The sequence below is a fragment of the Oncorhynchus tshawytscha genome, linkage group LG01, assembly GCF_018296145.1.
Source record: "Oncorhynchus tshawytscha isolate Ot180627B linkage group LG01, Otsh_v2.0, whole genome shotgun sequence".
Lineage (NCBI taxonomy): Eukaryota > Metazoa > Chordata > Actinopteri > Salmoniformes > Salmonidae > Oncorhynchus > Oncorhynchus tshawytscha.
Window position 1 is genome coordinate 46,096,545 of NC_056429.1, and position 66,435 is coordinate 46,162,979.

Sequence of the window (66,435 nt, forward strand, 5' to 3'; positions counted from 1 at the left end):
TTATGGGGGTCATGAACTTAGGTGAAATTAGATTGCTATTGGTTATGAATAGGCTACTGGGTGGATGGGTGGTTGGTTGTTGAGTTATTTTCTAACCGTTGTTTGCCCTGCTAAAAATGGTCATATACACACACTTTAATCAATTAACATTACTAACCTGCTCTATGCAACTTTATATCTGGTTTAGAACGATATCAAGCAGCCTCCGTAGCTTCTCGTTCTCTTCCTTTGAACGATAGATTTCTTCCTGTTACTCTGCCACCGTTTTTTTTAACAGCCCCAAATATCTCATCAGCAGCTGCTGTTAATCGTTCATTGAGAAGCACTCGCAGCAATGATATTGTAGCTATTTTCGCACTATGAAAGTCGTTGTTCTGTCCTGTCCGATCAAAATTCCACATGTACTCTCTTGTTACGGAACAGCACAAAACAATGAAGCGCACATGCTCGGTTGCTCGTTTATCCACTGAGCGGTGTGACAAAAGTTTCATTACCGCCACCTGCAGTAGAGTCTGTGCAATGGGTTATCTGATTCAATCCTGGTGTCCATAAAGCGACTAGTTGCAAATATTTGGAATGAGTTGATCTATGAGTAATAATAATAATTGCCTTTAGGTGTTATTCAACGTTGGATACTTAAGCAATAAGGCCCGAGATTGCCAATATAGAAGGCTATTGGCTGTTCTTATGCACGACTCAACACAGAGTGCCTGGATACAGCCCTAACCGTGGTATATTGGCAATCTACCACAAATCCCTGAGGTGCGTTATTGCTATTATAAACTGGTTACCAATGTAATTAGGTATACGGCCTGATAGACCATGGCTTTCAGCCAATCAGCATTCAGGGCTCGAACCACCCAGTTTATAATAATAAATTATTGATTTGTCAAAGTTCATGCAACAAATATTATTCCACAAGTAGTTCTGGACAGGTCTCCGTGCTTCTGTAACCGAAAGACCCCGCACAGGAAGCTGTGCACTTATTGGTCTGTATAGTAGAGCCCTGCTTTGCATGAATTTTAAGCCGGACCCTACCCATGCCCACAACATTCAAGCCTTACCCTATCCAGGCCCGATTGCTTCTGCCAAATTTAAGGCCCGGCTTAGAGATCCTTATTTATTCTCTATGTTTGGTTAGGTCAGGGTATGACTCGGGTGGGAAAATCTATGTTTTCTATTTCTTTGTTGTTTTGCCGAGTGTGGTTCCCAATTAGAGGCAGCTAGCTGTCTATCGTTGTCTCTGATTGGGGATCATATATAAATTGTGATTTTCCGTTTGGATTTAGTGGGGTGTTATTTTCTGTTTAGTGTCTGTGCCTGACGGAACGGTTCGCTTTCGGATTTGTTATTTTTTGTTTGAGTGTTTCTTGTAAATAAATATCATGAACACTTTCCACGCTGCGCTTTGGTCCACTCTTCCTTCCACCGACGACGAGCGTTACACCGGCCCTGCCCGAAACCCAAAATCAGAAATAACTTCCTCCATTAGTAAATCCATTCGCTGCTCCTCTCTGTCTCACTCACTCTCTGCACACTGTTTACTGTGCATACGCACTGCTTATGGCGGCTCTGGGTCTGTGAGTATCCATGGCAGAGTCGGCTCTGCTTGGGCTGCTCTGCTCAATAACAAGATGAGAGAGTAGTTAGCTGAGCTATTTTTTGTCACTCTAAACTTCGACAAAACTCAAGGAACATTACTATTTTCGGTGAAATAATTTCTCCTGTTTTTTATTTGAAGAGATTGAAGCACTTATGACACCATGTTATGATCTTAGTCATATGACTGTACTGCGCTGTACGGGGTCGGGTAGCAGAGCTCTACAGTGTAGTCAGAGTTGATAAATGTCGAGAAATCAAAAAGGATCTAAATTGGCGAAGTTTGTTCAGTTTCAAACATTGACTCAATGAGAACACTAAAGCGAGAAGGCAAGTAAAGAGAAAAGCGACCTTAGGCTACTGCCCTATACCTTTCAACGAGACCTCTATGTTCACAAACTAAGTAAACTTTCATTATTTTCATAAATGGCTGTCACAATTAGGCTATAGGCTTTATAGAAATATAATATTATGCAATGTTGATTGTGTAGACAAAGCCTTAGCTAAAACATTATAGTTTGTTAGAATATTTGGTTTGAGCTATCTGGAATCCCCCCACGAGGAATCCCTCTGCTTGAGGTGAACTTTGACATTGACACCAACGGCATTCTGAACATATCAGTGGTGGACACGCAAGGGCAAAGGGAACAAAATCACCATCACCAACGACAAGGGGCGGCTCAGCAAAAAGGACGTTGAGAGGATGTTGCAGGATGCCAACAAATACAAAGCTGAGGACAATGCACAGAGGGAGAAAATTGCAGCCAAGAACTCCCTGGAGTCGTACACCTTCAATATGAAGAGCAGCTTTGAGAGGAGCACGAGCTTCATTCATCATTACCAAGCTGTACCAGCAAGGAGGGATGACCACCGACACAGTCTAGCTCTGGTGCCAGCTCCCAAGGCTCAACCATTGAAGAGGTTGACTAAAGCGAAGGACTTGTATAATGGACTTTTCAAAATGCATTAGTACAGTATCACTGAATACATTTTGTTATTCAGGAAATACTCATTTCTACTGCTTGACATTATAATGCCCTTTTATGGCTCAGCGCTAATCGGGAAGTGTTTACGTATTGGTTGAACTGTAAAGAGACAGATGTTGATGTTAATATGTCATTTCATACCATATTGCATTGCTGGACATTGAAAATAAAATGTATTGAAATAAGTGTAAGTGTTGGCTGTTTCCTTATCATAGCAGATTCAGTATTCACATAATGTTTTATTTTTTACACAATACCATGAAATATTGTAAACAAAACTTTGATGGCTAAACCACCAATGTTACTGTTTTCTTGCGGTGAAGGAGAGGAGGACCAAAATGCAGCGTGGTTATTGCAATTCATGTTTAATAAAAAAGAAACACAAACAATAACCATGAAAACCTAAACAGCCTTATCTGGTGCAAACAAACCCTGAGACAGGAACAATCACCCACGAAACACTCAAAGAATATGGCTGCCTAAATATGGTTCCCAATCAAAGACAACGATAAACACCTGCCTCTGATTGAGAACCACTCTAGGCAACCATAGACTTACCTAGACAACTCTACTATACCACAATCCCAAAACCTACAAAAGCCCCAAGACAAAACACACCACATAATTAACCCATGTGTGCCCTGGCCTGACCAAAATAATAAAGAAAATACTAAGATCAGGGCGTGACAACCAGAGAGAAGAGCAGGTGACGACACCATAATAGCCACTGTTTATGAACTACATTCTGTGATAACATCTGATACAATCATTATGGTCCATCTTGGAAAAAGAGGCACATTTCTGGTTATCCCAAAAGTAAAATCGTCACATTTATGGAACATAATTATGCCTATAAAAAAAAACAAATATAGGTCACATTTTTCTTACTTTATTCTTAATGGTGTCAAGCTCAGAGAACCAAATATGATTTTGTAATATTTAATATTCCTTCGGTCACTGAAGGAAAGTACCAGATGAACTATTTTATTTTACAGTACCAGTCAATTATGGACACACCTACTCATTTCAGGGTTTTTCTGTATTTTATTACTATTTTCTACATTGTAGAAAAATAATGAAGACGTCAAGACTATGAAATAACACATGGAATCATGTGGCAACAAAAAGTGTTAAACAAATATTTGATTCTTCAAAGTAGCCACCCTTTCCCTTGATGACAGCTTTGCACACACCTGGAATGCATTTGAATTAACAGGTGTGCCTTAAGTTAATTTCTGGAATTTCTTTCCTTAATGCTTTTGAGCCAGTCAGTTGTGTTGTGACAAGGTATGGTTGTTATACAGAAGATATCCCTATTTGGTAAAAGACCAAGTCCATATTATGGCAAGAACAGCTCAAGTAAGCAAAGATAATTTTTTATTTAACCTTTATTTAACCAGGTAGGCCAGTTGAGAACAAGTTCTCATTTACAACTGCAACCTGGCCAAGGCCAAGCAGTGCGACAAAAAACAACACAGAGTAGTTACACATGGGATAAACAAAAGTACAGTCAATAACACAATTAAAATCTATGTACAGTGACAGTCCATTACTTCAAGACATGAAGGTCAGTCAATACGGGAATATTTCAAGAACTTTGAAAGTTTCTTCAAGTGCAGTCGCAAAAACCATCAAGCGCTATGATGAAACTGGCTCTCATGAGGACCGCCACAGGAAAGGAAGACCCAGAGTTACCTCTGCTGCAGAGGATACGTTCATTAAAGTTAGCAGCCTCAGAAATTGCAGCACAAATAAAAGTAACAGACACATCTCAACATCAACTGTTCAGAGGAGACTGTGTGAATCGCGCCTTCATGGTTGAATTGCTGCAAAGAAACCACTACTAAAGGACACCAATAAGAAGAACAGACTTGCTTTGGACAATAAACATGAGCAATGGACATTAGGCTGGTGGAAATCTGTCCTTTGGGCTGATGAGTCCAAATTTGAGATTTTTGTTTCCAACTGTTGTGTATTTGTGAGACGCAGAGTAGGTGAACGGTAATCTCTGCATGTGTGGTTCCCAGTGTGAAGCATGGTGGAGGAGGTGTTGGCGTACTTTGCTGGTGACACTGCCTGCGATTTATTTATAATTTAAGGCACACTTAACCAGCATGGTTACCACAGCATTCTGCAGCGATACACCATCCCATCTGGTTTGCGCTCAGTGGGACTATCATTTGTTTTTCAACATGCCAATGACCCAACACACCTCCAGGCTGTGTAAGGGCTATTTGACCAAGAAGGAGAGTGATGGAGTGCTGCATCAGATGACCTGGCCTCCACAATCACCTGAACTCAATCCAATTGAGATGGTTTGGGATGAGTTGGACCGCAGAATGAAGGAAAAGCAGCCAAAAGGTGCTCAGCATATGTGGGAAGCTGGTGAAGCTGGTTGAGAGAATGCCAAGAGTGTGCAAAGCTGCCATCAAGGCAAAGGGTGGCTTCTTTGAAGAATCTCAAATATAAAATATATTTGTTTAACATTGTTTTGATTACATGATTCCATATGTGTTATTTCATAGTTTTGATGTCTTTGCTATTATTCCACAATGTAGAAAATAGTAAAAAATAAAGAAAACCCTGGAATGAGTAGGTGTGTCCAAACTGTTGACTGGTACTATATATATTTTCTAAGGCTCTGGTCTGTCGTAGGAGTGAGGGTAAAATGTAGGAATTTTCTCTGGTATCCACTTTATGTTTTAATTATTATTTGGGGTATAGGGGAGGGTCACTTTTTTAAAGTGTTTTCAGGTAGGGTCAGGTCAAAATATATTTTACTGTAAGGAAGGCCGTAATTTTCATTTCAGAGATCCGATTTTCTCCAGGTATCCCTAATAAATAACGTACAGTCCATTCTAAAAAAAAAATTTTTGACACGGCTACGCAAAATTCGTGGCAGGAACAGACATACGGAAACTAGACAGCACTTATTAGCTGTATTCAAAATACAGATTCTCTCCCTTTTAAAATGGTTGGCATTTTAATAACCCACATATTAGGATTTGCTTATCCCATCACAATACGGTAGTTTAACTGGGGAGAATAACGGAAAATTCAATGCAGTCGTCGGCATTTAGGAAGGATGTTAAGTAATATCCGTGGGTTTAAACCGGGGAAAGTTATTTCCTGAGGTTGACCAGGAGTGAATAAGTCATGCTTTGAGCTCTCACACCAACCCAACCAGTAGATGTTTTTCACGACTAAGACAGTTGGTGCCATTATAGAACAGCTCGGAAACAATTGATAATGGAACCGTCGGTGAACTCTCAGAAGGACGACACTGGTAAGAAAGTCAACAAGTTAGCCATCAACAAGTGCTTTAGCTACGCTGGCTTGATTGATAGCTAACTAACGTTAACCCTTTGTAATAGCCAAATCTCACAAATGCGTGTGAATTTCGGAATGTAGCTACAGACCACTGAACATGTACGAAATGTTGCTATTGCTGGAGCTGTCACTTGCTGATTGAACTCTTTTGACCTTCCTGTTACTACCACAAAGTCAAAATGGCTATATCGTTAAAATGTACTTTTAGGTCTTTAATTTAAGGTTAGTTAGGCATAAGGTCAGGAGTGTGGTTAGGTTTAAAATCAGATTTTCAGAAGAGGAATTTTAGAAAGAGGCAGGGATTTAGCCATAATAAGTATGATTTTTGTGGAGACGTCAGTCAGCCTTATTAGAAGCTGTGGCAGGGGTGTGCCAAGGATTGCCATGTCTCCACTGGGAAACAGCCAAAACAATTATGTCAGTTCGATTGTCAACAGGTGTATTATTACATTCGTGAATTGCTTTGCATGGGGTGTTTTATAATGTTATTGACATTGGAAGGGATAGCCTGTGTAGTAGGCCTAAATGCAATTGCTTGCATGATCATGCTTAAGCAGCTCATAAGATATCTTGAAGTCTGTCTCTCTGGGACTGTTGAACCCCATTGTCCTGTGTTCACCATAAATTGAGAGATGACATCATCTGTTTTCCTCTTGTCAGGTGCAATGGAGAGCTTGCAGGCCCAGCTAGCAGATTGCCGAGCGCAGCTGGAGCACTGGCAGGGCGTGGCGACAATCTGCGAAGTGAGCAAACAGGAGGAGCTGGGAGAGCTGCAGAGACAGTGTGACCAGGAGATGCAGTCTCTTCAGGAGGCCCTCAGAGGTCAGAGAGAGAGCAACACACACACACACACACATATAACACACACCACACCACACCACACCACAACACACACACACACAGTGTGACCAGGAGATGCAGTCAGAGGTCGAAGACATTTTTTCTACATACTAGTGTTTCCCTACCATTGTATAGATGGGGCGGGTCCCCTCTCTTCTGAGGAAGGTTGCTCCGTTCTATTCATCATCCATTCCCAATGGGGGCTATTGTCAACATTTTTGCACTAGATAGAGAATAGCGTGCCATTTGGAATGCAGACAATGTGTAGGACCCACCTAGATGGCCTGTTATTGTCTGTCATCTCATTTCTCTCTTCTATTCTCAGAGACGGCTTCTCAGTATGAGGCTAGAATATCTACTCTGCAGTCTGAGCGTGCCCAGTGGAGGAGAGCCAGTGTGCAGTCTCAGGTGTGTGAGTGTGTTCACCTCAATGTTACTTAACCCATTTCCTTGTCTCTGACCGCTCTCGCTCTCACTCAGGGCAGTATAAAGAAGGACGGGGTGGAGGCGGGAGCTATGCAGTCCGAGGGCCAGTCGACAGACCCCAACAATAGCCTCAGAAAGCCAAGAACAGACGGATGGGATAGCCAACCAGCGGAGGCTGAGGGACCAGGGGAGGGTGAAGGGGCAGGGCTGGAGGGCTATTTCTCCCAGAACTGTGACTTCGCCTCTTTATCCTCCTTCTCCTTGGACACGCCCTCACTGCCCCGCCGCCAACACTCCCAGGAAGACACCGCCTCCCTGGTCTCCACGGGAACCCTGGTGCCCGAGGCCATCTACCTGCCCCCGCCTGGCCACCGTCTGGTCACACACACCGAATGGGACTCGCTTAACACACAGGTGAACACACACTTTTGACATCAATTCACTAAGCAAACAAGTGAGCACCAGCCACACAACACACACTCCAATTAGGACTTATACTGAAAAAATATATAAATGCAACATCTAAGGTGTTGGTCCCATGTTTCATGAGCTGAAATAAAAGATCCAAGAAATGTTCCATAAACACAAAAAGCTTATTTCTCTCAAATGTTGTGCAAAAATTTGTTTACATCCCTGTTAGTGAGCATTTCTCCTTTGCCAAGATAATCCATCCATCTGACAGGTGTGGCATATCAAGAAGCTGATTAAACAGCATGATCATTTACATAAGTTCTGTGGACAATAAAAGGCCACTCTCTAAAATGTACAGTTGTCACTCAACACAATGCCACAGATGTCTCAAGTTTTGAAGGAGCGTGCAAATTGGCATGCTGACTGCAAGAATATCGACCAGAGCTGTTGCCAGAGAATTTAATGTTAATTTCTCTACAATAAGCTGCCTCCAACGTCATTTTAGAGAATTTGGCAGTACGTCCAACCGGCCTCACAAACGCAGACCACGTGTAACCACACCAGGACCTCCACATCTGACTTCTTCATCTGTGGGATTGTCTGAGACAAGCCACTCGGAAAGCTGATGAAACCATGGGATTGCACAAACAAAGAATTTCTGCACAAACTGTCTGAAACCGTCTTCGGGAAGCTCATCTGCGTGCTCGTTGTCCTCACCAAGGTCTTGGCCTGAATGCAGTTCGGTGTCGTAACTGACTTCAGTGGGCAAATGCTCACCTTCAATGGCCACTGGCACGCTGGAGAAGTGCGCTTTTCATGGTAGAATCCCGGTTTCAACTGTACCGCGCAGATGGCAGACGGCGTGTATGGTGTCGTGTGAGCGAGCGGTTTGCTGATGTCAACGTTGTGAACAGTGCCCCATGGTGGGTTATGGTATGGGCAGGCATAAGCTATGGACAACAAACACAATTACATTTTATCGATGGCAATTTGAATGCACTGAGATACCGGGACGAGATCCTGAGGCCCATTGTCGTGCCATTTATCTGCCGACATATACGACGGCGTGTTCCAGTTCCCGCCAATATCCAGCAACTTTGCACAGCCATTGAAGAGGAGTGGGACAACATTCCACAGTCCACAATCAACCTGATCAACTCCCTCCCAAGGAGATGTCGTGCTGCATGAGGCAATTCATGGTCATACCAGATACTGACTGTTTTTCTGATCCATGCCTCTACCTTTTTTTGGGGTATCTCTGACCAACAGAACAAATCTATATTCCCAGTCATGTACAATCCATAGTTTAGGGCCTAATGAATTTATTTCAATTGATTTTCGTTTTATGAACGATAACTCTGTAAAATGTTTTTGAAATGATTGCAGTTATTTTTAAGTGTACTTAAAGCCTGTTAAAACAGCCAACATTGGTGTGTTTGACTATCAAACGGGTGAGCAGAACTGTACAGGTCTGTATTGGACTCGTGACGTCTTCTGTGGTGTGGTCTCGTGACGTCTGACGTGGTGTGGACTCATGGTGTCTAATGTGGTGTGGGTCTGATGTGCAGGTTGTGGAGCGGGAGGGAGAGCTGAGTCGACTGAGGGAAGAGAGGACCAAGCTGGAGAGTGAGCTGGACACACAGACTACTGAGACACACAAACACGTACGCACACCTTTACACACATGGCATATACTGTATATTGAGAAACGTCAGTTATCCACGGAATTGAATGTTACTGTGTGTCGTGTGTGTCAGGTCTCAGTTCTCCAGTCTCAGGTTCAGACCTCCGAGGCCCTCCTACAGGAGCTGCAGAAGTCTTTCAACCAATCACAGAATGCCATCCATAGCAGGCTGGTGAGTGACCGGCACTTGGTCCAACAAGGGAGGAGGGGGATGAGGTTCATGTAGTGTGTGTTTGAGATGTTTTGTGCTTGTGTGTTGTGTTCCCAGGCAGAGCTGTCTCTCTCTCAGAGGAGGGTGTGTAACGAGCTGTCCAGGCTAAAAGGGGAGGAGATCGAGGAGATGGTTGGGGCAGGGGACGCCAACACACCCCTTGGTCCTACACTACAGGTACAGTATGTGTGTATATGCGTGCACTTTTGTGTGTGTTCATACAGTCAAGAATCATTGCAATACAAAGGAAATATACTTACTGTATGCACTACTGTACTCTCACCTGTAGGGGGCACACAGTGAGGAGAGGCTGCGTATTGAGATCGTCAATCTGAAGGAACAACTGGAGACCCGCGTGGAGGAGAGCGGTCTGTTCATCTGCCTTTCCTTTGCTCTTTCTTTGTGTTGATAAGTGTAATAGAACTTGCCAGCTGGTTCAAAACCAACATACATTCTCTCTTTCTCCTATGGTTCTGCCTCAACAGAAGTTTTACAAGGTGAGTGGGCATTATTATATATATATATGTGTGTGTGAGAGAGATCATATGTAAGTGTGTGGTATAGAAGGCCATAGGAATTAATCAGTAATGCATCACACACGGGCAGTTGATAACAAGCGTTGACCGTAGTAAACTCATAGGTTACGTTAGATTAGGTAGGCTAACGAAGATGACTGTAGACGAAAGTCAGGGAGGTGCATCTACCACAGCCAAGACCTTTAATGAAGGTCTATTAAACTTTTCTTTAACCCCAGATCACACAAACTGAAAACATACTTTCTGCAGTGCCTTCAGAAAGTATTCACACCCCTTGACTTTTTCCACATTGTTCGACAAAATTTTTAAAATTATTAAATTGAGATTTGTCACTGTACACCGTAATGTCAAAGTGGAATTGTGTTTTTTGAAATATGTACAAATTAATTAAAAATGTAAAGCTGAAATGTGACCTACCACTTGGATTTGGTCCTATGGAGCAACATTTGAAACAGTGTTAATCATATTGGATAAAAGTACAGATTCAGATCTATAAAATGGTGTATATATACAGTGGGGAGAACAAGTATTTGATACGCTGCCGATTTTGCAGGTTTTCCTACTTACAAAGCATGTAGAGGTCTGTAATTTTTATCATAGGTACACTTCAACGGTACACTTTGAGAGATGGACAAATGTACAAAAATAATAAGTAATTAATTTGAAATTTATTGCATGACAAGTATTTGATCACTTACCTACCAGTAAGAATTCTGGCTCTCACAGACCTGTTAGTTTTTCTTTAAGAAGCCCTCCTGTTCTCCACTCATTACCTGTATTAACTGCACCTGTTTGAACTCGTTACCTGTATAAAAGACACCTGTCCACACACTCAATCAAACAGACTCCAACCTCTCCACAATGGCCAAGACCAGAGATATGTAAGGACATCGGGGATAAAATTGTAGACCTGCACAAGGCTGGGATGGGCTACAGGACAATAGGCAAACCTGTCTGTCTGCTTTCCATCAGACACTAAAACACAAGGCCAAATCTACACTGGAGTTGCTTACCAAGAAGACGGTGAATGTTCCTGAGTGGCCGAGTTACAGTTTTGACTTAAATCAGGGTGAATATGGCGAGACTTAAATGGATTTCTAACAATGAACAACGACCAATTTGATAGAGCTTAAAGAATAATGGGCAAATATTGTACAATCCAGGTGTGCAAAGTGCTTAGAGCAGGGGTGGCAAACTCATTCCATGGAGGGCCTAGTGTATGCTGGTTTTTGTTTTATAGATTCAATTAAGACTTAGACAACCAAGTGAGTGGAGTTCCTTACTAATTAGTGACCTTAATTCATCAATCAAGTACAAGTTATCGCTGCCAACGGAGATTCTAACGTGTGAATACTTATGTAATCAGATATTTCTGTATTTACTTTATTTGTTAACATTAAAAAAAAACATGTTTTCACTTTGTCATTATGGGGTATTGTGTAAATGGGTGAGCAGGAAAAGAATTGATTTAATCCATTTTGAATTGAGGCTGTAACACGACAATGTGGAATAAGTCAAGGGGTATGAATACTTTCTGAAGGTAGTGTGTAAAGCATTTGTTAAAGGTCTCAAATACCAAAAACATTGATTGGTTGACAAGTAGTGCCTCCCAGTATCCAGGCGATGGCTGCATGGTGCCGTCGGTGAAAAGCAACTGCAGCAATTGAAGGAGACTTCAAACCGCATAACCTTTGATCACATGGTTGTTTTTGTGAAGTTCATGCAGTTATCCACATAATGCAATACCCTTTAAAAGGCAGTGACTTGACAAAACGTATCTGCTCGAACACGCCCGTTGTCTTTCCCTTGTGAAACCGGTCTTCTAACCTCGATGGGACTTCCTTGTTCAATAAAAAGCTTTGCCCTCTGCAGTGCAGCTGTCCAGTCTGAAGACCGAGATGGAGCGGGTCCAGTGTCAAGAGGAGACGCTGCAGTTGGAGCTACAGAACGGTCACACCGAGCTACAAGGCCTCGGCGTGGCGCTCTCACACCTACAAGGAGACAGCAAGACTCTCAGCCATGACAAGGTACTGTACAGGGGGACCAGGGATAGATGTGTCCGTCCGTCCGTGTTGTACCTTTTGTGTACTTAGTGTTTCCAAAGTAGTAAAGATAACATGTTACTGTAGTTCTTTCCCTCTCTCACCATTCTCACTCCCTTCCTATCTCCCTCCTAGGCGTCCCTCCAGCAACAGTGTTTGGAGCTGCATAGCCAGATCATCAGTATGCGTTCTCAGGTGGACACCAGCCAGATGGTGCAGAGGGACTTTGTCCAGCTTTCACAGTCACTGCAGGTACATTACACAGATTCAGGACCAACCCACTGGGGGTGTATTCACATTGGGTTGGTTTATGTTATTTTACAGCACTGATCTAGGTCAAGTCCAGCTGGATTCCATATCATTTTTCTTCCATAGTCAATGACCATGAGGCTTCTTACTCCACCCTCTCTCTCTCCCTTTTGTCTGTCTCTCCGTCCTTTATCGCTTTCCTCTAGGTGAAGCTGGAGTTGATCCGTCAGGCTGAAACTCTGGACCAGGTCAGGGACATCTTGGAGGAGGGGCTTCCTGAAGAGGGTGCCCCGCCCACTTGTGCCACGTGAGTCTATCAGAGCAGCACAACAGAGCCAAAGCGACGGGAGAAACGGGAAGTATTCCAAAGGTGACCAATAAGAACGAGGCTGGACATGAAGTGCAACCGTAACCATGGAGAAAGACATGACTACTATCCCCGCTTTGAAGAGGAGTGGGCTTAGCAAGGCACTGTGAATAATCACTGATAGACAAATCACCTTTCATTCCAGACCACTAATAATCAGTCAGATCTTTGCTGGCCTTGTTCAGGCCAATCCTCTCCAACATTGGGAATCACCACCTCAGCTTGTAATGTGACTTGGAATATTTGTGCTTTGGAGCTGTTCAATGATGATATATTTTTGGTTGCACCTCGACTTGTTGCTTGAGCGCCCTCCACATCTTTCCATATTTGGGAGTTTAAAAAATGTATTTTCTCATGTTCAATGACCAAACACTCATTCGAAGACTGGCCTTAACCCCCTTTTTTAACTGGACTCATTGAGAACTTGAATATTTGTATTGAAGTTCCTGACTCGACATTCCCGCCAGTCGGATGTGATGAGAAACACTCCATTACTGCTTTAGTGGAAGTCACTAAAATGCAATATGTTGAAAATAGGCCAGTATCTACAGTAAGTTATACCGTATTATGATACTTCTGACACATGGAAATGCACACACTCACCCACCTCTCAGGACCAGTGGGCACTTTGCTTGACTTCCAATCATTGATCTAAAAGCACTGCCCTTTTTGATACCAGCGAGTAACACTAAAACTCTATAAACAACCACTCCAGTGACACAATTACCTTTATACCTTTTTTAGACTTCACCACTTTTTAAAATGAAGAATAAGAGAAGAAACCTGTGAATGACTTTTGCATTCTCTTGTTGATACTAATTGCCTTAATATATAAATATACATTGAAAAACTACTCATTGCAGGATCATGTTTTTCTTGTGTAATTGTTTGCGGAGAGAGAGGTGTGTGTGTGTGTGTCCACCCTGTTATACAGCGGTGAAGCATGGATCCCTTACTCGGCACATGAAAACCCTGGAGGCCTTTCAAATAAAGGGCCTCAAGAAGATCCTCTGTGTTACCTGGCAGGATGCAGTACACCACACGGAGGTACTGAAATGGGCTGGCAGTGGTAGCATGCAGTCCACCTTAAACAATCACCAACTAAGATGGCTTGGTCATGTCATCTGCATCCTAGAGGGCCGACATCCGCCGACAGTGCTCAACGGCCACATGAAGGCCAACGCTCTGCTGGTGGCCAGAAGAAGCAGATGCAGGAACGAATTAAAACCACTCTGAAGAGGTGCAAGATCAATCCATCCAGTATAGAAGACCTAGCCACCTGAGGCATGCTCACAGGGCTATTCCTGCCCCCTCCAACCAAGCCCTCACATGCGCTGTCTGCAGCTGTAAATCCATGGTTGATCTCCACAGACACCAAAGGACTCATAAGTGAAGGCGAAGATGCTTCTCATCAACCATAAGTATGTGAGATACTGGGAATCAAACCAATAACAATTAACCAGCCACTCTTGTATTCTTTTAATACAGTTTTTATTTTTTAAGAATAGTCAGAATAATTTGAATATATTGTTCATAACACTTTCTTATATATTAACTTAATTTCAATACATCCACAAAGAAATATATGTTTTTATTTTTTATTTTAAATTTTTAGTTTTTTTTTTTTTTAAATTTTCTGGTGGCTTTTGTTTCATTCTTTGATCTTGTTGGACTTTTTTCTCTCACTTCTAGTGATGGTCTGCGCTCTGGTTTTCTGGGAAGTGCTTCCACTGTTCTTCTCATTCTTTTCTCTCCTTTATACTCCTGGTGTTCTTTTAGTCCCACTTCTTGCTTACTAGATTGTCATCAGCAACTGCAAGGGAAAGAGAAGGGTATTGGCAACCGGATAAGGTAGGACTAGACTTAAGTCCCAAATTGAGCACTAGCCCCTAGGGATCAATTTGGAGGATAGGTATAAGCAATATGGGGAACATTTCAACCCAGCCTAAAATTCCCATATTATTAGAAATACAGTCCTTTTAGATCTACATGAAGTACTATTGATTGATGTGGAGTTGGGCATTCATCTATTATTCTGGCCATTTAGTTACATTTTAGTTCTGCTCAATTGATGTTATACAACACTTATCTACTCAACAGCAAATATTGGTGGTTCTGTGTAGCTCAGTTGGTACAGAATTTTATTTATTTATTTATTACCTTTTATTTAACCAGGCAAGTCAGTTAAGAACAAATTCTTATTTTCAATGACGGCCTAGGAACAGTGGGTTAACTGCATGGCGCTTCCAATGACAGGATTGTGGGTTCAATTCCCAGGGGCCACCCACTTAAAATGTATGCACGCATGACCAAGTTTTGGATAAAAGCGTCTGCTAAATGATACCAAAAGTATTACTATGTTCATAAAATAAACCTGACTTTTCCATACAATAATAGGCTACTATTGTGTGTTGACTGTAGTTAAATGTTAATGTTGGAAAATTGTAATATTACAAAGTTAAAACTGCAAAGGCTAACCTTGTCCTACCACTACCTACATGTACGAATTACCTCAAGTAACATGTACTCCCGCACACTGACTCGGTACCGATACCCCCTGTATATAGCCTCGTTATGTTATTGTTTTTATTCTTTTTAACTTTAGTTGGTCAATATTTTCTGAACTCTTCTTGAACTGCACTGTTGGTTAAGGGCTTGTAAGTAAGCATTTCACAGTAAGGTCTAAACTTGTTGTATTTTGGTGCATGTGACAGTTTGATTTCATTTGTCCCCAAGCTAGATCTTGCTGGTGGAAGAGTCTACAAAGGCAATTACTACCTAAATGTGACACAGCCATAAAATTAGACAAACTTTTATTAAGCAATATGGGGATACATAGAAACCTGTAGGAAGACACTCACACAGACTTTAGTGAATACATATGAGTGGATAATATATATTATCAGTGTAAATTTAGTGTTGACACCATCTGGATACAAAACCATTGAATCATAAACAAAGTGAAAACGGGATGGGGGGGGAGTAGCGAAGGCAGTGGCAGGTATAGGAAAAGTGGGGGAGAGGGCAATGAAGGCACCCGATGGGAAGAGAAATCATATTAACTTATTAAAGGTTTTGCAATTTAAATAGGTAATATTTAGAATGGATGATAGTCTTAGTAAGCCATTGAAGCAGGTATGAAAGTCTGGATCAATGTTCACTCTAAGCTGTTTGTGTGCACAGACACGCACCACCTCCAGGACTCCCATGCAGATGGTATGTCAGCCCGCGCAGGGATGCAAGAGATTGAATTTAACTGAGTTCACTCTGTGTAGATCAATGTTTCTCTGATTTAATCAACATTATATCAGCCACTTTTCAGTGCAACAAAACAAATCTAAGATTGAGTCTTTGATTTTGTTGTAGTTCGAGCCACAGCTAGCCTAGGCAGCCGATAGTGGGCTCTAGATCTTTTCTTCAACTACAGCACAGTGGTGGAAAAAGTACTCAATTTGTCCTACTTTAGTAAAAGTAAAGATACCTTCATAGAAAAGGACTCAAGTGAAAGTGACCCAGTAAAATCCTACTTGAGTAAATGTTTAAAAAAAAATATATATATTTTATTTTTTTATATATACTTAAGAATAAAGTATACATTTCAAATTCCTTAAGCAAACCAGATGGCACCATTTTTTTTCTTCTTCAAATTGCCAGGGGCACGCTCCAACCCTCAGACAATTTACAAACGAAGCATGTATTTAGTGAGTCTGCCAGATCAGAGGCAGTAGGGATGACAATGCGTTATATTAATAGGTGTGTGAATTAGACCATTTTTCTGTCCAGCTTAGCATTCAAAATGTAACGAGCACAATTTGGGTGTCCGGGAAAATGTATGGAGTAAAAAGTACATTTTCTTTAGGAATGTAGTGAAGTAAAACTATGAAGTTGTCAAAAATATGAAGTGAAGTACAGATACCAAAAAAAACCTACTTAAGTTCTTACATCACTGCTACAGTACACACTTTTCTAAAGAAATTCAGACATCCCGCCATTAAAGCTGGTTAAGAAGGGAAATGATGCTTTTGTAGCATGAATGGAGGATGCTTCATGTACGAGCCGGCCCACAGGTGACATGAATGTTTTACCTGCTGGGCACATCAATCCTAAAAAAAAATGTACAGCTCAAACGCCCACTATCGGCTGTCTAGGCTAAGCCAAAGCGCATCGGAGTATAATTCTATTGACGGGTAGTGCACAAGTGGTCTTTCAATCACCAGCCAGTGGAGCCGCTTTTCAGAGCTGTGCGTGTGCACGGTTGTTGATATTCTTTGCTAGTTAGCGAGTTATTAGCCCAGTTATATGTAAGTATTGGTGTCACAAAGGCTCATGACAGCAACCAGGTTTTCCTTCTCCTCTGGCCATGCACCTCCCTGGCTAATTACCACACCTGTTCCCAGTGAACGAATTGACATTCCTGCACTATTTAAGCTGCAGTTTTCCTCCTAGCTTTCAGTTGTGCTGGTGATTCAATCCGGTGGCCATCTTGCATTTTGTTCTTTCTTTGTTGTGCGTGACTGACAAGAAAAAACACAATTCCATAACCTCCAAACAACCTAGTGTGCTCTGTGTATGCAATAAAAATCAAGTATTGGATTCCTGGCCATCTCCTCATTCCTCTAACATACTACCGCTATTGCACATCGGTCAGGAACAGTCCTAAACCTAATTTACAGTCCACCCCAGCCCTAACGCCTTTTCTTCAATTGGTCAGCGATGGGGTGTTACTGCTTCCTACAAGAGCATAATGTAAAAATGTTTTTAAAAGACTGCTTTGAACACCCCATATAGGCTACTGTAGGCTATATCATAGAAATCAGAATTGTGAAAATGTTATGGGATTTTGCATTATTGGTTTTGTTGATAGGCCACTCTGATAGGTCTACATTATGCTCAAATAGCCACAATATCCTATTGGCTACTGTCTAAAACTGTAAAGTTACACATTTCTCCCAACATTCCAGTTTCCACTAGCAAGACCTGAAATTTGCTCAGTGCCAAAAATAATTAGAGGGAATATTTCTGTGGATATTACAGGATATTATTACAAGGAATGTTATAGATTTAATTGATAACAGATTGTGTGTCCTTACCCTCCAGGTAATTGCGGGCCACAAACTTGAGGACCTCGTCAATGAGGATGACTGGGATCGAGAGCTTGAGCACCACCATCCATTTTTCCACGTTCAAGTGGGTCAATTTAAAGATCATCTGCAGCGGAGAGGACAGGCACATTTCAGACACATCACGTACTACTACTTAGTTATCACATACTCTTACGGCTAGATTCAATCCAATCGGGCTATGCACCTTTTTAAAATAAATGTTTCCGCGCTTGCGTAGACCACTCGCTGTAAACCGTGCATATGTCGGCTCAATCTGAAATTACCTTTAAATGTAAATCTCACTATAACGGTCCAGATTGAATCTAGGCCTTACTCAATTGTCAAATACTCTAACTCAAGTATCCCTCTTACTTAGGGCTCTATTCAATCTGTATCGCTGAAGCGTTACAGACGTGAATGCAGTCTCGGCTAATGCGGGAACATTGCTTTTTAAATTTCAATCGCGCTCTAATGCTACATTTCCACAATACGAATTGAATAGCCCTTCATGTCAGGGAACACTGTATAAAAATGTATGGCTGGGGGAGAGAGAGAGAGAGAGAGAGAGAGAGAGAGAGAGAGAGAGAGAGAGAGAGAGAGAGAGAGAGAGAGAGAGAGAGAGAGAGAGAGAGAGAGAGAGAGAGAGAGAGAGAGAGAGAGAGAGAGAGAGAGAGAGAGAGAGAGAGAGAGATTCAGAGAGAAGAGATTCAGACAGAAGGAGATTCAGACAGAAGGAGATTCAGACAGAAGGAGATTCAGACAGAAGGAGATTCAGACAGAAGGAGAGAGAGGAGAAGACAGAAGGAGATTGAGAGAGAATAAGACAAAAAGGAGGCAGAGAGATGGATCTGGGATCAAAACGAGTGGTCCTTGGAGCCGGACAGGACAAGCACGTGAGGTGAGGGTTGTGGTGCGAGGTAAGGCAGACTCACGGGCATGGGGTCGACGTAAATGATCACAAAGTGGAGTGACATGGAGAGGGACATGGCTCCAACCAACCACAGGTTGCTCCAGGGGGGCATGCGCAGCAGGGACTGGTTCTCAGACAAACTGGGGGGTGGTACAGAGGGGTTACATAATGCACGCTGGCTAAACACTGTGTGCGGGCGCTGAGATGTTTGAATCCTTTTTTAAATGTACATTTGATTTGTGGATCCAAATAAAGTATTTAAATGTGTGTGTTGATGCAGGTGTGTGCCAAGAGGTGTGCAGAAGTGTGTGATCTGACATTACATGGTAAGGGATGGCGGATAATGTTTGTTCTGCAGGTTTATTCTAAAATTACTCTTCCAATTTCTTTGGGGTTACACTACACTTTCAATGTTATAGCTACTTCTGGGATTAGGCTTTCATATCATACTCTTGATACGCTGTGTTTTAGAAACACACTGTTATAGAAGTGCTATAATTTATAAACATAAATGAGTGTTTTATGTAACTTTACTGTTCTACCTCTAAATTGATATAATGTGTATCAAGAATTACAGTGCTAACAAACTACCAATGTCGCAAGTTTTGAGGACACAGATTAAACCTACTCCTGTCCTGCATTACAAAGCATGTCAAATGGATCATCTCCATTGAAAGTGCTTTTTTTGTTGTTGTCAAGGAGTAGGCTTAATCTGGGATACGGGCCCTTAATGTTATGCATAATTGAATCTTGCATTTCTAACATGAATCTTCAAACATTCCTTTATTAAACCAGGCAGGAACCAAAGTTGCAGTCTGACCTGTTGAGGGCATTGCACATCTCGATGGTGACTAACACAGACAGGGCCATGGTCATGGGGGGAGCGGCCTCAAACACCTCGCAGTGGACGTCGACAAAGTCCTCGTTTTCCTCGTGGCACTGCATGAAGTGGGACTGAAGAGAAAAATCAAGAGAATTAGGATGGAACCATTTACTGGATTATCACAGAATCATTCACTAAATTGTTTTGCTCAGTAAGACGTTTAAATTTAGATCCTAGGTAGCCCCTACCCATAACATTAAATATCCCCAAAATTGATGATAATGATCATGATGAAGGTCTTTGACTATTGGTGTATTTTAAATGAGGATCTCTTGATGATGATTATGGTTTTAGACCAATGACTCAACATATATGAATTTGGAACCGCAGTGGCACTGTAGCACTTTTGTACGGTGTATTTCATTATCTGGGATGGCGTTTCATGTCTGTTTTTGTCTGGTGAAGCTAAAGACAAATTTCTACATTGTATGGACAACGTTTTTCTAATTCTAAAAAGCAATAGTTTATTATGTGATACAGGTGTGTTGGTGCTGGGCTGGGACAAAAAGTAGAGACCAATCCCTGTTCTACAGAGTGGTTAAATCCCAAAAGTGACTATTTCCAATAGTCCACTACGTTTAACCAGGGCCCTATATAGGGAATAGGGTGGGACGCAACCTCTGTTCTACACACCAGACTGCACATTTTTGCTCAATAACGAATTGAAATGTAAGTCCTAGGTAGCCCCTACCCCCAGGATTGTATAGGGAAAAAATACATGAATTCAGAGCGACAGAGAGCCAGACTAGGGTTCCGATTTGGGATTGGGATTGTCTGCTTCATTTTTATTTTATTTAAACTTTATTGAACTAGGCAAGTCAGTTAAGAACACATTCTTAATTACAATGACAGCCTGGCAAAAGGCCTCCTGTGGGGATGGGTCCCTGGGATTTAAAAAAATACGATATAAATATTAGACAAAACACATCACAACAAGAGAGACAACACAACAATACATAAAGTGAGGCCTAAGACAACAATATTGGTGGCAAATCTGATGGCCGAATGGTAAAGAACATCTAGCCGCTCGAGAGCAACATGACCTGCCGATCTATAAATTATGTCTCCGTAATCTACCATGGGTAGGATGGTCATCTGAATCAGGGTTAGTTTGGCAGCTGGGGTGAAAGAGGAGTAATTACGATAGAGGAAACCAAGTCTAGATTTAACTTTGACCTGCAGCTCTGATATGTGCTGAGAGAAGGACAGTACACCGTCTAGCCATACTCCCAAGTACTTGTATGAGGTGACTACCTCAAGCTCTAAACCCTTAAGAGGTTGTAATAACAACTGTGGGAGGAGGGACATTCTTCTTATCAAACCACATAACCTTGTTCTGAACACCTCCAAAACAAAGGTCAAGGGTAGAGAAAGCTTTTTGCACACTAAGAAAGCTTTGTTGAAGAGCATTTAACACAACATCCAGGGAGGGGCCAGCTGAGTACAAGAATGTATCATCTGCATATAAATGGATGAGAGAGCTTTCTACTGCCTGAGCTATGTTGTTGATGTAAATTGAGAAGAGCGTGAGGCCTAGGATTGAGCCTCTGGGTACTCCCTTGGTGACAGGTAGTGGCTGAGACAGCAGATTTTCTGATTTTATACACTGGACTCTTTGAGAGAGGTAGTTAGCAAACCAGGCCAAAGAGCCCTCAGAGACACCAATACTCCTTAGCCGGGCCCACAAGAATGGAATGGTCTACAGTATCAAAAGCTTTGGCCAAGTCAATAGAAATAGCAGCACAGTATTGCTAAGACTCAAGGGAAATTGTGACATCATTGAGAGCCTTTAAGGTTGCAGTGACACATCCATAACCTGAGCGGAAACCAGATTGTATACCCGAGAGAATACTATCGACATCAAGAAAGCCAGTCAGTTGATTATTGACAAGTTTTTCCAACACGTTTGATAAACAGGGCAAATAGAAAGAGGCCTATAACAGTTAGGATCAGCTTGATCTCCCCCTTTAAATAAAGGACGAACCGTGGCTGCCTTCCAAGCAATGGGAACCTCCCCAGAAAGGAGAGACAGGCTTGGCGATGGTAGGGACAGCAGAAAGGGTCTAAAACATCTGACCCAGATGTTTTTTGGGGGTCAAGTTGAAGGAGCTCCTTTAGCACCTCACTCAGTGACCGCCTGCACGAAGAAACGTTGTAGCGGGGCAGGGGAAAAATAGGGAGAAGCATCTGGGATACGTGCATTAGAAGGAGTGGGAGATGAGGAAATGTTGGATGGGCAAAGAGGCATGGCTGAGTCAAATAGGAATCCTGACACAATGAAGTGGTGATTAATTAAAGAGCTCAGCCATGTGCCTCTTGTCAGTAACAACCACATCATCAACATTAAGGGACATGAGCAGCTGTGAGGAGGAGGGTTTATTCTCCAGGTCTTTAACTGTTTTCCAGAACTTCTTGGGGTTAGACCCACAGAGAGAGAACTGCTCCTTAAAGTAACTAACTTTGACCTTCCGGGTAGCCTGAGTGCCCTTATTTCTAATTTGCCTGAACGGTAGCCAGCCAGCCTGAGTATGCGTGTAACGAGCCTTTCGATCACGGTCGAATCAGGGGCTGAACCTGTTTTTAATTCTCATTTTCTTTATGCGGCCGTGTTTGTTAACAATACCACTGAAAAATAATAATAATAATGTCTAAATGTCTTCGACAGAGGGGGGATCAAGCTGATTCTATACCATTTTACAGAGGCCAGTTCATGAAGGAAGGCTTGCTCATGAAATTTTTTTTTGCAAGCGTCTATGACAAATCAGGATAGGTTGTTGCACTGAGAAGCAATTATGAACACAGGCTGTAAAACAATGATCATCACTAAGGTCATTACAGAAAACACAAGACCGATACTGTACCTATCAGGATTATTTGTGAGGATAACATCGAGGACAGTAGTCTTTTCTGAGTGTTTGGAGTCATACCTTGTGGGATTGGTAATAATCTGAGACAGATTTAGGGAGTCCCATTGCTTTAGGACTTGGTCAGATTTGGTCAGGACTTGCTTAAGGGGGTGCTCCTCCTATAGACACCAATGTGATAGCAGTCTGCTTAATTCATTGACTTCCATTGAAATAAAAATTAGGGAGTGGGAGGTCTTGCTTCCTCTTCCGTATCTAATGCTACTACTCACCAACTGGTAGAAAGACACACCAGGGCCGTCCTCACTGTAGAGGAACCACCAGGCGGCAGCAGCAACAGTTGCAACACCAACGTAGCCTGGAACACACACCACAGGAAGTCAGGTAACATTGATCTAAATTGTAATTTGTCCAATAGATTTGATTACCTTTTCCTGTTGAAGTATCGAGATGAGATGATTGCATACTTTGTTGTTGTTTGCTTGTGTAGAATTTCATTACTTTTAATTAAATGTTTATTTTTTATCTACCATGTTCCTTTATCTCTAGGATGTACAGAAATGGTGTAACATTAATTTGATTATTGCTTTGGCTGTAGTTTGTGTCCCACCACCATGCCAATAAAGCACTGCTCCATTTAAATGTGGTGTGGTAGATGGGGGCAGGGTATCTAGGCTGTACACCAGTGGAGGCTCCTCAGAGGAGGAAGGGGTATTTTTTGTTGTTGTGAAACAAAATAAATTATAATTTTTAGATGAAACTTTTCTAAATATATTCACGGCACCAAATAATTGATTAAAGGTCTACAGTAACCTCAACAGCACTCTGTAGGGTAGCACCATGGTGTAGCTGGAGGACAGCTAGTTTCCGTTCTCCTCTGACATGTTGTCCACCCAAATAAAGGACCAGAGAATGAATCAAGTACTGAAAGCATTGATTAAACACATTGCTTTGCAATGAAGGTCTACAATAGCCTCAACAGCACTCTTTAGGGTAGCACCATGGTATAGCCGGAGGACAGCTACTTTCTGTCCTCCTCTGGCTACATTGACATCAATTCAAAACCTAGGAGGCTCATTGTTCTCACCCCCTTCCATAGACTTACTTACACAGTAATTATAACAACTTCTGGAGAATGTCCTCCAGCCTATCAGAGCTCTTGCAGCATGAACTGACATGTTGTCCACCCAATCAAAGCATCAGAGAATGAATGTAGTACTGAAAGCATAAGATACAGCTAAGCTAGCTATATGTGACCCGATTCATGACACTAGGCATATGTCGCAAGTCACGACTTCACAGGAGAGCTGTTTGAACGTAAAAAAATATTTGTTTTATCAAAATGCCTTTTTTTTTGGCAGAAATACCTTCACGAACATGTGAACTTTCATGTGCCTTAATATCAAACTTGTATGCCATCTGTAAATATGAATAAAATTGTTAAATTACTAGCCTAGTTGGTTTAGCCACAGAAAAAGAGAGCAGCCTTCCCGCTAGCCATGATTGGCTGAGATAATGAGTGGGCTGGACATGCCGAGAGATGAGTTTCGATTGGTCTGCCATATGGCACGCTTCTGTCCACTGGAGCTGGTCAGTATGTCTAGGTACTCGTGTGAAACGCTGCTTTTTTAAATATATTGCGTCGTAAAACTGCATAAACCTAATGTCAAGTTAAAGTGTACTGTTAGCTAGCTAACTTTAGCTGTGACTGTTGGACTAATGATACACCCTAGATCAGCTAGATGTCGGCAAGAGTGTGCAAGGCCGTATTGAATGTGCGACTGTCTGTCACCTTGATTACTCAAATTTTTCTCTCAACCTGTGCACATACGTTGTAAACGTTCATTCATAGGTTAGGTTGTAGCAACCTAATGATGGGTAAAGAGAAAATGTAGTATCATGTAGTAGCCTTAACCTAGCAATGTTACATTGAACTGGGTGAATGGAATATGAATGACAGTCATCCAATGTGCTGTAATAAAAATAAGGCCATGCTCATTAAAAAAATAATCATCCTCCCTCATGTTAAACGGCACCGACCGCCATTGCTGTACGCCCATTGTTGGGCAAAGCAGCAGTCGGTGAGGGTTGAGGCTCTAAGTGTTTGACATTGGGTCAGGGTTGCAGTTAGATTTACGACTGAGCCAGGGATAGTTCAGGGTTGGAGTGTCGGACATAGCTTCATGAGGTACATGATAGTGAGCATATGTTGAACCTGGAACATGGCTCTGTTCCAATATCCACACTAGCATTCTACAGAACCCCTGTTTATACCTCCTGCTAACAGGTCCCATGTGGCTCAGTTGGCTTTGCATGGAGCTTGCAATGCCAAGGTTGTGGGTTTGATTCCCACAGGGCACAATTATGAAAAAGGTATGTGCTTTACTGTAAGTTGCTCTGGATAAGAGTGTCTGCTAAATGACAAAAAAAATGTAATATAAAAAATGTGTTCTTGGACCTGATCTTGTTTGTTTACACTTGGAAGATCTGATTTACAATTAGATCACAATGAGTCTTTTAATTGTCTACACCTGTCTTAAAATGTGGGCACAATTAGAATGTGAACAAAGGATGGGCTTTAGACACAATATCCACCTTAGCATACTACTGAGAAACAACATCCACACTAGCAAACTACTTAGAATGAGGCAGTGTATTGGTCATGCATTCACAATGATATTCTAGTGACCCCAATCAATGGTTGTTGAAAGAAAAGGAGAGTAGGAGGAAAGCAGAATAGCCAGTGCAATTGTATCGTTTTGTTTTGTATTTGGTGTTTTTGATGTGTTCCTGACTTCACAGAATACATTTCCATGAAAATGGACAATAAACGTGTTGGTATGGTATGGTATCGTACCTCCAATGGCGAGGTATCTGAAGAACAGCCATCCAGAGATGAGGGGCTCCTTGGGGGAACGGGGCAGCTTGCCCATGATGTCCAGGTCAGGGGGGTTGAAGCCCAGGGCAGTGGCAGGGAGACCATCAGTCACCAGGTTGACCCACAGCAGCTGGACAGGGATCAGAGCCTCCGGCAGACCCAGGGCAGCGGTCAGGAAGATACTGAGAGAGATGGAGGGATGGATGATGAGCGAGGGAAAGAAAGAAAGAAAAAAGAAGAGTAATTTGTGACTAGCACTGTGTGTGGCCGTCATATTGATGTTCTTGCTCACAGTGGTGTCTTGGTCACTCATGTATTGGCAGTCAAGTGGTTATGCTGCTACTACAGTGAATCTCTGTCTTCCAATAAATCCCTCTGGATTAGCGGTCAACCACGGTTATGTCTCAGTCGTGATGTGGACACTTCACCCCACCTCCACACCCACACCCCCCACCCCGGACACTCACCAGACGACCTCACCAACGTTGGAGGAGATGAGGTAACGGATGAACTGCTTCATGTTATTGTAAATGGCTCTGCCCTCCTCGACGGCTGCCACGATGGAAGAGAAGTTGTCGTCGGCCAGGACCATCTCAGAGGCAGACTTGGCAACGGCAGTGCCAGAGCCCATGGCGATGCCGATCTCGGCCTTCTTCAGGGCGGGGGCATCGTTCACCCCATCTCCAGTCTGGTGGAGGGGGAGGAAGAGAGAGAGAAGAAAGAAAAGAGAAGGTAGAGAAGGAAGATGACTGTCAGTGTTGTGTTCTGGATGATATGAATCGTATTACTGCAAATGTTCCGTTTTTTGTCATTTGGATGGTTGTACAATAAAGCTTTTGAGTTTTCAATAGATGTCTCCTCTGTTCCTGTTTCCTCCCCTCACCATGGCGGTGATCTCATCGAAGCCTTGCAGGAACTCAACGATCTTGGACTTGTGAGAGGGCTCAACGCGGGCATAGCAACAGGCCTTGCGGACTGCTTTTTTTTGCTCGTGGAGGGGCAGGTCGTCAAACTCACGGCCAGTGAAGGCTCGGCCAGTAGTGTCCTCATCCTCGGTGAAGATGCCAATACGACGGCAGATAGCCACGGCTGTTCCCTTGTTGTCACCTGGGAGGGAGGATAATGAGTTGTAAGATATTGTTTCTCAATTTATTTCAGAATGAACTATAATGGAGGAAAGACAACCAACAGAGAAGAGGTAGATGGATGGAAACAGTGGGAATGATAAAGGCAAGGAGACAGAGAGAAAAAGTGAGTTAGGGTTGCAAAAATTGGGTAACTTTCCCAAAATCCCAGGTTTTCCAGAATTCCTGGTTGGAGTATACCGGATATTCTGTATTTATTCCGGGAACTTCCAACCGGGTTTTCTAGGAAACCAGGGAACTTTAGGAAAAGCAGCAGATTTTTACTGTCCAGTATACTGACCAGTGATCATGATGACACGGATGCCAGCAGCCCTGCACAGCTCAATAGCTCCAATGACCTCCTTACGAGGGGGGTCCAGCATGCCCACGCAGCCCACGAAGGTAAGGTCAGTCTGAGGACCACAGACAGAGAAAGAGAGGAGATGATGAAATGAGTTGTTGTGCAAATAAAGCTTGAATGCAATTAATTTAGATAGAAATTCCAGTAGAATTGTTTGTATTTACCTAGTAATTATTCTTATAAATTTTTTGTTGTTTTGTTATTATACATTTTCCCCCTAATTGTTAGTTATGACCTTGTCTTATCGCTGCAACTCCTCAATGGGCTCGGGAGAGGTGAAGGTTGAGACATGCGTCCTTTGAAACTTCTTAACACTCTGCACACTTAACCTGGAAGTCAGCTGCACCAATGTGTCGGAGGAAACACCCGTTCAACGCCACAAGGAGTCGCTAGAGCGCGACGAGCCAAAGAAAGACCCCGGCCAATCTGGGCCAATTGTGCACTACCCTATGGGGTTCCGGTCACGCCTCAGCACTGCGATCCATTGCCTTAGACCGCTGAGCAACTCAGGAACCCCTTTATTTACCTAGTAATTAATACAGTAAGTACTTAAATTCCTCTTCCCCCCCTCTCTCTCTGAAGCGCTCCCGCCTTTCTCTCCTCTCCTTTCTCACCTCGTAGTCGCCGAACTTGGTGGCGTCTTCGAGGTTCATCTCTTCCATGCGGAGGGGTGTGTCGCGGGTGGCCAGTGCCAGACAACGCAGGGTGTCACGGCCGGTACCCCACTCCTTGATCACAGCCATGATCTTGTTCTTGACAGGCTCGGACAAGGGCACACGTGTGGTGCCAACGCGCACATATGCACACCTCTCAATAACACCCTCGGGAGCGCCCTAGGGAGAGAGAGATAGAGGGAGAGAGATAACAGTCAGGGCTCAAGGAGCATTTTGGAACTTTATCAACAATCACTGCAAGATTGCTAATAGAGATTACTGATATGACAACGTCACTGGGGCGTTTACTCTGAGCATTTCCATAGAGACGGTTGCCGGTATTCTCTCACCTTGACGAACATCTTGTTGCCGACAGCGGCCTTAGAGGACTTGGCTGGGGAGCAGAACACTGACATGGACTTCCTGTCTCTGGAGAACTCCAGGGTGAACTCCTTCTTCATCAGCTGCTTGATCACCTGGGAGAGAGACGGAGAGGACATGGGTCGGCTGGAGAGGGAGGAATGAGAGGGATGGAATGGGGGAGTAGGTTGGAGAGGGGAGCCAGAAGGAAAAGAGGGAGGTGAGAGAGGGTGGACTGGAGTGAGGGAGGAAATGAGGGATAGAGGAAAGGTGGAGGGAGGGAGGAAGACTTACAGAGCAACAGGCGTTGGCTCTGTCGGGCTTGGACAGGCCTCGCACTTCAGTGTTGAACACATTCATCTTCTCAACCAGGCAGCACAGAGCGGTCTCAGTGGCCTCGCCCACCTTCTCATAGATTCCCTTAGTCTGCAGGAGAGAGGGGAAAGACACTATCAGATCTGGGCTAGACTAATACACATATCAGATACATAAAATAACAGCTACACATATATATATATACAGATACTGAGTGCTGACACACGCATGTACACACACGCACGCAAACTCACAAACACTTACATCGTTGTAGTCCATAGAGGAGTCATTGCACAGAGCACAGATGGTGGACAGCTCCACCAAGCCATCATACTGGCCACACTTCACTAACGCACCGTTCTTAGTACTGAGAGAGAGATGGAGAAGACAGTAAGTCAGGTGTGTGTGTGTGAGTGCGTGCGTATGTGTGTGTTTCCAGGCTATACTCACACTTCTCCCTCGGGAGTGTACTTGGAACCGGAGATGTCAAATGAACCCAGAGAAACGCTGTCTCCGTCCACTTTGTCAATAATGAACATCTGGAACCACATCACAAAGACAACACACACACACACACTACTTAACTATGCATTTAAAAAAGCCAACTGAACCAATTTCTTAATCACCGTTATTTTGTGAGTTGGGTGGACTTTGGATGTGTGAGTGCATATGTATGTGTGAGTACATTTTTAAAAGGCAACAATGTATGTTGGGTCCGCTACTGTATATGCCCAAATGTTAAGCATACTCACAATCCTATTGCAGTTGGCTGCCTTACAATTGTACTTTGAATCAACAAACTCTGCTCGAGGTGAGCTGAATTTGAACAAGCTTGATGAGTAAAATTACAAAATGTATGTTTGCTCAAAACCACTGAAAAGCAGAGCCATCATTATCTAGTTTCCCAGCACGCTTTATTGCAGTTTGAGTTTTCAATACCTGTATTTTTGCATTCATACCCCTTGACTTATTCCACGTTTTGTTGTAACAGCCTGAATTCAAAATGGATTCATTTTCTAATCCATCTACACGGAATACCCCCATAATGACAAAGTGAAAACATGTTTTTAGACATTTTTGTTTTTGTCAATTTTGCACTAGCATTTTCCAGCCCTAACTCCAGGTTCTGCAATTTACCTGTCTAACATCAGCTCTCTAGCTTTGTAGGGGAGGGGTGGCAATATTTGAGATGTCCTTAAAAACACATGCAAAAGTGAGAATTTCATGCAGTGCTAATGGGAAGTTTTAAGACTCATAAAAAGCAGGTCTTAGCAGTAACGCAGTTGATACTTACATAGATTTTGAGAGAGAAAGTGCAGCCTATCCAGCCGTGATGCACAGTGAGTACCCATGGAAGAGAGATGTGATTTAATGCTGCTGAATCTAGTATTTAGAAACATAAACTATTGATTTTCCCCCCATTCAGTTTACTTTGATTAAGAACCAAGCATAGACTATCCTTCCCTTAATCAAGGCTGGTTTAGCACCATCACATAGGTGTATATTTTTTAGCCTGGCCCTCATGCTTTTTCATTTGGTATTCAAAATTCCCATACCTGCATACTTCATTTCGCTTGTTTGAGTAGGCTTTCCATCTCCATTTTCAAAGAGCGCCCCTCACCCAATTAACGTTACCAAAGACACCCGCGCTCCTCCAAACTATTCCAACCTCCTATAATGCCATATCAATGCTGTATTTTTTTCCAGAATCTCCCTAGGACATAGGCAACAATACAATTGACTGGAGTCTAGTTTGTATATAAACGTGAATGTTATGCATAAAGACATTTAGGCTTGCCCTGTGCACACATGCTAACGAATGAGATAAGTGATTTATGACATCAAGCTTCTGACCCAATCCTTATTAGAAATGTTGTTGTTGGTGTTGCAAGATTATGTTATAAATACTGTTATTGCATTAAATGGTTATTTTATGCAACAGAATAAGGGGTTCATAGAACACTCTCTGTGTGTGTTTTACTGAGAATGGGCCTCTGGGAGATTTAATGCTGACAGAATATTTACAATGTCTTTGGGTGATAAAACTAACAAGACTACATTCCATAGCATGAGTTGGTGTTTCTGTACTGAGGTGCCAGGATGGAGATGGCTCCAGTATGGAGTTGGGGGCCAGACCCTAGTTTCTACACAATGAGAGCAGTCTTTACAGCAGATACTGTTTGCTGTGAATTATTAGTATCTTTCATACGAATCTTAACCTTGTGACCCATTCCATACATCTTTGTCATGAACATCCAGGAGGATGGACTTTGCTATAAAATGCTGTGGTTCAAATCCGCTCATTGGGGTCTCAACGAATCACCTACGGGAAGGTCGTTGACAAGCTCCGTTACTGCAGTCATTAAATCATAAAGTTAACTTGTTTTAAAGAAATTAAAAGTCTCTCCTTTTGATTAGAATAATTCCACGACATTGGTTTAAAAAAACAGATTGTTTTTCAATAACTTTGATTGAAAACCAAACGTAGAAATATTCACATCCAATATTTCAAACGTAGAAATATTCACATCCATGGGTTTATGGTGATTAAGTAAGCTGCTACATGGTTCAAATGCAATGCAATTTTCATCTGCTATTTCTGTGGTGCAGATATGATCTGTAAGATGGTTCCATAATGTTTATAAAACATTACATTTGCCAGTAGTATAATGTTGTGGACAATTCCCCTTTCTCTTTATATTGGATCTTTATCCAGCACCTGTGAAAGGTTTAGATGTGCATAAAACCCTTCATGGTCTAAGATGCCTGTATTATATGTCCACAGGGAGCCATTATGGTTCCTGTATCTGTATTATATGTCCACAGGGAGCCATTATGGTTCCTGTATCTGTATTATATGTCCACAGGGAGCCATTATGGTTCCTGTATCTGTATTATATGTCCACAGGGAGCCATTATGGTTCCTGTATCTGTATTATATGTCCACAGGGAGCCATTATGGTTCCTGTATCTGTATTATATGTCCACAGGGAGCCATTATGGTTCCTGTATCTGTATTTAGACATAGCCTATTTAAATGTCATTTCGTTTTTATTAGAATTTGATTACAATTATACACAGTCTTTTTAGGCCTTATCAATAGCCTAGTGAATGTAATCTTGCTTATTGACTACGTTTGGCATGTCCAGACTGCACTTTACAGTAGGCCTAGGAGCCCCTATATCAGTGCAAATGCTATAGCCTATTTAACAATGTATTTCCATTCTGAAGCAATGTAATGCTTATATAAACAGGTCGACTGCAAACATTTTCAACTTATGTTGCAAATATGGGGCAGGCTATTTAACGAACTAGGCTATAAGGGAGTAACATTCAAATTGGAGTTGATAACAACGCAATACACAAAAGACTGTAAATACACAACTTGAAGCAACCACCTATTTAGCCATGGAGCATGTTCTGATTGGCCAGTCTCAACACACCCACAACTGGTTTATTTATCAAAACCCAGCCCTTTCGCACCACCACCAGCAACTGTGCCTATAATTGTTGTGGTGAAAATAGCAAAAATATTTCTGACATACCCCTGAACCTATAGTGCTACCGCCAGTGCTTAGATTTACCACTGCATTAGGTTTGTTGACATAGAGCCCAAAATCTCAATTTAAGGTATTTTAAATTCAGGCTGTAACAACAAAATGTGGGAAAAAACCAAGGGGTGTGAATACTTTCTTAAGGCACGGATTAGTTGATTACAAATAAATAACGTACACTGAGTGTGCAAAACATTAGAAACACCTTCCTAATATTCACCACTTTTTGCCCACAGAACAGCCTCAGTTAATCGGGGTTTGGACTTCATCGAAAGCGTTCAACAGGGATGCTGGCCCATATTGACTCCATTGCTTCCCACAGTTGTGTCAAGTTGGCTGTGCAGTATGTCCATTGGGTGGTGGATCAGGCTTGACACACAGGGAAACTGTTGAGTGTGAAAAAAACAGCAGCGTTGCAGTTCGAGACACACTCAAACCAGTGCGCCAGGCACCTACTACCATACCCCGTTCAAAGGCACTTAAATCTTTTGTCTTGCCCATTCACCCTCTGAATGGTGCACACACACAATCCATGTCTCAATTGTCTTAAAAATCCTTATTTAAACTGTCTCATCCCCTTCGTCGACACTGGTTAAAGTGGATTTAGCAGGTGACATCAAAAAGGGATCTTAGCTTTCATACTGGATTCACCTGGTCAGTGTTCCTAATGTTTTATACACTCAGTGTACATTTTCAGAAACTAATCTAATGTATTAGTAGTTGGACGTTTTGCACCCGTTACTGAGCTGTCTGTTCCAGTGTATATGATTTAGGTCGTCTCAATAATCAATCTTCCTTACCCCAGCAGTTATTCTCAATGCAGGTTGCGGGTGAATAAAAGTTACAATTGCTGGATATCCTCGCTCTGGATTCCAATAGGAATTAAACATCACTTTGCAAACCAGTATTGAGGTTTATAGCAACGTACAATTGTAAGGGAATCAGCTGCAATAGGATTGTGAGTGTTCTGCAATAGGATTGTGAGTGTTCTGCAATAGGATTGTGAGTGTTCTGCAATAGGATTGTGAGTGTTCTGCAATAGGATTGTGAGTGTTCTGCAATAGGATTGTGAGTGTTCTGCAATAGGATTGTGAGTGTTCTGCAATAGGATTGTGAGTGTTCTGCAATAGGATTGTGAGTGTTCTGCAATAGGATTGTAGTTAAATAAAGGTTAAATAAATAAATAATACAAATATATAATAATAATGGCATTCAGGTTGATTCAACGTACAATTATAAGGCACACAGCTGCAATAGGATTGTGATGGGACTCCTATTGCTGCTGGTTGCCTTACAATTGTATGTTGAATCCACACCTTTTTTACAGTGTGGTGGATCACTGGTGCGTTTGTGTGTGTGTGTGTGTGTGTGTGTTGTGTGTGTGTGTATGTTTGAACGCACAGCGCACGTGTGCATGTGTGTGTGTGTGTGTTTACCCACCTTGGTGACACACATCTGGTTGGTGGTGAGGGTGCCGGTCTTGTCGGAGCAGATGACGGAGGTGCAGCCCAGGGTCTCCACAGAGGGCAGGGAGCGGACGATGGCATTCTTCTTGGCCATACGGCGGGTACCCAGAGCCAGGCAAGTGGTGATCACAGCGGGCAGACCTGGGGGGGAGAGAGAGGGGGAGAAGGGGGACAGATGGTAGAGAGAGAGAGGGGGAAAGGGTCTTATTAGTTAGGCAGTGAACCATGTTCATGTTCTTGTGATGAGAAACCTTGCTTGAGACCTGAAGATTTGCATTAGATCTGCTACATAGGCTTTAGCTCAGCAGGTTAACATAGTCTCAAGGGTGATTGGTTGATTGACTTTTGTCCACTTTATTTTGACCCATCTAGACTTTTTAGATTAGATTAGTGCTAGTCCAGTATCAGGGGCGGCAGGGTAGCCTAATGGTTAGAGGGTTGGACTAATAACCGGAAGTTTGCAAGTTCAAAACCCCCGAGCTGACAAGGTACAAATCTGTCGTTCTGCCCCTGAACAGGCAGTTAACCCACTGTTCCTAGGCCGTCATTGAAAATAAGAATTTGTTCTTAACTGACTTGCCTGGTTAAATAAAGGTAAAATAAATACAATAAATAAAAATGTGCTTACCCTCAGGAATGGCAGCCACAGCCAGGGCCACAGCGATCTTGAAGTAGTAGACGGCCCCGCGGATCCAGGAGCCTCCATGAACGGGGTCGTTGAAGTGGCCAATGTTGATCATCCACACGGCAACACAGATCAGGGAGATGACCTGTTATGGAATAGACAACAAAAGGTTGTCAGATAAAGCCTGGTTTAAAATATATAATGCATATATAATGCAATTGTTATCAATACACTATTGGTTTCCTTACATTGTAAGTCTATGGACAAGGTATGACTTGGTTTTATTTCCCTGACACTGTTTCTAAATGCTTACATTTTACCATGTGTGGCTCAAATCCCACTGTCATTTTGTAATTTGGGTGAAATTTTGTTGTATCAAATCAAAACTGGCAAAATGTGGCTACTTGACCATTTTAAGGCAGCGGGGAAACTAATCTTGTTGCAACAACTAAGGTAGTGTAGTAGTAGTAGCAGTAGTAGTAGTGTAGTAGTAGCTGTTTGTCTCACCTTGGAGAGCTGCTCTCCGAACTCGTCCAGTTTGGCCTGCAGGGGGGTCTTCTCCTGCTCTGTCGCAGCCATCTGGTCGCGGATCTTCCCGATCTCTGTAGAGACACCAGTCGCCACGGCTATGCCGATAGCCTTGCCTGAAGCGATGTTGGTGCCCTTGAAGGACGGACAGACGGAGGGAGAGAGGGAGCGAGGGAAAGGGAGGGAGAGAGAGGGGGAGAAGGAGATAGAGGGGAGTGGTCAATTAAGGCTGTAACGGTGGAGGAGATGAAGAGTGGAAGAGGCTCATAAAGAGAAGGGCAGGAGTGTGGAAAACAACAGTTCGATTGACGGAGATTCTGAGATGGAGGAATAGAAAAATAGATAGATGGATAAATATATAGGAGAGTCCCTCACAGAGAAAAGCATGTTCTTCTTGTCCTGGTTGACAGCTCTCATGTCTGGGACGGCATCGGTGTGCTTGATCACACTGACAGACTCACCTGAGCGAGGAGAGAGACAGAGCAGATAGAGTGAGGCAGATAGAGTGATTTTTACAACAAAATAGTTTTACATGTATTTATATTAGGGCTGTCAAAAGATTAAAAACACTTAATAAAGTTAACTCGGGATTTTATTGCAAATTCCGAATGTAATTTAAGATTTTTCATACAAAAAAAAACATATCAAGAATATTGACGTCTTGATTTGGTCTAAAATAATGGTTAGTCAAATAGATTTATTTTATTTTGGCCAAATTGAGATAGCACACTTTATTTAACCTCAATGTCAACTTGTTTTTACATGGCATTGTAGATTTTAGCTGTATAGATTATGTATTTTGGATGTTTTCAGTGTTTTCAGATTCAACGCTTTCAGACAATGAGATTAATCGAGAGAGAGAGAGAGAGAGAGAGAGAAAAAAGTGCACTGAAATTACAAAAAGTTAACTTGAGTTAACTGATTAACTCTGACAGACCTAATTTATTTCCATTGTAGTCTTGTAAAGAGGGTTAAGACAGAGTTGATAATATCACTCACCGGTGAGGATGGACTGGTCAACACGCAGAGTAGTAGAGTTTATTTTGACGAGTCTGATGTCAGCTGGGACTTTATCACCAACTGGGGGAAGAAAAAAAAACATACACTGTGAGAATGGCGCTGGAGGGGATGGCTGCCATTTTACGGGCTCCTTACCAACTGTGTTATTTTGTTAGTTTTTTTGTGTTGTTTGTAATTTATTTTTAAACTTATTTTGTACATATTGTTGCTGCTACCATCTCTTATGACCGAAAATAACTTCTGGACATCAGAACAGCGATTACTCTTTAACAAGTCAGACGTGAAGGATATACTGCTTTCTCGGGAACGGGCCAAAATCCCCGTCATTTGCATGAAGAAAAGACGGCGAAAAAGAGGGCGGAGGTTGGGCTGCCTTCGGAGAATTCGTAGGCGAGTGAGTAATCCTCCACTACCATCCATTCTATTGGCCAATGTGCAATCATTGGAAAACAAAAAGGATGATATCCGATCAAGACTACCCTACCAACAGGGCATTAAAAACTGTAATATCTTATGTTTCACCGAGTCGTAGATGAACAACGACACGGATAATATAGAGCTGGCGGGATTTTTCATGCATCGGCAGGACAGAGAAACTACGTCTGGTGAGACGAGGGGTGAGAATGTGTGTCTATTTGTCAATAACAACTGATGCGCGATGTCTAATATTAAAGAAGTCTTGAGGTATTGCTCACCTGCTCTCCTGTACTCCCTGTTGACCCACGACTGCGTGGCCAAACACAACTCCAACACCATCATTCAGTTTGCTGACTGCACAACAGTGGTAGGCCTGATTACCGACAACAATGAGACAACCTATAAGGAGGAGGTCAGAGACCTGGCAGTGCGGTTCCAGGACAACAACTTTTCCTTCAATATGAACAAGACAAATGAGCTGATCGTGGACTACAGGAAATGGCGGGCCAAACACAGGCCCCCATTAACATCGACGGGGCTGTAGTGGAACGGGTCGAGAGTTTCAAGTTCCTTGGTGTCCACATCACCAACGAACTATCATGGTCCAAACACACCAAGACAGTCGTGAAGAGGGCACGACAACACCTTTTTCCCCTCAGGAGACTGAAAAGGTTTGGCATGGGTCCCCAGATCCTCAAAAAGTTATACAGCTGCACCATCGAGAGCATCCTGACCAATTGCATCACCGTATGGCAACTGCTCTGCATCTGACTGTAAGGTGCTACAGAGGGTAGTGCGTACAGCGCAGTACATCACTGGGGCCAAGTTTCCTGCCAACCAGGACCTATATACTAGGCGTTGTCGGAGGAAAACCCCAAAAATTGTCAAAGGCTCCAGTCACCCAAGTCATAGACTGTCCTCTCTGCCGCCACACAGCAAGCGGTACTGGTGCGCCAAGTCTAGGACCAAAGCCTCCTTAACAGCTACTACCCCAAGCCATAAGACTGCTAAACTATTGAGAGAGAGCGAGAGAGAGAGAGAGAGAGAGAGAGAGAGAGAGAGACACTAGTTTTAACACTGTGGATGAATAGTGACACTGAAAGCTGACCCCACAGACAGACAGAAAGAGAGGGAGAGAAAGACAGAGAGGGCAAGACCTTGGAGACACAGTGATATGGAGAGAACAGGTATATGGGAAAAAGTGAGAGAGCGAGAGAGAGAGCGAGAGAGAGAGCGAGAGAGAGAGACAGGTGTTAGTAATAAGCATACACATTAACTCTCTATCTCTCTCTCAAATTCAAAATCAAATTCAGATCGCTTTATTGGCATGAAATACAATTTGTAGATATTGCCAAAAAAGTATAGTGGTACAGCATTTCAGTACAATGCAATGAGGATAATGAAATACAGTTCATTTCAGTAGTAATAATAACAGCACATCTAATCATGTATACAGGTACAACACTACTGCTGTTGTATTGTGGAATCTTCGGTCGATCAGTTTTATGAAAGAAAAATAAGATGATAAAAAATAAATAAAGGATGGCTAATAAATAAACAACAAAATGGATGATGGTTCCACTATGTATTACTGTCAGTTATATACCATCTCTTTCTTGTTCTCTCTCTCATTCTCTCTATACCTCCCTCTCTCTTACCCTCTGATTGCCTTAAAATGACCCACTGTCTCAAGGACACAAGGATAGCCTCCCTCCCTCCCCTCCCTCCCTCCCTCCCTCCCTCCCTCCCTCCCTCCCTCCCTCCCTCCCTCCCTCCCTCCCTCCCTCCCTCCCTCCCTCCATCCTTCACACAATGACACTTAGTCATTGTCATACACTCTCTATCCCTCTCTCTCTTTCTTACCCTCTCATATACACACGGGCACACACACACACACTCATTCACATGTCCAAGCCACACATCTAGTACATTGGTGCAGGTCCTGTGTGGCTCTGTTGGTAGAGCATGGCACTTGCAACACCAGGGTTGTGGGTTCGAAAGAAAAAATGTATGCACTCACTACTGTAAGACACTTTGGATAAGAGCATCTGCTAAATGAGTAAAATGTCAAATGTAAATGTAATGCATTGATTATAGTGTTTGTTCTTAGTAGATCACCTGCTAAATTTGGAAATTGTGCCTGCAAATGAACAACATGCATTAAATTGTAAAATGGGCCCTTATTAGTCAAATCTGTCCCTTAATCTATACTAGGATCAGATTAGCCAACCCTAAACCTAACCTTAAACATGAGAGGGATAAACCAGTCTGACCCAGGACCAGGCGCTGGTATACATTCCAAATGGCACTCTATATCCTGCATCAGTGGTTCCCAATCTTTTTCAGTTACAGTACAGAATTGTACTCTGCCCTGAGTACCCCCAAAGTACCCCCTCATGTGCATTTTACCAGTAGCTCTATGGTGTCATGAGTCTTCTCAAGTACACTCTGTGGATAGGCCAAGTACCCTCAGGGGTTCTACGGCCTACAGTATATAGTGCACTACTTTTGACCAGAGCCCTATGGCTATAAAGTGAATAGAGTGCCCTTTGGGAAGTGCCTGTCAACCAGTAGACTGGCAATATTCACTATGGGTATTAAGGCCTTGATTTTGTGGAAGAGGTGGTATAATATATTAGCAAATCCTAAAGACGTGATGTCCATCTGAGAGGATTTGACAGATTCAAGCACTTTGTGACAAATTGTACACTTTGTGATAAAAAATTGTTGTAAAAAGGGCCATATGCTTTAATCTCTACACCTTAATCTCTGATAGGCAAGGTAGATTGTTTTTCCACTCACATCAGATCTACATTTATTTTAGTGGCTTGTGGGTATTGGGGCTAAGGGTCGACTTGGAACTGGGCCTACAGCTCTTGGGCTTATAGGGGTAGAAGTTGCCCTTGGTCACAGATCTAGGATCAGTTTAAGCCTAAATCTGAGCCCTTTAGTCATTAGGAGAGAAAAAAAACCGAACCCAGATCAGTGTTTATGGGGTTATACAGTTATTACGTAAATCTGAATCACTGAATCTGAATCTTACCGGACACCTCCACCACATCTCCAGGGACGATCTCCCTGGCCTTGATCATCTGGACGTTCTTCCTGTCTGACCGATAAACCTTCCCCATCTCAGGTTCATACTCCTTCAGAGCCTCGATGGCGCTCTCTGCATTGCGCTCCTTCAGGGCAACAATAACCCCACAGAACATCAGTTCCTCCTATTCCTCCTGACCTCCCTTCCAGAAGTGTAAAGCCTGACTTATGCCAATATGCCCACCCCCTACACCCATCACATCCACCCCCTCCCCGCTCCCTTGTCTCATAACCCCCCTATGTGTGAATCCTTGTGCATAGTTTCCAAATGACCACCACAAGGCCAATATGGACCCGCTGCTTGTGGCTTGCGGTAACCCGATCGTCCCTCTGTATTTTTTACTGTGGGTTTGGGGGCTGATGCATTTCCCCCTATAACACCCCTCCCCCACCCCGCGGGTAATACATTCTGACCCTGAACGGGTAAACTAACGCACGTGATGTATTGTGTGTGTGTGTGTGTGTGTGTGTGTGTGTGTGTGTGTGTGTGTGTGTGTGTGTGCGTGTGCGTGTGCGTGCGTGCGTGCGTGCGTGTGTATGTGTTTCAACTAACTGACCTGCCAGACTCCAACGATGGCATTAGCAATGAGAATGAGGAGGATGACTAAGGGTTCCACAAAGGCTGTGACTGTTTCCTCACCTTCCTCAAACAAGGCCAGCACCTGAAAGCAAGAGGGAGTGAGGAGATAATGGAATGGAATGCACTTTTATGACACTTGACAATATGCGCCCGTAACAGAAACACTTTTTTCCCACTATATGCCAGCCTTTTTTGTCTGTGTGTCCGTGCACGTGCATGTGTGATAGAGGGAGTTTTGTGTGTGTGTGTTTCTTCACGTGTGTATGCACGTCCGTGTACGTGACTGTGTAACGAGTTGTTGTCACTGGTCTGTTTAGGAAAGGGGCTGTGTTGACATGGACACAGATCAGTTATGGTCCACTGAAGCAGAGGAAGAAGCAATCTAACCCACAGAGAAAGAGAGATATCCCTCCATCCCTCCATTATTGTATACATCCATCCATTATCCTTTATTCCCTATTCCTTTCTCCAAACCGTTCTCTTTTACCTTCTTCCATCGCCTTTCCCTTCTCTACTCTGTTGTTCCTTAGTGCAAAGATTTCATTCTTCCATCTCTTTTCCCTTTCTTTCTTTCTTTCTTTCTTTCTTTCTTTCTTTCTCTCTTTCTTTCTTTCTTTTGTTTGTTAATTTTTTGTTGTTGTCTCTATCCATTTATTATGTTATTCCCTCTCTTTTAAGATCTCCATGTCATTCATCCTCTCTGTCTTCTCTATTCTAAAATATACTGCGTTGAAATCCATTGAAGCCGACTCACACGTACCATAGAACCTTTCCATTCCAAAACTTTATTTGAAAGCACCTGAAAAACATTACACTGATATTGCCAATGCATTTATATATTTATACAGTATATTAACTATATATTATGCATTTATCAATGACATATTACTATCATTACAGTGTCTTTCTCAACCATATACTATATGTACCTGTCATCTGAAACAAACAATGCCATTGTGCAATACTATCTCTCTCTCGCTGGCAATCCTTTGTTCCTTTCATCCCTGACCTTTGTGGAAGGATACAGTTTCTCGGCCTGGCTTGAGACTCTCTTAAAATAACACGCTCTCTCTCCCCTCGCGCCCTCTTGCCATACAAACGCACGCACGCATGCACACACACACACACACACACACACACACACACACACACACACACACACACACACACACACACACACACCACACACACACAGTACATCACACACACACACACACACACACACACACAGTACATCGCACACACACACACACCACGCACACACACAGTACATCACACACACACACACACCATTCTTTCTAAGGCCATAATGACAGCTGGTCAGGGACAGAGTGTAAAGGGTTGGGGTGGGGGGGTTAAAACATTATGTCACCCCTCTACTCCAAAACAGATTTGAAGAGAGAGAGAGCTAGACAGGAGGGCAGATGGGAGACAACAGTGAAATGAAATAGTGAGAGAGAGGGAGGGAGGGAGGGGGGAGGGATTCCTAGAGTGAATGTGCGAGTGTGTGTGAGTGAGTAAGCGAGGGAGTGAGGGAAGGAGAGAGGGAGGACATCAATCCATATGAAATATAACCTGACCGGTCACAGCATGTGTTCTGTGTGTGCGTGTGCGCAAAGCATAACTGACCTGTGTGTGTACAGTATGTGTCTTTCATAGTGCAGGTATGTAACCTTGTGTGCATGCATGTGTGTGCGCGCGTGTGTGTGTGTGCGCGTGTGTGTGTGTGTTAGCTGTCAGTGTCATCTCAGAGCCTCTGCCACCATGCACACCTGCTACGCTGAAACATTTACCCATCCTGCACTGGGGTAAGGAGAGGATGTGGAAGGAGGAAATTGACAGGAAGTGACTTCACAATGATCTTACAGGTGCTAACACCAACAAACACATAAATACACCCAAACATATCGACCTGTGTAGACTCTACTCTCTATGCACTTGTGGAGATCTGAGAGGACTCAGTAGGTATTATCAGTACATGAATATCTTCCCCTTGCTCTCATCACACCAATTATTGAGGAGCAGACCAGATAACATCACTTTACCCTGTCTTGTGTCATTACTCTGCAATATTTTCTCTGTAACCCATAGCAATATCTATACTCCATAGTCGGTCAAAATCAGTGACAACATTTTGTCTACTTACAAAAGAGATGCAGGCAGCCAGCAGAAGGATTCTGACCAACAGATCCTCAAACTGCTCTACGACCAACTCCCAGATGGTCTTACCTGAGAGAGAGGAGAGAGGAGAGAGAGAGAGAGAGAGAGAGAGAGAGAGAGAGAGAGAGAGAGAGAGAGAGAGAGAGAGAGAGAATGTCATTGGATGCTGTAGCCAACCATTGCCTTGATGACAGCTTTGCACACTCCTAAGATCACCATGCCAATGCCATGCATCGACTGGAGTTGTGTAAAGCTCGCCGCCATTGGACTGGAGCAGTAGAAAAGCATTCTCTGGAGTGATGAATCACACTTCACCATCTGGCAGTCCAACAGACAAATCTGGCTTTGGTGGATACCAGGAGAATGCTACCTGCCCAAATGTATAGTGCCAACTGCAAAATTTGGTTTAGGTGGAATAATAGTCTGGGGCTGTTTTCATGGTTCGGGCTAGGCCCCTTAGTTCCAATGAAGAGAATTCTTAACGCTACAGCATACAATTACATTCTAGACGATTCTGTGCTTCCAACTTTGTGGAAACAGTTTGGGGAAGGCCCTTTCCTGTTTCAGCATTATAATGTGTGCACAAAGCGAGGTCCATAAAGAAATGGTTTGTCGAGATCGGTGTGGAAGAACTTGACTGGCCTGCACAGAGCCCTGACCTCAACCCCATCTAACACCTTTGGGATGAACACCCACTGCGAGCCAGGCCTAATCGCCCAACATCACTGTCCGACCTTACTAATGCTCTTGTGGCTGAATGGAAGCAAGTCCCCGCAGCATCTAGTGGAAAGCCTTCCCAGAAGAGTGGAGGCTGTTATAGCAGCAAAGGGGGGAACAACTCCATATTAATGCCCCTGATTTTGGCATGAGATGTTCAACAAGCATACATACTTTTGATCATGTAGTGCATGTCTGATCTCGCAAACAATGCAAAGTAGCTCTAATCTAGAGCCAAGCGTGTTGATTTTTAATCCGAGGGTATCCTGTTATTGACACACTTGTTCAATTATGCAAAATAAAGTGACAACAACAGTAATTAATGAGGCAGCCTAGACAGCGTAGGTGAGTGCAAATAGGGTAGACAGAGCAAGTGTTTGGTTGCTGCAGCCTTGTTTCTCTCCTTTATGTTAGTGTGCTAATATATGCAAATACACCCAGTGTATTTATGCAAATTAGGCACATATACTTTCCATTATTGTAACACACAATTGAAAAAAAAATATATATAACAAATATTTTTGTTGTTGAAATTTTACAATAAATTGAACACCTAAATTCCCACCTAAACCCCTGGACTCCATTCAATATTTGTCAGCTTTCAGTAAAATGTTTTATGTGCTATAATTCAGTCAATATCTGATGGTTTATAAAAATTCTAAAAGTTTGGAGTACCTTCATCCATTGTCCAACTGTTGCATTTAATTAGAATTGTTCTTAAAACCTTTTAACAATTCCAATGACCATTGCTAATGTCTCTATTGGCATCATGATGATTTAGTACTGTCAGATGTGAGAATCATAACCGTTACAGGGAGGGATAGTCAGTGTGATAATAATCTCTCATGGGTAGACAGACACACGCAACACGACTGGAAGGTTTTCCACTAGATAACACAGCCACAAAGTCAAAGTGGTGTGTTTCATAAAAAATGTCTCCAAGCAAAAATGACCTTTTTTTGGTCTTAAGTCAAGGTTAGGGTTAGGCATAAAGAGAAGTGTGGTTAAGCGTAATGTTAAGGTTAGGGTTCGGTTTAAAACACCGGAGGTTGCTGAGGGGAGGAAGGCTCATAATAATGTCTGGGATGGAGTGAATCAAATGGTATCAAAAACATGGAAACCGTGTGCTTGATGTGTTCAATACCATTCTATATATTCTGTTCCAGCCATTACTGGGGTGCCACCAGCTGAGGTGCCACCAGCCGCCTGGGGTTTCAAATCAGATTTTAAGAAGAGAAACTGTGGAAATAGGGTGTGGTTTATGACTTTGTGACTGTGTAAACTAGTGATAACCCAACTGAAGCATCTGACGCAGTCATGCAAGTTTTTACTTCTGGGTTTTCAAGGTTTTGTGTGACAGATGGGATGGGTAAGTGAGGACACAGATCTGTGCATAGGAATATACTCCTCTTTCAGGGTTATGACAAGTCTGACAACAAGAGCAATCCCATTCACATCCTCCTCTTCCTTCTCTCTGAAGTGTGTAGCCACTCCCTGTCAAGCATCAGATTTGGATAAGAAATATGGCTACCCTACAGCAACCAATCCAAATGGGCAATTCAGAATGTCTGGAGGGTTTGTGATGACAGATGTCAAGACTGACAGAATGCCCATCATCCCAGGCAGGAAGCAGAACAACAGGTGTGTGATTATATGTGTGTGTGGCAAGAAATAAAGAGGTAGTGTGACTGATGGGATGTGTAACCTCCCGGACACTGGGACGGAAATAGGAGTGTGTGTGCAGACCGACCACAGACAGGTGTGTGAGGGGAAAAGATAAACGTTGGTAACTCACCAATCTCAGCTGGTAGCTCTGTAAAAGGGGAAAGCGAAGAGAGGAGATTATTAGCATAGCATTGCTATTTGCGACTAACATCGCTAATTGAGGATAGCATTAGGCCTACTACCTCTATCTTTGATAGCAGAAATGCTAATTATACACTGTGGTTAAATGTAAAGGACTAGATTTACGAAGCCTTTGTTCCCGCCTGTTTAACGGTCAGATCAGGTCTTTGAAAATACAGGTGCAAACATTTGCACTTGATACACATGACTATAGTTAATTAGCTAAAAACCTTTACTTTGCTCATGTCATCCACCTTTTCATTGATAACTTACATCAGGATTGAAATCTCTCTGAACTAATTTCAAATCTTCAAATTATGCAAAAGCAAAAATGTGAACAAACAAAAGAACTGGCATTGCACAACTGTGATTCTACTTTATTTCTAAAGGGTCAAACTAAGTGGTTTTCTTTTGCAAACAAGTGTTAGGGCCTTGGTTTGTCCCAGTTCGGCCCTACAGTAGCCATAGAAAACCTTTGTCCTTCTCACCGACCTCTGATTGGTTAGCCAATTAGAGCCTTGAGTCTGTCATTGCTTTTCATTGGTTGGATGAGACAATGACTATACCAATGCTTCATATCATGATTTACGCATGGATGACCAAGAGGAAACATTTTTATAAAATATTATCATAAGCCTCATAACTTAACTTTTGTCTCTGTATATCTTGGCTGATGCTTAGCCACTCAATGTTATTATAAAGTGTGCTAACTGCAAATATACAAAAATGAAAGGATTGATACAACAGATATGCAAGTAGAAGTTGTCAGGAACTTATGGAAACCAACCAATCAACCACAATAGGGAGCCTGTACTGGACTGATCACAAACTACACTACCCAAGCATCCCTTGGTGCCGCTGACCTTGAAATGGTATCTGACACACCATCACAAGGTCACGTGAACCATTTTGGTTGCCGCGCGCCAATGTGTCAGTCAGCCAGCCAGCAGCCAATCACAAAGAGACAACATCCGACCTTCCCCTGGTCATAACCAAAACAAAGACTAGCTGTTGTCCAAGCCAGTGGAACACCTGTTGCTGTCTGTCGGTCCCTCCATCGCATTCATCCTTTCCACAGCATTTAGCACCAATGAGTCCCATTTTGGGTCCAAACCTCTACACCCAACCAGATCCTCCTCCTTTTCCCCTTCTCTTCTTCCTCCTCACCATCATCTTTCCAACAAGCCCTATCCCTCCTCTTATCCACCTCCATGTCTCTCTGTCCATCCCTTGGTCTCTCTATGCTTTTCCATCAATCCACCCATCTATCCATCCATCCATCACAGTCTCTCTTTCTCACCGTTGTGACCATATCTGGCCAGGTTCTTCTTGAACTGTTCTGGTGTGAGGCCGGTGGTCTGGTTGACACCAAAGTATGACACGACCTCTTCCGAATCTTTTGCGTGTGCATTCTCCATCCTCACCAAACAGGAGACTCTTCAGGACAAGAGAACAAAACAAAGATACGTTTAGGACACGTCTATCCGGTAATGCGTGGCTTGGTGCAGTAGGTAGTTCTCCAGTTATGAGGTTTTACAACCAGAGAAATTAATTGTTACCCACCACTATAAAAGTGTGGGATGGGGATAAAACCTGTCAACCCCCTTTGTTCGCTCTCTCCCCTCTCTCTCTCACTGCTCTTTCTCTCTCACCTCTCTGGCAAAACTGGAGCCCTGGACTGACAGAAAGTGCAACCTGGCACAAGCTCCTGAAAAGTTTTATATGGACACAAAAGTGAGGCGATTGGTGCTCTCTCACCATGCGCTTGCACCTCATTGGCTGAGGGGAGCAAAGGTGGGTGGGCCGGGAGGACCCTATGAGGGGGGGTCACGTGTGGAAGAATTGGGCACCAACTGCAGAGGGGGTCCGCTGTGTGCCATCAAACTGAAAATAAGATACATTTTCGGATCGAGCATGGTCAGTAGAACAGGGAGGGGGAGATGGGGGCAGCGGTGCTTTGAATGAGAGGTAGGGGGCTTTGAATGATGGGTCCAGTGTGCTACAGTATGTATGGCAGATAGGACAGAAGGGGGTAAAGATAGAGAGACAGATAGAGATAAAGAGAGAGGGGGGTACAGAGAGAGAGGCAGATAGAGGCAAGAGAGGGGGGGTACAGAGAGAGGCAGATAGAGATATATAGGATATATAGAGAGAGGGGGTACAGAGAGAGAGGCAGATAGAGATAAAGAGAGAGAGGGGGTACAGAGAGAGAGAGGCAGATAGAGATAAAGAGAGAGAGGGGGGACAGAGAGAGAGGCAGACAGAGAGTACAGAGTGAGTTTTAAACTTCCTTAATAAGCAACAATGTCTCGAGTAAAAACCAAATTGGATTTATACCCAAACATCGCACGACCGATCATATTTCCACCCTAAACATCCTGATAGAATAACATGTCCACCACAATAAGACCAAAGTGTATGCTCGCTTTATTGACTTCCAAAAAGTATTTAATTCTATTTGGCGTACAGGACTGTTCTATAAAGTTATTGAAAGCAGTGTAGGGGGTCAAACGTATGACATAATTAAATGAAATGGCATAACAGATATGACTATTTAGGGGGGGAAACAGGTGCAGCGTCAATATTGGCAAGAGAAGAACAGAATTCTTTAACCAAGGGTGGGGCCTTTGGAATAGTTGCAATCTCAGCCCCATGCTCTTCAATATTTACATCAATGAATTCGGACACTATTCTAGAAAAATCCTCAGTCCTTGGTGTTAGTCTCCACAATTAAGAGGTTAAATGCCGGCTCTTCGCAGATTACTTGTGCTTGCTGTCACCCACAGTGCATGGCCTCTAGCAGAGTCTGGACCTATTCAAATTTGGTTAAAACTAATTGAATGTGGTATTGAACAATTTTTTTATGATTATAGTGGTCTGGAAACATTCCAAGATCAGGTTGTGGGTTGTCTATAATAATTCATAATTCCTTTAATTTAAAAAAAATATCCAGATAAAAATCCCAGAATGCATTAAATCCAACACTGCTGTATGGAAGGGGACATCTCGTGACTGTCACGTTCTGACCTTAGTTCTTTTGTTATGTCTTTGTTTTAGTATGGTCAGGGCGTGAGTTGGGTGGGTTGTCTATGTTTGTTTTTCTATGAGTTGGTATTTCTGTGTTTGGCCTGGTATGGTTCTCAATCAGAGGCAGCTGTCAATCGTTGTCCCTGATTGAGAACCATACTTAGGCAGCCTGTTTTCACCCTTGATTTGTGGGTGATAAATCAGCAGGAATCGTTTGACTCAGTTGGCCACTGAGGGTTTGTGGTTTACGCTCATATCCAGAGAGTGGCAGTTTTTCTTGGAGACAGACGACCTGTCTCATCTTGCAAGACTGTTTGCTTAGAGAAGCAATTGGAGCCCCCCTGTTTATTTTCAACACCTCCTAACCCCCATTGCCAACCATTTCATCTTCACCTCAGTCTAAAGTCTACATCCAAAATACACCTCGAAGAGACTGTAAACAAGCAATCCCTCACTTGTAAACAGCCATTAAGTCTTTCTCTAAAATGTATATAGGCCCTACTGACCAACAGCTCTATATGTCACATTAGCTGGTACATAACCAGCAATCTAAATGACAACCAAATGTACTTGAAAGGCTATTTAGCTAGTTATGATCCATGCTAACTGGCTTTGTTTTCGCAACATGTTATGCTAACTGGCTAGCTCTCAGACCAAGGTTACAGTAACATGTATTGTTATGTCATGCTAACTAACTAGACCTAACATGCTATGCTAACTAGCTAGACCTATCATGATATACTATAGAAAGTAGCTAAACCTAACATGCTACTATAAATAGCTAGACTTCACATGCTATGCTATGCTAACTAGCTAGACCTAACATGCTATGCTTACTATCTGCTACTAACATTGAATTGGAGGAGGGTTTCTCCACAGGTGGCAGCTAGCCTGGGGTGCCACTCACTGTTGACCCAGGGCGCAATTAGCTACGCGAAACGGCGATGATTTGAAGATACTTTTTTGGATAGATGCTTGCCTCAATGGAATATTGAGGAGACCCCATGAATCAATACAAATAAATCTTCAGGATTCAATTCAAACTGAATACTGAAAGAAAGAAAAAAAAATATATGTTTCACAACATCTCCAGGTGTCCCTGGCCAATAGCAATAGAGAAGAACATGGTGGTTGGAGAGTGAGTGACTAGTGACAGACGGTAGGAAATAGGAATGTTTTGGCTACGAATGGATTGAGAACAATTGGGAATATCTGTTGTTGACTGGGGATATTTCACAATGGGAGAGGGGCTACAAAGAGGACAGGGGGGAAAATAGTTAACTGTCCAGAAGGGCCCATTTCTCCGGTGACAGATGACAACACTTGCTATTAATAGGTAGGGTTATCCTTGGGTGTTTTAGGTAAAAGGAGACAGGTGGGGGTTGCAGTTGAGGATTTCCCAGAGAAGACAGAAGGGATAAGCTAGTGTTACTGTACCCTTCCGGCCGCCTTTAACACTGCATTTCTTCTCCCTATCTCTCTCTCCTATTTCTCTCATTTTTCTTCTTTACTCTTTCTCTCACTTGCTTTCTCAACTGTCACTCCTCAATACTGTCTTCCCATATTACTCACTTATCTTCTCTGTTCTCAGGCTTTCTCTCAATCTCTCTCCTCCCCTCTCTCCTCTGAGTTATATTTAGCCGCAGGGGGTTTGCTGGTAGAGCCGTCAACCCCTCAGCCTCACTGCCACTCCGAGCCTTACAAGGCCTAGGCAGGGACACGGTTGCCTGGTAACCGGCCGTGTTTTCACCTAAGCTGTGAAGGTCCAGTGTTCGACCCCACCTAGCCTTCGCCGTACTAATTATCACCATCACTACCACCAGTGTCATCCTCGTCCTCCTTGTCATCCTTCACGGTGTTAATGCGGCCGCTTGATAAACAGATGTCCAATGGAACGACGGTCTGTCCGCTCGCTCCTCTACGGTGCTTCAGTGAGTTTTAGAGAGGAGAATTGTGCTGAAACAATTGGGGAAAAGGTGCTTGAAGACTGTCGTCTGAAGTATGGTGGCCTGGGGTGGACTAACCTAGCAGTTACTGAAGCCGCTGCCTACAGAGGACTGGAATGCCGATGTTGGCATGGATTTGAACAAACTTCTCCTTACTTACTATATCTTTCTAAATAATCTTTTATTTAGAAAGATAAAAGTTGAAAGTATGAGTTGATTTATTATATTCACTGCTGATTTCTCCTCCTTCACCATCACCACCGGCAGCATTACCTTTTTACTCCACCTCCTCCTCTTCCTTCACCTCCTTTTTTCAATATACATTGAAGAGAGTGAAACAGAAGAGAGGAAAATATTCAGCTTCGCTTGGAGGACAATAGAAGTAGATTTCAAAAGTGCTTCTTTATTAATAAAACCAATGTGCTTCAGTGTTGCCTGAAACAACCGCATACAAGAGGTCTTCTTCAAGAAAACATTTGAACTGTTGCAGTGCAACATTACACACCTCCATTACAAAGATAAAAGGAGTGAGAGAGAAAAGGAGTCACAGAAAGAGAATGAGAGCGAGAATGAGAGCGAGAGGCGTGTGATAGCAAAAAGGAGTGAAAGACAAAGGCCATAAGGATAATTAAGGTCAGAGGCATTATCAGCAACTGCTGGAGAGACTGAGGTCATAGGGGGAGAAAGCAAGGCAGGGGAAGAGATTACAGTATACCGGTCTCCTACTCTATAGCCTGAGTGTCACGCCCTGACCTTAGAGATCCTTTTTATGTCTCTTTTTCGGTTTGGTCAGGGTGTGAGTTGGGGTGGGCATTCTATGTTTTGTGTTCTATGTTTTCTATTTCTTTGTGTTTGGCCGGGTATGGTTCTCAATCAGGGACAGCTGTCTATCGTTGTGTCGGATTGGGAACCATACTTAGGTACCCTTTTCCCACCTGTGTGTGTGGGAGGTTGTCTCTGTTTAGAGCACTTTGCTTGTGAGCTTCACGGTTTGTTTTTGTAGTGTTTATTGTTTTGTTTGGCATAATTTTGCTTAAAATAAAGAAAATGTAGGCTCACCACCCTGCACCTTGGTCCTCATCCTTCAACAGCCGTGACACTGAGTCCCAAATGGAACCTTATTCCCCATATGACTCTGGCCAAAAGTAGTGCACTATATAGGGAATAAGCTCTTCCTGAACGTCAGCAAAACAAAGGAGCTGATCGTGGACAACAGAAAATGGAGGGACGCGCACCCCCCATTCACATCTACAGGGCTTCAAGTTCCTCAGTGTCCACATCACTAACGATCATGGTCCAAACACAACAACACAATCGCGAAGAGGGCACAACAACGCCTATTCCCCCTCAGGAGACTGAAAAGTTCCTCAAAAAAGCCATCCAGGATGTCTATACCAGGCGTGTCAGAGGAAAGCCCTAAAAACTCCAGCTACATCATAGACGGTTCTCTCTGCTTCCGCACGGCAAGCGATAGTCTGAAACCAACCGGACCCTGAACAGCTTCTACCCCCAAGCCATAAGACTGCTAAGGAGTTAGTTAAATGGTTAACCAAATAGCTAGCTACCTAGACAACTGTTTACCCGTCACTTTAGTCCTAGTTATATGCTCATATCGACCTCAATTACCTCGTACCCCTGCACATCGACTCGGTACTGGTACCACTTGTACATAGTCAAGTTATCGTCACTCATTGTGTATCTATTATTACTTTGTACTTACGTGTTTTACTTTTCTATTATTTCTCTATTTTCTTTCTCTCTGCATTATTGGGAAGGGCCCATAATTAAGCATTTCATTGTTAGTCCACAGCATGTGACAAATACATTTTTTCTTTGAATAGGGTGCCATTTGGGACACAGCCTATATGATTTCATCAGAAGTAAATTGGATGAGGAGTTCCTTTGTCAGGAGTACAATCCAACTCCCGGGCTGACTGACATTTTCATGGAATTGACCCCAATCCTGATTTACATGCAAAAAGTGCAAAGCCAGATTGTTGTTGTGGCAGCCAGGTTCAGATAACATAACTAGAGAAAATAAGGAGAGGAATATAGGGAGAGAGAGACACAGTGTGTGTGAGAGTGACAGAAAGACAGAGAGAGAGGAAGAGAAAAGAAAGGAAGACGGGAGGGGAGGGGAGGGAGAGGAGAAGAAAGACACAGTGTTCTATTACATTTATAATGGTAACACAAGCTGAGGGTGTTGTAACAGGTGTCTATGAGAGAGAGAGTGAGAGAGAGAGAGAGAGAGAGAGAGAGAGAGAGAGAGAGAGAGAGAGAGAGGGAGAGAGAGACAGAGAGAGAGAGTTGGTTGGGGGCGTCAGTCCAAGTAATAGACAGAGGACACAGATAAAGGCAGATTGTTGTCGACTGATGAGGAGGAAGCAAGATTGATGGCCAATGACAGTCCACTCCTTATAAGTGCACTTCAGATAAATGCAAACTCTGTTTAGGTGCACTACAGTTTGTCAGTCCCAATTAAATTACTGTACACTGTTCCTAATTGCTCCTGAAACTATATACTCTGATGTATGTATGCTGAGCTGTACCAAAATGGCACCCTATTCCCTATATAGGGCACTACTTTTGACAGGGCCATAGGGCTCTGGTTAAACCTCTCTAGCAGACTGCCCTCTGCAGGCCAGTAGACTGAAGGAGAATTAAATATATTATATGTCTATGCTAACCTGTCTGTGTGAGCAATGAGAGGAGATTTGTTAGTGTCCATTTTGAAACCTGATACCGGGTGGATTTTATTTTATTGTGTTTCTGTCCCTGAGGTTACATTTACATTGCACGCACATGCCTGGTTTAACGTCTCAACGTAGACTTTGATCTCAAGCCATTCTTGTGATTATTGTGACTTTGCCATTGTAATTGTTTGTAAACTTGTGTAGTCAAATTAATCTATGATCGTATGCTATCCATTTGTTGTTTGTATGCTGTTCTTTGTATGACATTTTAATATCTGATTATTAACCAATGATATTAGGCCACTCTTGGCCATGATTACAGACACCTGTGTCTTTTGACACTATATAAACGAGTCATCCCACAGTGTTTGTGATTATACCCTGATGAAGACAGCTTGGCTGTCGAAATGTTGGTATTACATTTTTGCATCTGAGCTCCTAGAGTGTGCGGCTCTCTTTTATTTTAACGTCTCTCCCCACCATGCCACCCTAGTCAGAGAGGTAGAGAGAGAGGGAGGGGGTAGAGCCATTTTCTATAGGATTGAGGTCAGGGCTTTGTGATTGCCACTCCAATACCTTGACTTTGTTGTCCTTAAGCCATTTTGCCACATCTTTGGAAGTATGCTTGGGGTCATTGTTCCTTTGGAAGACCCACTTGCAACCAAGTTTGAACTTCCTGACTGATGTCTTGAGATGTTGCTTCAATATATCCACATAATTTATGCCATCTATTATGTGAAGTGTACCAGTCCCTCCTGCAGCAAAGCACCCCCACAACATGATGCTGCCACCCCGTGCTTCACGGTTTGGATGGTGTTCTTCGGCCTGCAAGCCTCCCCCTTTTTCCTCCAAACATAACGATGGTCATTATGGCCAAACAGTTCTATTTTTGTTTCATCAGACCAGAGGACATTTCTCCAAAAAGTATGATCTTTGTCCCCATGTGCAGTTGCAAACCGTAGTCAGTCTTTTTTATGGCGGTTTTGGAGCAGTAGCTTCTTCCTTGCTGAGCAGCCTTTAAGGTTATGTGGATATGGGACTCGTTTTACTGTGGATATAGATACTTTTGTACCTGTTTCCTCCAGCATCTTCACAGGGTCCTTTGCTGTTGCTCTGGGATTGATCTGCACTTTTCACACCAAAGTATGTTCATCTCTAGAAGACAGAACACGTCTCCTTCCTTAGCGGTATGACGGCTGTGTGGTCAGGGCTTTGTGATTGCCACTCCAATACCTTGACTTTGTTGTCCTTAAGCCATTTTGCCACATCTTTGGAAGTATGCTTGGTGCCAAGGATGAACCAGACTTGTGGACGTCTCCAAAAACACAATAAAATTGTCAAAAATTCCATATATACTTATCCTTTAAACGTTAGTAGAAAAGTGGTGAAACCGGGTGTCAAATGAGTTTTTGGTACATTTTTGGTCAATCTTTTCATGGCTAGTTCCAATAGTTTACACTATAAACAGTAATATGGGTGTTCCCTGAATTCTACTGATTGCAATGATATGTAATATGATATTCTGTTTTGTGTCACTTTTAAGAAGAATTACAGGAAATCTGCCCTGCACACGTCACTAGGTAAAATCCCATTGGAATGTATTGTGTCCAGCAGAGAAACAGGTAACTCATTTTAACAAAATACTTTGATGATGAGCCCTTTCAGCCTTTAAGCAAGTAAGTAAAAGTCTAAATAAAGATGTCTAGCTATAGTGCCATTGCAGATGTAACCTATTATACTCAGCAGTTTAGTGCTATTCATTTAGGTGCCGGAGTGCAAAAAAAATAAAATTAAGTCTCTATTCAAGCGATAATGCCCAATAAGCCGGTGTTTGGAGGAAATATTGGCACGGGTGTTGTTACTTTTATGCATCGGGTTACCAAGATATTCAAACAATGATTGACATATTTTCATTAAAACGTTATTTTGATTCATTTATCCATACTCTTTAATCCTTCCACAAGATATAGTCCCGACACAAACCTAGGGTTGCTTTCCAAGCCGGCTGGTTGTTCGTTCTATCGGTTCGGTTGTCAAACAGGCCAACTATGCAACGCGAGCGTTGTAAAATAATTTAGAAATCTATATTATTCAATTATTGCACCCACGCTGCTCGCTCACGCCAACAAGCGTCTGCGTTGCCAAGGGCTAAAATAGAAGTCAGTTCTATTTGTGACGCAGATCATGGTGCAAGTCCTGCCTCTCCCATTTCCTCATTGGTTTAAAGAAGCAGGTACCCATGTGCCATCTCCTCATTGGTTATACCCACGTGGGTGACTGAAAGACGAACAAGGTTGGTGGCTGTAATGCACCTAATTTATGAAAGTTGCCAATCGCAATACAAAGTCCAGAGAAGAAAAGGCCTGGAAGGAGGAGAGATGACTAGAAACGATTCGGTTGACCGTTTTATGTGTGGATTAATTGTCGGAGTAGAAGACATTTCAGGTAAAATAACAACTCGATATTTTTATCCCAGGACAAACTAGCTAGCAACAGCAAGCTAGCTAAATAGGACAAATTAGCTAGCAAGTGCAAGCTAGCTAGCTAAATTGCTATAAACGTTTAATGCTTTTCGACCTGTCCCCAAATTAATGATATTGGTTAAGAGTTTGCTTTGATAATTTAACCTGCGTGTCGTGATCGCGTTTGGTGTGGGGGGACAAAATACATTTATGCACGATGGCGCAAGCGTGCAGCCGGTTTGGGTTCCGTTTAACGTGACCCAGTTCCGAGTTTTCAGTTGTTTTGAATGCGGCAGAAGTCATGCTGGATTGACAGCATGGCCAATGTATTCAACCCCCTCTGACCTATGGCATGTGAATGTTTTTCCTTTTTAAGCTGGGAAAAGATACCCTTAAACCCAGACTTGGACAGACACCCACTCCACTCAATACCAGGCTAGTATTTGCATTGCAATGCTTGCAGTTAGCCACTGATTCCTTCCAAACCACTCATTGGTAAATTTGCGATTTCCAACTTGTTGTGTAATGTTTATGTCCAATGGCCAATGAGCACCGATACGTTTTATCTATAATTTATCTTCATATGACAAGGATTGAAAAGGATTTGCCAGTTGATTGTCGATGTGATTCATGATGATGACTGCTTGCCTAGCTTGCAAGCTAAGATTTTTAAAGTATGATGTTGACATGATCAGTCCAAGCAAAGCTATGGTAGATATAATGTGATTTGACATCATTTTATCTGTGGCAAATGACCTTGAGCTTTCTTGGATGGGCACTTTTAATGTCAAATCAAATCAAATTTTATTTGTCACATGCGCCAACTACAACAAGTGTAGACCTTATAGTGAAATGCTTACTTACAAGCCCTTAACCAACAATGAAGTTCAAGAAATAGAGTTAAGAAAATATTTACTTAATAAACTAAAGTAAAAAATAAAATAAAAAGTAACACAATAAAATAACAATAACGAGGCTATATACAGGGGGTACTGGTACCGAGTCAATGTGAGGGGGTACAGGTTAGTCGAGGTAATTTGTATATGTAGGTAGGGGTTAAGTGACTATGCATCGATAATAAACAATGAGTAGCAGCAGTGTAAAAACAAAGGGGTTTGAATTTTGGTACATACAGGCCAAGGATGGCTAAAAATGTTTGAGGGTGTCTGGAGAACACAACAAAATGGTCCAGGTATGTCATATGTATGTATCCTTTAAATATATTTTTGTAGAAAAGTGGTGGAAAAGTCTCCAAAAATCTACAAAATGTACTGATTCTTGAACATACTTCCATCCTCATGTTCAGTATTTTACATTTAATCACTTAAAACTGTCAAATGGGTGTTCCCTAAAGTTTACTAATTACAATGATGTTAAGGGAATTTAATTTATCAATAATGACTAATTATGTATACATTTCAATCAGGACTGACTAATCAGAATACTATTATGTTACTGTATAGATGTATGAATTTTCTTTTAACCTTAGTACTGAATATAATGTGTGTAAATATAATCAAGAATTAGAACAATGCCTGTCTGTTCCTTGGTAGAAATGAATGAACTTATAGCCAGACTGGCTAGAATGCTTATCTACACAGGCAGACCTTGGCTTGGGTCGTAAATTATCTTAGTAGGGAGAGACGATGTGGGAAGGCTTGAGAACTATACAGCCACTATACAGCCAACCTCATACTCAACGTCAACAAAACTAAGGAGATGATTGTGGACTTCAGGAAACAGCAGAGGGAACACCCCCCTATCCACATCGATGGAACAGTAGTGGAGAGGGTAGCAAGTTTTAAGTTCCTCGGCATACACATCACAGACAAACTGAATTGGTCCACCCACACAGACAGCATCGTGAAGAAGGCGCAGCAGCGCCTCTTCAATCTCAGGAGGCTGAAGAAATTTGGCTTGTCACCAAAAGCACTCACAAACTTCTACAGATGCACAATCGAGAGCATCCTGGCGGGCTGTATCACCACCTGGTATGGCAACTGCTCCGCCCACAACCGTAAGGCTCTCCAGAGGGTAGTGAGGTCTGCACAACGCATCACCGGGGGCAAACTACCTGCCCTCCAGGACACCTACACCACCCGATGTTACAGGAAGGCCATAAAGATCATCAAGGACAACAACCACCCGAGCCACTGCCTGTTCACCCCGCTATCATCCAGAAGGCAAGGTCAGTACAGGTGCATCAAAGCTGGGACAGAGAGACTGAAAAACAGCTTCTATCTCAAGGCCATCAGACTGTTAAACAGCCACTACTAACATTGAGTGGCTGCTGCCAACACACTGACTCAACTCCAGCCACTTTAATAATGGGAATTGATGGGAAATGATGTAAAATATATCACTAGCCACTTTAAACAATGCTACCTAATATAATGTTTACATACCCTACACTATTCATCTCATATGTATATGTATATACTGTACTCGATACCATCTACTGCATCTTGCCTATGCCGCTCTGTACCATCACTCATTCATATATCTTTATGTACATATTCTTTATCCCCTTACATTTGTGTGTATAAGACAGTAGTTTTGGAATTGTTAGTTAGATTACTTGTTGGTTATTACTGCATTGTCGGAACTAGAAGCACAAGCATTTCGCTACATTCGCATTAACATCTGCTAACCATGTGTATGTGACAAATAAAATTTGATTTGATTTGATTTGGTTGATGAGATGGGGTAGTACGAAAACGAATGATGTCATTTTCAGTTTATAATCTGTGGTAAACTGTATCATGTTCAGTACTCTCGAGAATAAACGGTGCTGATAGATTTGGAGACTGGTCTCTGTCCATTTCATGCAAATAAGAGTCTTACAAATTCTTAGGAATTGACAGAGTGTTTAATTTTAATTGGGTATTAAAACATATAGGAATTTAATTCCTGTAACAAATGATATAAAATATGATATTCAGTATTTTGTCAATTTCAATACATTTTCCTGTACTAACTTCCCTGTACTGAAAATGGAACCATGGACAAGAAGCCATTCCAATAAAACTCTACCTTTTTGAATAGGATGTATGGGACATGATACTAAGGCTACCATTACCTATTATGCAAGCACTGTTTTGGGACATTTTAATCCACAGATATCACACAATATTTTGATATCATTTGGAGCATGCCGAAATGGTCCAAATGGTGTTCCCCTCCTCCCAGGGGAACACCACCATTCTTGTCATTGTGGACCGGTTTTCCAAAATTTGTTGCCTCCTTCCTCTGCCTGGGCTTCCCGTCGGCCATGCAAACTGAGGAGGCTCTTTTTACACACGTCTTCTGGCACTACGGGATCCCGGAGGATATTGTGTCAGACCATGGCTCTCAGTTCACCTCAAGTGTATGGAAGGCGTTCCCTCCGCCACTCCTCTACTAACCTCAACCCAACACGCACTGGAAAGGAGTATCAGCTGACCCTGGCACCTTGGGATCCGAGCCAAACCGAGGCCCCTGTGGTGGACAAGTGGTTTCTGCACGCTGAGGAGAACTTCTCACAAGAGCGCCAGGCGTTGGCACAAGGAACAGGCCGACCGCCACCGCAGTGAAGTGCCTGTTTTATATTCTGGTGACCGGATCTGGCTCTCCACCCAGAACCTGCCCCTCCCCTGCTGGAAGCTGAGCCCGCAGTTTGTGGGGCCGTTTAAAGTCCTGAGGAGGGTTAATGAGGTAACATACCGTTTACAACTCCCTGTTGATTATCGCATTAACCCGACCTTTCATGGGTCTCTCCAGCGTACTCGGTCCGTGAGTTCCTGGATTCAAGGCATCGGGGTTAATGTGCCTCTCCAGTGCCTCTTCGACTGGGAGGGGTACGGCCCAGAGGAGTGGTGCTGGGTTCCTGTGGTGGACATCCTGGATGCTTTGCTGACCAGGGATTTTCACAGTCAGTGACCGGACCGCACCGCTCCCTGTGTTCATCCCCGAGGCCGGTGTTGTCCCGCTGCTAGTGCAGCGCGTCGGTGGGTACTGTCACGGATCCCCCCGGTACTGCTACTCATTCTGTTCACCAGTTCCGGAGGTCGACGTCACCGGCCTTCTAGGCTGCACTGAACTTTCATTATGCACACCTGTTTCCAATTCCTCACTGATTGTGTTTGTATAAATGTGCCCTTTGTTTCCCCATTGGGATGTCGATTTATTGTTCCCATGTCCGTTGGTTGTGTGAGTACCTATGCATTGTCTCAGTCTGTGCTGCATATTTTGTGCATTGTGTATTACGGGTTTTGCCCTGTGTCGTTGTACAAGGTTTACCCTCGCTCTTTTGTTTGGGTACATCCCAGTATTTTGTTTACGTGTTTGTTTTGGGTATATTAAAAACCTCTTAAGGATCCATTCCTTTTTTTTTACCCTAAAATGACATCCACAAATTTAACTGCCTGTAGCTCAGGCCCTGAAGCAAGGATATGCATATTATTGGTACCATTTGAAAGGAAACACTATGACGTTTATGGAAATGTGAAAGGAATGCAGGATAATATAACTTCTATGGGACTGGGGTGCAGTATTGAGTAGCTTGGATGAATAAGGTGCCCAGAGTACACTGCCTGCTACTCAGGCCCAAAAGCTAGATTATGCATATAATTAGTAGATATGGATAGAAAACACTCTGAAGTTTCTAAAACTGCTTGAATGGTGTCTGTGAGTATAACAGAATTCATATGGCAGGCAAAAACCTGAGAAAAATCCAACCAGGAAGTAGGAAATCTGAGGTTTGTAGGTTTTCAAGTCTTTGCCTATCCAATATACCATGTCTATGGGGTCATATTGCACTTCCTAAGGCTTCCACTAGATGTCAACAGTCTTTAGAACCTTGTTTCAGGCTGCTAATATGAAGGGGGAGCAAATAAGAGCTGTTTGACTAAGAGGTCTGGCAGAACGCCATGAGCTAAGTCAGGCACGCGGCCGTGAGAGTGAGCTGCGTTCCTTTTCATTTCTAAAGACAAAGGAATTGTTCGGTTGAAACATTAATGAAGATTTATGATAAAAACATCCTAAAGCTTGATTCTATACATCGTTTGACATGTTTCTACGAACTGTAATTGAACTTTTTTGACTTTTCGTCTGAACTAAGTGATCGAGCATTGTGCAATTGGATTACTGGGCTAAACACGCAAACAAAAAGGAGGTATTTGGACATAAATGATGGACTTCCTGGGATTCCTGGGAGTGCATTCCGATGAAGATCATCAAAGGTAAGTGAATATTTATAACGCTATTTCTGACTTTTGTGACACCTCTCCTTCTTTGGAAAATGGCTCTATGTTTTTCTGTGGCTAGGTGCTGACCTAACATAATCGCAAGGTGTGCTTTCGCCGTAAAGCCTTTTTGAAATCTGACACAGCGGTTGCATTAAGGAGAAGTTTATCTATAATCCTATGTGTAACACTTGTATCTTTTATCAATGTTTATTATGAGTATTTCTGTAATTTGATGTGGCTCTCTGCACTTTCACTGGATGTTTGTTTGAGACAATGCATTTTTTTAACATAACACACCAATTTCAAATGTAGTTTTTGGACATAAAGATTAACTTTATCATTGTTAGAGGAATTCTAAATTCCTCTGTATTATTTCCCAATCAGAATTAAATACTATAATAATAAATAATATAATTAAATAATGCATTCTAAAGGGGTTATAAGACCCAATATTTTTATAAGAATAGACAGAGCCCCGGTCTTAAAAGTCAGGTAACAGCGTTTAATTCAAGAGAGTACTGACCCAAAATACAAAGAACATTACATTTTAAAGAGAGAAGATAAAAATGACGTCATCAGTTTCTCACACTCTCTCCGATCCACACAATAGCACAGTGTCTTCAGGTCTGGAGATTGTCTTCTACTCCCCTCATAAAACAAACATTCCAATCTGTCTAAAAGATATACTCTTCTCCACTAATAGAACATCAAACAAACATTTTTATCTGTCTAAAGAGATATGCCATCCCTCTCCCTTAAACCCGCAAGGTACAGACAATTAATTTGTTTACTATTGTTTAGTATTAAAATAAATGGTTCTAATATAAATGTATACATAATTAATCATTTCAACTATAATTTCCTCCAACAACTTTATCGAACAAAACACACATTTATTGTCTAACATGAAGTCCTGGGAGTGCCATCCGGTGAAGATCATCAAAGGTTAGTGATTCATTTTAATGCTATTTCTGTCTTTTGTGACACCTCTCCTTCTTTGGAAAATGGCTGTATGTTTTTCTGTGGCTAGGTGCTGACCTAACATAAGGTGTGCTTTTGCCTTTTTGAAATCAGACAATTGCTGGATTAACGAGAAGTTTATCTTTAAAATGGGGTATAATAATTGTATGTTTGAAGGATTTTGAAATATGAGATTTCTGTTCTTTTGAATTTGGCACCCTGTAATTTCACTGGCTGTTGGCGTCCCACATATCCCAGAGAAGAAAACACAATAGATCTAGTAAAAGATAATACAAAGAAAAAAACAACCGTTCTTTTGTATTTTTTTTGTACCATCATCTTTGAAATGCAAGATGATTTCTGTTCAAAATGCAAGAGCAGTTCTGTTCAAAATGTTGTATCAAGGCTGCCCAAATGTGCCTAATTTGTTAATTAATAACTTTTCATGTTCAAAAGTGTGCACTCTCCTCAAACAACAGTATTATTTCACTGTAATGGCTACTGTAAATTGGACAGTGCAGTTAGATTAACAAGAATTTAAGCTTAGCAATATCAGATATGTCTATGTACACTGCTCAAAAAAATAAAGGGAACACTAAAATAACACATCCTAGATCTGAATGAATGAAATATTATTTTTAAATACTTTTTTCTTTACATAGTTGAATGTGCTGACAACAAAATCACACAAAAATGATCAATGGAAATCAAATGCATCAACCCATGGTGGTCTGGATTTGGAGTCACACTCAAAATTAAAGTGGAAAACTACACTACAGGCTGATCCAACTTTGATTAATGTCCTTAAAACAAGTCAAAATGAGGCTCAGTAGTGTGTGTGGCCTCCACGTGCCTGTATGACCTCCCTACAACGCCTAGGCATGCTCCTGATGAGGTGGCGGATGGTCTCCTGAGGGATCTCCTCCCAGACCTGGACTAAAGCATCCGCCAATTCCTGGACGGTCTGTGGTGGAGGGAGCGAGACATGATGTCCCAGATGTGCTCAATTGGATTCAGGTCTGGGGAACGGACGGGCCAGTCCATAGCATCAATGCCTTCCTCTTGCAGGAACTGCTGACACACTCCAGCCACATGAGGTCTAGCATTGTCTTGCATTAGGAGGAACCCAGGGCCAACCGCACCAGCATATGGTCTCACAAGGGGTCTGAGGATCTCATCTCGGTACCTAATGGCAGTCAGGCTACCTCTGGCGAGCACATGGAGGGCTGTGCGGCCCCCCAAAGAAATGCCACCCCACACCATGACTGACCCACCGCCAAACTGGTCATGCTGGAGAATGTTGCAGGCAGCAGAACGTTCTCCACGGCGTCTCCAGACTCTGTCACGTCTGTCACATGTGCTCAGTGTGAACCTGCTTTCATCTGTGAAGAGCACAGGGCGCCAGTGGCAAATTTGCCAATCTTGGTGTTCTCTGGCAAATGCCAAAAGTCCTGCACGGTGTTGGGCTGTAAGCACAACCCCCACCTGTGGACGTCGGGCCCTCATACCACCCTCATGGAGTCTGTTTCTGACCGTTTGAGCAGACACATGCACATTTGTGGCCTGCTGGAGGTCATTTTGCAGGGCTCTGGCAGTGCTCCTCCTGCTCCTCCTAGCACAAAGGTGGAGGTAGCGGTCCTGCTGCTGGGTTGTTGCCTTCCTACGGCCTCCTCCACGTCTCCTGATGTACTGGCCTGTCTCCTGGTAGTGCCTCCATGCTCTGGACACTATGCTGACAGACACAGCAAACCTTCTTGCCACAGCTCTCATTGATGTGCCATCCTGGATGAGCTGCACTACCTGAGCCACTTGTGTGGGTTGTAGACTCCGTCTCATGCTACCACTAGAGTGAAAGCACCGCCAGCATTCAAAAGTGACCAAAACATCAGCCAGGAAGCATGGGACCTGAGAAGTGGTCTGTGGTCACCACCTGCAGAACCACTCCTTTATTGGGGGTGTCTTGCTAAATGCCTATATTTTCCACCTGTTGTTTATTCCATTTGCACAACAGTATGTGAAATTTGTCAATCAGTGTTGCCTCCTAAGTGGACAGTTTGATTTCACAGAAGTGTGATTGACTTGGAGTTAGATTGTTGTTTAATGGTTCCCTTTATTTTTTTGAGCAGTGTATATACCAACTATTTATGGAGATATGTCCATGTGAATCGTGTACAGTACAGCCCCATACATCTGGTTAACGGTTGTGCAAAAGCCCTCAGTGGAGCAGCATACCACTGAGATGAACTCGATCAACCAATTTGATGCCACCTGTTGACTCTTAATGCCACAAAGCTTTCACTAATTATCAGGACTGCCCTGATAGGCTCATTCACACCTTTAGTTTGTAATTAAATCCTGTCAAGCCATTCCTCAGTTTCTTTCCAGTTGTTTGCGTCCAAGTTAAGAGTACATTTGGGTTATATTTCCATTTATATTTTAGTTAGGTCATAACATTAAGATGTCATGTAATTTACTTATTTAAGATATATTGGTTTAATAGATTCATCCTTAGCACCATTACCTTTTTATATTATGCAACCAGCGTGTGTCTCTCCTTTGTTGCAGAGCCACACACAAATCCAACTTCACCATGTCCAACCATAAGTCGTTAATAAATATTTGAAATTTGGCACTGTCTGTTTTCTGCGTGCTCTCATAATGGAGCAGAGTACCCATAGTGACACCTATCCAATGAGTTACCTCTCTTGGGATTCTTAGCTTATTTTTCAGTGGCCATATTGGAAATGGCCCCCCAGGGGAGTAATGAACAAAATCTGCAATTGCACTATAGCCAAAAATACTTTATTTAGACATTCCCTAGCTGTGGGAAATTTGGTAGCTCTATCACAAAGTCCAAAAAATCTTCACATAGCTGCTGGACTATGGTCAACATTACCTCTTATGCCCCTTATTAGGTTTTAATAGTACTTTATGATCAGAATGATTGTCTATGGGATTTATCTTGTGGGTAAATAACATTACAAAGTAATTTTTGTATTGTTTGGAATGATTTTACCCTATTGTCTTCTAATGGGGAATTTGGTTGGCAGCCATTTTATAAAAAAATCTCACCCTGGTTGACTGACAGCCTTCCTAGACTGCTTCCAATCTTTAAAATGTTCCTTAAGGTATCTAGTATTAGTGTAGCAAGTTTGATACTTGTATCAATAACATTAAAAAATGATTTCACATACCCGCTGTTCTAACAATAGCCTACTTGTTCAAAACCCACAGAAGAACTCATCTCCAACATTCTAACTACTGAGCACTGTAAGAACAGTTGCCTACATCATGCATGTCTAGCCGTTAGGTCACAATTAAACGTTTGAAAGTTTATCAGAAAATGCCATGTCAAACAATCAGTCTGCTCAGTCACTGTCGGCAGACAGCAATGAATTGGATTGTAGTTTTAAACCGGTGCTCCGTGTTTTTCCTGGAATGCAAATGGAAAAGTAACCTAGGCCAGGGTTTCCTAAACCCGATCCTGGGGGGGCTGTGTAGTGCTAGGGCAAAGACCATAACGTGCACCTGGGGGGACCCAGGACCGAGTTTGAGAAACCCAGGCCTAGACAGCCAATAGTTGCTGGTAGATCTGCATTATTGTCAAGGATAATACATTTGTGTCCCCCGTGGACCGTCTCGTACATAAAGCATCCTCCATTCAGGCTGCAAAGGCATAACTTTTCTCCTTAACTAGCTTTAATGGCAAGCCGCCTGAAAAATATGTGTACTGTCTTAATAAAACAAAAGTTTCACAATTTTTTACATTTGTTGGACAATTTAGGATGTTGCACATCACGTTCAGCCAGTTTTCCCAAAAATGGTGGTGCAAAATATTGATCCATTAAGATATTTTTCCCATCAGGAAATGCGGGAATATTCTGGTAGGCCGGTCTGATCGGACCTGCATGGGCATGCTCCTCAACTGTACTTTTTGTTTCTTTCTCTCGAATAATTGTCAATCCTTCCTTATGACCCAGATGGAATCACGTGATCGTTTCTTAGCCCATAGAAAGTCCTGACTCCCGCCCAGTTGACTACTTTCACATGGTGGAAGCCCTCAAATGGCAATGTCCATGGCAAAATGGGTTTTATCCATCTTGAGCAGGGCTCTCCAACCCTGTTCCTGGAGCGCTACCATCCTGTAGGTTTTCGCTCCAACCCTAATCTAGCGCACCTGATTCTAATAATTAGCTGGTTGATAAACTGAATCAGCTTAGTTATACAACTGGGGTTGGATTGAAAACCTGCAGGAACCTGGTTGGAGAGCCCTGATCTAGATTCCTCTATCAAATTATGATTTGTTCCGTCTTCCAAGTAACTATTCTGAGTAGTCTTGTGGGGTCATAATATAGAGAAAAAGAAAAGGTGGCATGGAGAAATTGAGAGAAACACCAAAAAGATAAGACGTTCCGTAGGCCTACGCTGGCTGCTGCCGATAGAGATAGCGAGGGAGAGTGATGGGGTTATTGACAGGGTTGCAGAGAAAAGTGCATTGCTGAGCTGCCTGTTGACCATGTAAGGTAGGACAGCCTTCTGTGGTTTGAATGAGATTGCCTACATGGCCAAATGTATGTGGACACCACTTCAAATTAGTTGATTCGGGCTATTTCAGCCACACCCGCTGCTGACAGGTGAATACAATTGAGCACGCATGCAATCTCCATAGACAAACATTTAGTAGAATGGCCTTACTGATGAGCTCAGTGATATTCAATGTGGCACCGTCATAGGATGGCACATTTCCAACAAGTCAGTATATCAAATTTCTGCCCTGCTAGTTTCCCCGGTCAACTGTAAGTGCTGTTATTGTGTAAGTGCTGTTATTTATAGTGCCAACTGTAAAGTTTGGGGCTGTTTTTCATGGTTTGGGCTAGCCCCCTTAGTTCTAGTGAGGGGAATTCTTAATGCTACAGCATACAATGACATTCTAGACATTCTGTGCTTCCAACTTTGTGGCAACAGTGTGGGGAAGGCCCTTTCCTGTTTCAGCATGACAATGCTGTTTCCCTGTGCACAAAGCGAGGTCCATACAGAAATAGTTTGTCGAGATCAGTGTGGAAGAACTGACTGTCCTGCACAGAGCCCTGACCTCAACCCCATCGAACACCTTTGGGGTGTATTGGAACGCCGACTGCGAGCCAGGCCTGAACGCCCAACCTCAGTGCCTGACCTCACTAATGCTCGTGGCTGAATGAAAGCATGTCCCTGCAGCAATATTCCAACATCTAGGGGATTAGGGCATCTAGGGCATCTAAAGCATTCCCAGAAGGGTCAATGCTGTTATAGCAGCAAAGGAGGGACCAACTCCATATTAATGCCCATGATTTTGGAATGAGATGTTCCATGAGAAGGGGTCCACATACTTGTGGCCATGTAGTGTATGACTCAACTGAGGGAATGGTTTCTGACATTGACATATGACAGAACTGAGCATACCTGTGATTAGAATTAGATTTACTCTTATTATTAGGCCTACTACTGACAAACTTATAGGATACACGAAGGGAGTCCATCAGCACGCCTTCATCCCACCATGCAGCATTTCCCCCCTCACCCTTTACACTTGAAATTCCCACGACTATATCGTGTACCAGTCCGTCCCTGGTTTCACCTGACAAAATATAGGCTACGTCATATTAACATTACCAGTTTTAGGCAGAAGTTAGACACATCCATGCATGTTCATTTCTGTTCTCTTATCACATATGCGGAGTGTTAGGTTCCATCCACTTCCACACCCCAGGAGGACCTGCCCCCTGCTAAGGAGTCCCCAAAACACCCTCATGGTCAGGATATTCCGTTCCCTCAACTATTCAGAGCAGCTTCTGAAATACAGTATGCCTGGACTACCCGGGACACCCAGAAGAGGACTAGCCACCCACCCCTGGTTCCTCTCAAAGTTTCTTCATTCTAGAGATTATGCTTTTGCTTAGCTTGCTCTTTGACCCCAAAGAGGCCGGTTGATTTAATGTCTAAACTA

General features: G+C 42.7%; 2 protein-coding genes across 3 annotated transcripts; one reads left to right on the top strand and one right to left on the bottom strand.

Annotated features, from left to right (window-relative positions):
• The first annotated feature begins 5,460 nt into the window (after positions 1 to 5,460).
• LOC112251837 (rab GTPase-binding effector protein 2) lies at positions 5,461 to 13,534 on the top strand. Its single transcript, XM_024422777.2, has 12 exons — positions 5,461 to 5,871; positions 6,576 to 6,737; positions 7,081 to 7,163; positions 7,236 to 7,595; positions 9,161 to 9,256; positions 9,350 to 9,448; positions 9,545 to 9,664; positions 9,777 to 9,855; positions 9,973 to 9,984; positions 11,896 to 12,050; positions 12,201 to 12,317; positions 12,521 to 13,534. Exons 1-12 carry the CDS (start codon positions 5,835 to 5,837, stop codon positions 12,623 to 12,625), a joined length of 1,425 nt encoding a protein of 474 aa, XP_024278545.1. The 5' UTR covers positions 5,461 to 5,834; the 3' UTR covers positions 12,626 to 13,534.
• Positions 13,535 to 14,155: 621 nt separating this feature from the next.
• Positions 14,156 to 45,842, bottom strand: LOC112251644 (sarcoplasmic/endoplasmic reticulum calcium ATPase 1-like). 2 transcript variants are annotated; one of them, XM_042321997.1, is made up of 25 exons: positions 45,792 to 45,842; positions 45,440 to 45,576; positions 44,090 to 44,107; positions 41,564 to 41,646; positions 39,395 to 39,499; positions 38,785 to 38,923; positions 35,304 to 35,384; positions 34,680 to 34,765; positions 34,284 to 34,439; positions 33,780 to 33,921; positions 33,126 to 33,292; positions 28,582 to 28,670; positions 28,396 to 28,498; positions 28,111 to 28,242; positions 27,807 to 27,932; positions 27,418 to 27,636; positions 26,744 to 26,855; positions 26,202 to 26,425; positions 25,786 to 26,006; positions 25,298 to 25,500; positions 22,713 to 22,798; positions 19,514 to 19,647; positions 18,716 to 18,833; positions 17,772 to 17,889; positions 14,156 to 14,494 (listed from the first exon to the last, which is right to left on the bottom strand). In XM_042321997.1, the coding sequence occupies exons 2-25, from the start codon at positions 45,555 to 45,557 to the stop codon at positions 14,457 to 14,459; spliced, it is 3,018 nt and encodes a 1,005-aa protein (XP_042177931.1). In that variant the 5' UTR covers positions 45,558 to 45,576; positions 45,792 to 45,842; the 3' UTR covers positions 14,156 to 14,456. The 2 variants fall into 2 exon arrangements, with proteins under 2 accessions (XP_042177931.1, XP_042177920.1); XM_042321986.1 differs by having other exon boundaries at positions 45,703 to 45,818.
• Between the last annotated feature and the right edge of the window lie 20,593 nt (positions 45,843 to 66,435).

Excerpts from the sequence above, each read along its gene's own strand:
- LOC112251644 (XM_042321997.1), bottom strand. The coding sequence starts at position 45,557 with ATGGAGAATGCACACGCAAAAGATTCGGAAGAGGTCGTGTCATACTTT. Across the intron at positions 26,856-27,417 it reads CCAAGTTCGGCGACTACGAG|ACTGACCTTACCTTCGTGGG; the intron begins GTGAGAAAGGAG and ends TGTGGTCCTCAG. Across the intron at positions 26,007-26,201 it reads TCGATGAGATCACCGCCATG|ACTGGAGATGGGGTGAACGA; the intron begins GTGAGGGGAGGA and ends CCCCTCCACCAG.
- LOC112251837 (XM_024422777.2), top strand. The coding sequence starts at position 5,835 with ATGGAACCGTCGGTGAACTCTCAGAAGGACGACACTG. Across the intron at positions 7,164-7,235 it reads GAGCCAGTGTGCAGTCTCAG|GGCAGTATAAAGAAGGACGG; the intron begins GTGTGTGAGTGT and ends GCTCTCACTCAG. Across the intron at positions 9,449-9,544 it reads ATGCCATCCATAGCAGGCTG|GCAGAGCTGTCTCTCTCTCA; the intron begins GTGAGTGACCGG and ends TTGTGTTCCCAG.